The following is a 61947-nucleotide window of genomic DNA, read 5'->3' on the forward strand; positions in this document are numbered from 1 at the left end:
CTTGAGTGGGACTCACAGACTCCTCCCTCCTCCCATTGCAAGCATGGTTACATGCTGGAGGTAACTGGTGAGCTGTTTGTGAGTCGGCCTCATGCTCCTGTAATTTGCCCACTGGCTCCTGGTATCGCCCATACGGCGCAGGTAGGAGAGCGTTAGGTCCCGGGCTACTTAAGAAACCTTGACGTGGTGCCCGGGCTTAGACATGTTCTACACCGTAGGACATGTTGACTAATCTCTCAATTTTAAAATCAGTTTGAGGGTTTAGTGAGACTGCAGAGTGCACCTGTATTTGTTGTTGTTTTGTTATATTGTTATATTGATTATTACATCCGCACTTGTTACCTTGTGTGAGATGTCTATTGTGGTACTTATGGTTCGCCGCGGGCATCCTCCACCGTATGCATTTTGCTGGGGATCGCCATTAGCAACGGGCCACAAGTGCAGGATTTGCTCCCCTATATATATATATGCACAACTGCATGTGGGTTTGAGCACCTCCTGCTAATGCCACCTTGTCTTTTTTGGTTTGTTCACATACTTTTTCCACCTGCACTGTGAATGTTTACATGGTGTGTTCAATAAAAACATGGTAACATTTAATTCCTTGTGTGTTATTAGATTAAGCAGACTGTGATTGTCTATTGTTGTGACTTAGATGAAGATCAGATCACATTTTATGACCAATTTGTGCAGAAATCCATATCATTCCAAAGGGTTCACATACTTTTTCTTGCAAATGTATGTATTTTTTTCTCTGCTACTCCTACTGCTGGAGCACAAACTGAGCTGCTCTCTGCAGGCTGGAGGGGGTATAGCCGGCAGGGGAGGAGCTAACACTTTTTTCAGCCTAATGTCGCCTCCTAGTGGCAGCAGCAGCTATACCCACGGTCCTGTGTCCTCCAATGAACTCAGCGAGAAAGAGATTTTACAGGTGAGTTCACAAAAATCTAGTTTTTGCCGTCCGCAAAAAAAAGTCACGCTCTATTATTTTGAGGAGCGGACTTGCGGACATACGGAAATGGAATGCATGCGGAGTCATTTCATGTTTTTTTGTGGACCCATTGAAGGGAATGGTTCCGCATACGGGCTGAAAAAAACCCAAAACAGACATGGAAAGGGCTCAGGCACACGGCCGTTAAATGAGATGGGCCTGCCAGCCCCTCCTCTTCCCCGCCCACACCACACCCACTGTTTTACACCTGGCGTAGATTGCAGCGAAACTAACCGTTAATAAATGAACCCCCTGATCCTATGGATAGCTTCCACGTGCCTTTTATTCACTTTTCACTCCCATCAGTTGGAAGCGCTATTCTCATCTGCAAAAAAAGACAGAAACCAGGAACAGGACGGATTTTCAGATTGGATACACGGATCCGTGAAAAATAATGTGTACACGCATGGCCCCACTGACTTGTAGAGGTCAATGTGCAATCCATCAGGGGGCTCACTAAAGAAAGATGCGGTCGTGGGCCGTTAAAGGGGCTTCACTGGCACCGGAGATATGATCATGCCACCCCCTCCCCGTTCATGGAAAGTGGATGAATGGGGACGCAGCCGGGACCAGGAGGATGCAAAAGCAAGGAAATGTAAGACGGGACTACGGACAGGGTCATGTGACCTTAAGGCTACATACACACGACTGACGTTTTTTTTGCGGCCCGCAAAAAACGGAAGTCGCCCGTGTGCCTTCCGCAATTTGCGGAACAGAACAGGCGGCCCATTGTAGACATGCCTATTCTTGTCCGCAAAACGGGCAAGAATAGAACATGCTATATTTTTTTTGCGGGGCCTTGGAACGGATGAGGACAGCACACGAAGGGAATGAGTCCGCACCCGAGCCGCAAAAACTGTGGCTCGAATGCGGAACCGAAAAACGGTCACGTGCATTAGGCCTAACCCAGATCTGGAGATAACAGTGAAAATGAAAGTATATTAGTAAGGCCTCATGCACACGAACGTTGTTTGTTTCTGTGCCCGTTCCATTTTTTTTTGTGGATAGGATGCGGACCCATTCATTTTAATGGGTCCGCAAAAAACGCGGACAGCACACTGTGTGCTGTCCGCATCAGTATGTCCGTTCCCCCGCAAAAACTATAGTGCATGTCCTATTTTTTTCTAGTTTGCGGACAAGGATAGGCATTCTTACAATGGATTGGCAAAAAGCGGATGCCATACGGAACGTCATCGGTTTTTTTTTGCGGACCGCAAAGCACATACGGTCGTGTGCATGAGGACTTACACTGGCTGAAAGGGGACGGTGCACTGTAAATAGGGCACTATAGTTGAGAACCCTGCATCCGGCACTGGTAATGGGGCTCCCCGCAGGGTGTCGACACACTGTCATATGCCTAAAAGTCGGGATACATGCTAAAAGGGGCTGAGAAATAATGATGTTAATGCCGGGAGGGGTGCACAGACTTGCCAGCAGTGTCCTGACCTGTCAGTCATTTCTGACCCAGCTAGAAGGCCTGAGAACACTAAACATGTGTGCACCTGTCACCCTTCTACCTGCCCCAATGTATTGGTAGAGAAAAATCTTAATAAAATCGCAGTCCACTTCTTTTCCCTACAGGCTATTGACTTGCAACTAAACGTAGCGGTTTCTCAAGCTCTCGGCTCGCTCGGAGTCTACTTGGTTATGGGACGTACTTCCCACTCTCTGATTGGCAGTCTCATCCCACGTGGTGCAGAAATTGTTTAGGTCTAACCTTTTGTGTACGTCATTTCCGGAGCGCCAGCTGCCTCGGGAGACGACTTCCGGCTTTGGCGCCCGTTTACTGACGTCACGTCCGCTCTGGTCGGCGCTTTCCTGGATGTAGCTGTGCCTGACGAGATTGTTACCGGGCGGGTTGTCTCCCTGATTTGAGCGGTGAGTTTTCCGTAGGGTTACCGCGGGGGATGTCCTGTGCCGTGTATGACGGACTATAATGCCGCACCGTTTACACAGGGCTCGAGAATAGGCTGTAACACGGCTGCCCTATGGTGCTGTGTACTGCAGCCTGCCCATAGCGCCTCATATTAAGGACTGCAGGCTCCATAGCTCTATGTGACCAGTGCTGTAGCTCTATCCTGCCCCCGGCCATGTCCTCGCTGCCACACACTGCACGGAGACCACCTATAGCAGTGTTTAAGGGACCTGCATGCCTGGTCACTTCTGAGTGCACTTGTGTTATTGCAGTGGCCTCTGTTTTGGGCAGAGGGTAGCCATTTGGTGAGCCTTGGTGGCCCTGGAGACAAATAGGTGTACCCTGCATCACTTTCTGGTTGTCAGTGTGCAGCACATCTGAGTAAAACTGCTGATGGCCACCACTGTAGACTTATTGCTACTGTAATCACATATGGTACATCTGTTTCACCGCACTGCCATGTACTGCACTGCAGCCCCCGTGTCACCGCACTGCCATGTACTGCACTGCAGCCCCCGTGTCACCGCACTGCCATGTACTGCACTGCAGCCCCCGTGTCACCGCACTGCCATGTACTGCACTGCAGCCCCCGTGTCACCGCACTGCCATGTACTGCACTGCAGCCCCCGTGTCACCGCACTGCCATGTACTGCACTGCAGCCCCCGTGTCACCGCACTGCCATGTACTGCACTGCAGCCCCCGTGTCACCGCACTGCCATGTACTGCACTGCAGCCCCCGTGTCACCGCACTGCCATGTACTGCACTGCAGCCCCCGTGTCACCGCACTGCCATGTACTGCACTGCAGCCCCCGTGTCACCGCACTGCCATGTACTGCACTGCAGCCCCCGTGTCACCGCACTGCCATGTACTGCACTGCAGCCCCCGTGTCACCGCACTGCCATGTACTGCACTGCAGCCCCCGTGTCACCGCACTGCCATGTACTGCACTGCAGCCCCCGTGTCACCGCACTGCCATGTACTGCACTGCAGCCCCCGTGTCACCGCACTGCCATGTACTGCACTGCAGCCCCCGTGTCACCGCACTGCCATGTACTGCACTGTCACCGCACTGCCATGTACTGCACTGTCACCGCACTGCCATGTACTGCACTGTCACCGCACTGCCATGTACTGCAGTGTCACCGCACTGCCATGTACTGCACTGTCACCGCACTGCCATGTACTGCACTGTCACCGCACTGCCATGTACTGCACTGTCACCGCACTGCCATGTACTGCACTGTCACCGCACTGCCATGTACTGCACTGTCACCGCACTGCCATGTACTGCACTGTCACCGCACTGCCATGTACTGCACTGTCACCGCACTGCCATGTACTGCACTGTCACCGCACTGCCATGTACTGCACTGTCACCGCACTGCCATGTACTGCACTGTCACCGCACTGCCATGTACTGCACTGTCACCGCACTGCCATGTACTGCACTGTCACCGCACTGCCATGTACTGCACTGTCACCGCACTGCCATGTACTGCACTGTCACCGCACTGCCATGTACTGCACTGTCACCGCACTGCCATGTACTGCACTGTCACCGCACTGCCATGTACTGCACTGTCACCGCACTGCCATGTACTGCACTGTCACCGCACTGCCATGTACTGCACTGTCACCGCACTGCCATGTACTGCACTGTCACCGCACTGCCATGTACTGCACTGTCACCGCACTGCCATGTACTGCACTGTCACCGCACTGCCCATGTACTGCACTGTCACCGCACTGCCATGTACTGCACTGTCACCGCACCCTGTACTGCACTGTCACCCACTGCCATGTACTTGCACTGTCACCGCACTGCCATGTACTGCACTGTCCCGCACTGCCATGTACTGCACTGTCACCGCACTGCCATGTACTGCACTGTCACCGCACTGCCATGTACTGCACTGTCACCGCACTGCATGTACTGCACTGTCAACCGCACTGCCATGTACTGCACTGTCACCGCACTGCCATGTACTGCACTGTCACCGCACTGCCATGTACTGCACTGTCACCGCACTGCCATGTACTGCACTGTCACCGCACTGCCATGTACTGCACTGTCACCGCACTGCCATGTACTGCACTGTCACCGCACTGCCATGTACTGCACTGTCACCGCACTGCCATGTACTGCACTGTCACCGCACTGCCATGTACTGCACTGTCACCGCACTGCCATGTACTGCACTGTCACCGCACTGCCATGTACTGCACTGTCACCGCACTGCCATGTACTGCACTGTCACCGCACTGCCATGTACTGCACTGTCCCCGCACTGCCATGTACTGCACTGTCACCGCACTGCCATGTACTGCACTGTCACCGCACTGCCATGTACTGCACTGTCACCGCACTGCCATGTACTGCACTGTCACCGCACTGCCATGTACTGCACTGTCACCGCACTGCCATGTACTGCACTGTCACCGCACTGCCATGTACTGCACTGTCACCGCACTGCCATGTACTGCACTGTCACCGCACTGCCATGTACTGCACTGTCACCGCACTGCCATGTACTGCACTGTCACCGCACTGCCATGTACTGCACTGTCACCGCACTGCCATGTACTGCACTGTCACCGCACTGCCATGTACTGCACTGTCACCGCACTGCCATGTACTGCACTGTCACCGCACTGCCATGTACTGCACTGTCACCGCACTGCCATGTACTGCACTGTCACCGCACTGCCATGTACTGCACTGTCACCGCACTGCCATGTACTGCACTGTCACCGCACTGCCATGTACTGCACTGTCACCGCACTGCCATGTACTGCACTGTCACCGCACTGCCATGTACTGCACTGTCACCGCACTGCCATGTACTGCACTGTCACCGCACTGCCATGTACTGCACTGTCACCGCACTGCCATGTACTGCACTGTCACCGCACTGCCATGTACTGCACTGTCACCGCACTGCCATGTACTGCACTGTCACCGCACTGCCATGTACTGCACTGTCACCGCACTGCCATGTACTGCACTGTCACCGCACTGCCATGTACTGCACTGTCACCGCACTGCCATGTACTGCACTGTCACCGCACTGCCATGTACTGCACTGTCACCGCACTGCCATGTACTGCACTGTCACCGCACTGCCATGTACTGCACTGTCACCGCACTGCCATGTACTGCACTGTCACCGCACTGCCATGTACTGCACTGTCACCGCACTGCCATGTACTGCACTGTCACCGCACTGCCATGTACTGCACTGTCACCGCACTGCCATGTACTGCACTGTCACCGCACTGCCATGTACTGCACTGTCACCGCACTGCCATGTACTGCACTGTCACCGCACTGCCATGTACTGCACTGTCACCGCACTGCCATGTACTGCACTGTCACCGCACTGCCATGTACTGCACTGTCACCGCACTGCCATGTACTGCACTGTCACCGCACTGCCATGTACTGCACTGTCACCGCACTGCCATGTACTGCACTGTCACCGCACTGCCATGTACTGCACTGTCACCGGCACTGCCATGTACTGCACTGTCACCGCACTGCCATGTACTGCACTGTCACCGCACTGCCATGTACTGCACTGTCACCGCACTGCCATGTACTGCACTGTCACCGCACTGCCATGTACTGCACTGTCACCGCACTGCCATGTACTGCACTGTCACCGCACTGCCATGTACTGCACTGTCACCGCACTGCCATGTACTGCACTGTCACCGCACTGCCATGTACTGCACTGTCACCGCACTGCCATGTACTGCACTGTCACCGCACTGCCATGTACTGCACTGTCACCGCACTGCCATGTACTGCACTGTCACCGCACTGCCATGTACTGCACTGTCACCGCACTGCCATGTACTGCACTGTCACCGCACTGCCATGTACTGCACTGTCACCGCACTGCCATGTACTGCACTGTCACCGCACTGCCATGTACTGCACTGTCACCGCACTGCCATGTACTGCACTGTCACCGCACTGCCATGTACTGCACTGTCACCGCACTGCCATGTACTGCACTGTCACCGCACTGCCATGTACTGCACTGTCACCGCACTGCCATGTACTGCACTGTCACCGCACTGCCATGTACTGCACTGTCACCGCACTGCCATGTACTGCACTGTCACCGCACTGCCATGTACTGCACTGTCACCGCACTGCCATGTACTGCACTGTCACCGCACTGCCATGTACTGCACTGTCACCGCACTGCCATGTACTGCACTGTCACCGCACTGCCATGTACTGCACTGTCACCGCACTGCCATGTACTGCACTGTCACCGCACTGCCATGTACTGCACTGTCACCGCACTGCCATGTACTGCACTGTCACCGCACTGCCATGTACTGCACTGTCACCGCACTGCCATGTACTGCACTGTCACCGCACTGCCATGTAGAGTTGTTGCGATACCAATTTTTTGATTCGGTTTCGATACCATGAAAAAGTATTGCGATACTCGATACCATTCGATACCACGCGAAAAAAATAAACAAAAAAAGCCACGTGCATTCCTCATTTTTAAAAATGGCGAATCGCGCAGTTTTTATTTTATTTTTTCTGTTCCGGCATTCACCACCTAGATTTTTTTTTATATATTTTAATAGTTTGGACTTTTCTGACGTGGCGATGTAATATGTTTATTATTTAAATATTTTATATGTGAAATTGGGAAAAGGGGGTGATTTATACTTCATATTTTAGTGTTTTTTGTTTGTTTTTTTTACACTTTTTATTTAATGACTATTTTCCCCTTAGGGGCTAGAACCTGGGATCTTTCATCCCTTTTCCTATTCAGCCTGATAGATCTCTATTAGGGTGAATAGGACTCCACACTGTCCCTGCTGCTCTGTGCACACAGCATCAGGGATGTTACCATGGCAACCAGGGCTTCTGTAGCGTCCTGGCTGCCATGGTAACCGATCGGAGCCCCAGGCTTACACAGCTGGGGCTCCGATCAGAAGCTGCCACTGCACCACCAATGAGGGGGGGGGGGGGGGGAAGAGGTCCCTGTGGCCACTGCCACCAATGATTTTAATACTGGGGGGTTGAGAGGGGCCGGCACACTGTGCCACCAATGATTTTAATGGGATGGGTGGGTTGAGGGGGGGGGGGGGGGGGGCAATGATAACTACCTCTTTATACAGGAGGCGGGTACTGGCAGATCAGCGGCAGTTAACTGCCGCTGATCGCAGCTCCCTGTCAGGGGCAGGGTGCCGGCAATGCGATTCTGCTGCCGGCACCCGCCTCCTGTATGTGTTAAAGACTGACTACTGTATATGAGTCCAGACTTTCACTATCAGGCCACACAGAGCGGCGCCCAGCAATGTCCCAGCACTCACCATTAGTCCTGGGCGCCGCTCCGTTCGCCTGCAGTGCTCCATTACTGTCTCCTGTCCTGCTCCACATGCTGCTGATTACTATCGGAGCGATGGGAGGAGACATCAGATTCACTAGTGGGCGTTCCTTCTCCCTGGCTGTAGCGCTGTCCAATCGCAGCGCAGGGAGAAGGAACGCCTACTAGTGAAGCTGATGTCTCCTCCCATCGCTCCGATAGTAATCAGCAGCATGTGGAGCAGGAGAGGAGACAGTAATGGGGCACTGCAGGCGAACGGAGCGGCGCCCAGGACTAATGGTGAGTGCTGGGGCATCGCTGGGCGCAGCTCTGTGTTGAAATAATCCTATCATTGGTGGCGCAGTGCGCCCGCCCCTCCTCCGCCCCTCTCTTCTCATTGCCGGCGCTGCCCCTCCTCCGCCCCTCGCTTCTCATTGCCGGCGCTGCCCCTCCTCCGCCCCTCGCTTCTCATTGCCGGCGCTGCCCCTCCTCCGCCCCTCGCTTCTCATTGCCGGCGCTGCCCCTCCTCCGCCCCTCTCTTCTCATTGCCGGCGCCGCCCCTCCTCCGCCCCTCGCTTCTCATTGCCGGCGCTGCCCCTCCTCCGCCCCTCGCTTCTCATTGCCGGCGCTGCCCCTCCTCCGCCCCTCGCTTCTCATTGCCGCCCCTCCTCCGCCCCTCGCTTCTCATTGGTGGCAGCGGCAGCAGCAGCACAGGGGGAGGGAGGACAGCTTCCTTCTCCCCGTGCTGCTGAGAGAGAACATGAGCGCGCCGATAGCAGCGCGCTCATGTTCAGAGATACTAGACTGCGCAGAAGCGCAGCCCAGTATCGAAAAAACGGAAATCCCGGTATCGTATCGATACCGGGACAAAAGTATCGATTGGGTATCGAAATTTCGATACCCGCAACAACCCTACTGCCATGTACTGCACTGTCACCGCACTGCCATGTACTGCACTGTCACCGCACTGCCATGTACTGCACTGTCACCGCACTGCCATGTACTGCACTGTCACCGCACTGCCATGTACTGCACTGTCACCGCACTGCCATGTACTGCACTGTCACCGCACTGCCATGTACTGCACTGTCACCGCACTGCCATGTACTGCACTGCACCGCACTGCCATGTACTGCACTGTCACCGCACTGCCATGTACTGCACTGTCACCGCACTGCCATGTACTGCACTGTCACCGCACTGCCATGTACTGCACTGTCACCGCACTGCCATGTACTGCACTGTCACCGCACTGCCATGTACTGCACTGTCACCGCACTGCCATGTACTGCACTGTCACCGCACTGCCATGTACTGCACTGTCACCGCACTGCCATGTACTGCACTGTCACCGCACTGCCATGTACTGCACTGTCACCGCACTGCCATGTACTGCACTGTCACCGCACTGCCATGTACTGCACTGTCACCGCACTGCCATGTACTGCACTGTCACCGCACTGCCATGTACTGCACTGTCACCGCACTGCCATGTACTGCACTGTCACCGCACTGCCATGTACTGCACTGTCACCGCACTGCCATGTACTGCACTGTCACCGCACTGCCATGTACTGCACTGTCCACCGCACTGCCATGTACTGCACTGTCACCGCACTGCCATGTACTGCACTGTCACCGCACTGCCATGTACTGCACTGTCACCGCACTGCCATGTACTGCACTGTCACCGCACTGCCATGTACTGCACTGTCACCGCACTGCCATGTACTGCACTGTCACCGCACTGCCATGTACTGCACTGTCACCGCACTGCCATGTACTGCACTGTCACGCACTGCCATGTACTGCACTGTCACCGCACTGCCATGTACTGCACTGTCACCGCACTGCCATGTACTGCACTGTCACCGGCCCAAACCTGCCATGTACTGCACTGTCACCGCACTGCCATGTACTGCACTGTCACCGCACTGCCATGTACTGCACTGTCACCGCACTGCCATGTACTGCACTGTCACCGCCACTGCCATGTACTGCACTGTCACCGCACTGCCATGTACTGCACTGTCACCGCACTGCATGTACTGCACTGTCACCGCACTGCCATGTACTGCACTGTCACCGCACTGCCATGTACTGCACTGTCACCGCACTGCCATGTACTGCACTGTCACCGCACTGCCATGTACTGCACTGTCACCGCACTGCCATGTACTGCACTGTCACCGCACTGCCATGTACTGCACTGTCACCGCACTGCCATGTACTGCACTGTCACCGCACTGCCATGTACTGCACTGTCACCGCACTGCCATGTACTGCACTGTCACCGCACTGCCATGTACTGCACTGTCACCGCACTGCCATGTACTGCACTGTCACCGCACTGCCATGTACTGCACTGTCACCGCACTGCCATGTACTGCACTGTCACCGCACTGCCATGTACTGCACTGTCACCGCACTGCCATGTACTGCACTGTCACCGCACTGCCATGTACTGCACTGTCACCGCACTGCCATGTACTGCACTGTCACCGCACTGCCATGTACTGCACTGTCACCGCACTGCCATGTACTGCACTGTCACCGCACTGCCATGTACTGCACTGTCACCGCACTGCCATGTACTGCACTGTCACCGCACTGCCATGTACTGCACTGTCACCGCACTGCCATGTACTGCACTGTCACCGCACTGCCATGTACTGCACTGTCACCGCACTGCCATGTACTGCACTGTCACCGGCACTGCCATGTACTGCACTGTCACCGCACTGCCATGTACTGCACTGTCACCGCACTGCATGTACTGCACTGTCACCGCACTGCACTGACTGCATGTACTGCATACTGCACTGTCACCGCACTGCCATGTACTGCACTGTCACCGCACTGCCATGTACTGCACTGTCACCGCACTGCCATGTACTGCACTGTCACCGCACTGCCATGTACTGCACTGTCACCGCACTGCCATGTACTGCACTGTCACCGCACTGCCATGTACTGCACTGTCACCGCACTGCCATGTACTGCACTGTCACCGCACTGCCATGTACTGCACTGTCACCGCACTGCCATGTACTGCACTGTCACCGCACTGCCATGCTCTGAAAGCTTGACCTGCAAGCGCTGACTGGGGTCACATAGCATTATACTGATTTATGATGCTATGTAACCCTTACAGTTCTGGAATGTGTTGGATAATAGTGACATAATGCTGTCAGTGTTATCCAACACATTCCAGAACTGTAAGGGTTACCGTATTTTTCGCCCTATAAGACGTACCGGCCCATAAGACGCACCTAGGTTTTTGAGGAGGAAAATAAGAAAAAATATATTTTGAACCAAAAGGTGTGCTTTTGGTGGGTTTTGAACTAATTGTGGTCTGTGGGTGGCACTGTTATGGGGGGGTCTGTGGGTGGCACTGTTATGGGGGGGTCTGTGGGTGGCACTGTTATGGGGGGGTCTGTGGGTGGCACTGTTATGGGGGGGTCTGTGGGTGGCACTGTTATGGGGGGTCTGTGGTGGCACTGTTATGGGGGGGTCTGTGGGTGGCACTGTTATGGGGGGTCTGTGGGTGGCACTGTTATGGGGGGTCTGTGGGTGGCACTGTTATGGGGGGTCTGTGGGTGGCACTGTTATGGGGGGTCTGTGGTGGCACTGTTATGGGGGGGTCTGTGGGTGGCACTGTTATGGGGGGGTCTGTGGGTGGCACTGTTATGGGGGGGTCTGTGGGTGGCACTGTTATGGGGGGGTCTGTGGGTGGCACTGTTATGGGGGGGTCTGTGGGTGGCACTGTTACGGGGGGGGTCTGTGGGTGGCACTGTTACGGGGGGGGTCTGTGGGTGGCACTGTTACGGGGGGGGTCTGTGGGTGGCACTGTTACGGGGGGGGTCTGTGGGTGGCACTGTTATGGGGGGGGGTCTGTGGGTGGCACTGTTATGGGGGGGGGTCTGTGGGTGGCACTGTTATGGGGGGGGGTCTGTGGGTGGCACTGTTATGGGGGGGGTCTGTGGGTGGCACTGTTATGGGGGGGGTCTGTGGGTGGCACTGTTATGGGGGGGGTCTGTGGGTGGCACTGTTATGGGGGGGGTCTGTGGGTGGCACTGTTATGGGGGGGGTCTGTGGGTGGCACTGTTATGGGGGGGGTCTGTGGGTGGCACTGTTATGGGGGGGGTCTGTGGGTGGCACTGTTATGGGGGGGGTCTGTGGGTGGCACTGTTATGGGGGGGGGTCTGTGGGTGGCACTGTTATGGGGGGGGGTCTGTGGGTGGCACTGTTATGGGGGGGGGTCTGTGGGTGGCACTGTTATGGGGGGGGGGTCTGTGGGTGGCACTGTTATGGGGGGGGTCTGTGGGTGGCACATATATAGCATCTTATGCTATGTGTCATCCACAGATCCCCTCCATAAGTGTCCCTGTAGTGAATGACCCTCAATACACGGCCTAGGGGCCGGCATCTGCTTTTATAATGACAGCGGGGCCCGTGCAGTGACTATTCTACTACACGGGCCCCGCTCACTGTATAATGATGCTGTGTATTACCGGTACTTACAACTACAAGCGCTCGCCGGGAGGATGCAGGAGGCAGGCCAGGAGGACAGGCGCTGGCAGCGTGAGTCATACGTCATGCGCCCACGCCGCCTGCTTCATTCATAAAGTGGGCGGCGCAGGCGCGTGACTTATGACTCACACTGCCCCTCCTCCCTCACAGCTGATACACCCGATACAGGAGCCGGGAGGAGCAGGGGCCGTCTGCAGGAAGTGATAATAAAAGGTGAAGTCTGGCGGCCGGCGGCGGCTACGCGGGCCACATGACGAGGTCTGGCGGGCCGGATTTGGCCCGCGGGCCTCGTGTTTGACACCCGTGCTCTAAGGGTTACATAGCATCATAAATCAAGATAATGCTATGCAACCCCGGCAGCGCTGGAAGGTCAGTACTGAGCTCCTGCAGTCAAACATACTGTGGTGTGACACCAGCGCAGTCCAATCAATGTGCAGACTAGTAACGTCTGTAATTTAACTATTTCTGATCATAAAATCTATATGATCATTATTCGATAAGCAAGGACAGGGCATCCCACCGACATACTGTGGTGTAAAACCAGCATAGCCGGTGCTTATACATGTTCTGACAGGGTTTGCCGATTTTTGGCTTCTTGTGACCTCATGGGGCCCAGTCCTATAAAACACAGGCCTAGCCGTGGACTGTGCCGGATCCGTGTGCGTCCCCAGTTGACGTGAAGATCGCTTCCACCAGCAGCTCAACTCCACAGCACTGATTCAAACTTGTTAGACCGCCCACCCTCTATGGCGGGTAGTGTGAGGGGCGGATCTTCACCCAGCAGATGTCTGCTGGATGAAAGCCTTTTTTTTCTTAGAGGCAGAGCAGCGGAGGGTCTAGGTGCAAATGGCGACAAGACTACAAAGTCTTATCGCCATTTTACAATTCTAAGTCGCATTGGCGACCATTTTGGTCGCCATATAGAGCACCGACACCCCCTGTGTCACCACACTGCCATGTACCCAGTGGCGTACATAGAGAAGTAGGGGCCCCATAGCAAGGATCAAACTGCCCCCCCCCCCCCCACACAGGACAGAAGGGTTTCTGCCTAAACCCTTTTCAATGACCCTTGGACCATTTTTTTTCACAGCCTCAATTACTAAAAGTTGTTCCTTTAGAGCAGGGATGACCAACCTGAGGCTCTCCAGCTGTTGCAAAACTACAACTCCCAGCATGCCCAGACTGCCTACAGCTAGCAGCCTACAGCAGGGCATGGTGGGAGTTGTAGTTTTACAACAGCTGGAGAGCCGCAGGTTGGCCATGCCTGCTTTAGAGAGAAGAATCCCGACCAATTCTTTTTTTACCTCCAGTAGAAGAGAGAATGATCCCAACTAAGACTGGGCCCCCTCTTGCCCTGCACCCCATAGCAGTCGCATGGTCTGCCACTTTGATAGTTATGCCCCTGCATGTACAGTACTGCATCCCCTGTCTCCCCACACTGCCATGTGTTAAGCCTTGTGTCACCGCGCTGCCATATGGTGTAGTGCATCCCCCTTGTCACCGCACTGCCATATGGTATAGTGCACCCCGTGTGTCATCGCATTGCCGTATAGTGCTTTAAACAGAGCCTTAGACCAGCATTAGTCAGATATGATCAGCGTCTCATGCCGATGTCTTTTCTCCCCAGCACAATGTCTGACAGTGAGGACAGTAACTTCTCCGAGGAGGAGAGCGATAGGAGCAGCGAGGCTGAAGAAGTGGAGGACAATGAGGTGAGCTGTGGATGATCTCTCTATAGCAGGGGTTACAGTTGTGTATCTGCTGGTCTGTCTGGGCGCCCTGTGGCCTGTATACTGTATAAATCATAAAATCTTTATTGGTGTTGTAAAGACTCTCCTCCCTAAATTCCCATTGCTTGGTTGAACTAAGTGGACCTACAGTATCCACCCATATTTCAACTGCACTAACTATGTAACGTGTCGGTCACGGTGAGCCTGACTCCTTACGCTGGCCGTGATCCAGTGTCAAAGCTGTGACAGGTTGTCAGACCCGCTGTTAGTGCAGCATGACTCTGGTGACAGATTCCCTTTAAAATGACCTAAAGGATTTTACAAGCAAAATATATAACTACACGGTCAGCAACCCAATCTATGTCTACGACATTTCCTTAACCTCCCAACAGTCACATTAAAATTGGAAAAACCCTCCCAAAAATATAACTTTTTTTTTTTTTTATTGTAGATTTTCTGCAGTAAATCTTGTTGACGCTATTTTATGTTTAACCTCTTAGTGACAATTAATTTTAGCCTTAAGGACCAATAATATTTTACCCCTTTGTGTTCCAGCAGTTGTAACTTTCTAGTTTTTTTCTTCTAAATTTTTATTTTTATTTTGTGGGATTAGTTGTAGGTTTTTTTAGGAAGCATTTTGGGGTATAAATCGTAGGGATCGACCAATTTATATATATATATATATATATATTATATTTGTGAACTTTCAGGCCAACAGCCGATAATTTATATTTATACAGATATTCTGTGCATTTTCATTTTTGAAAAAAAAATAAAAGATTCCTACACAAATCTGCTGAAAATGAATGTTTATTGTTAACGTGTAGTTTTTTTTTTGTAAATTTTTCTTTTTCATTTATACTTAAAGGAGTTGTCCGGGTTCAGAGCTGAACCCGGACATCCCTCCATTTTCACCCCGGCAGCCCCCCTGACATGAGCATCGGAGCAGTTCATGCTCCGATGCTCTCCTTTGCCCTGCGCTAAATTCCGCAGGGAAAAGGCATTTTTAGGTGAAGTACCTGGGCTCTCCATGGGGCTGTCAGGAACCCCGGTGACGTCACCGGCACTGATGGGCGGGATTTAGCTCTGCCCTAGCCAGTAAAATGGCTAGGGCAGAGCTAAAGCCCGCCCCTCAGAGCCGGTGACATCACCGAACACACTGCCGTGCTGAAGTTTCCGCCCGACAGTGTGTTATTGAAAACATAAGAACCCGTGCGATTTAGCGCAGGCACGGGAGCGCATCAGAGCATGAGATGCTCCGATGCTAGGCTCAGGGGGGCTGCCTGGGTGAAAATAAGGGTATGTCCGGGTTCAGCTCTGAACCCGGACAACCCCTTTAATATTTTGGTGTTTTTGTGTTGTGTGTGTGTGTGTTTTAATTTTTTTTTTTTTTTTTACTATTTGCCCCCTTAGGGACTAGAACCCTTGTCCTGTTCACCCTGATAGAGCTCTAACACTCTCCCTGCTGCCCTGTGCATAGTGCACACAGCAGCATGGAGCTGACTATGGCAGCCATGGCTTCAGTAGCGTCCTGGCTGCCATGGTAACCGATGGGAGCCCCAGGATTTTATTGCTGGGCCTCCGATCAGAAGCTGCCACTAAGGAGCAGGGGAGAGGGGATCCTGTGGCCACTAACTTACCAGGAAAGGTTAAAGGACCTTAACATGTATAGCTTGGAAGAAAGAAGAGACAGAGGGGATATGATAGAAACTTTTTTAAATACATAAAGGGAATCAACAAGGTAAAAGAGGAGAGAATATTTAAAAGAAGAAAAACTGCTACAAGAGGACACAGTTTTAAATTAGAGGGGCAAAGGTTTTTTTTTTTTAATTTAATTATCTTTATTAATTAATATATCAAAACATTAAAAGTAGAAAAAAAAGGATACAATTTCTCCCCAACCCTATTTCCCTCCCTCCCCTCCCCACCCTACCTGTGGTGCATCAAAATAAGGACCCTTATAAATAAAAAATAAAGGATTTAAACACAACTAAGGCTCCTTTCACACTAGCGTTCGCTGGTCCGCTCGTGAGCTCCGTTTGAAGGGGCTCACGAGCGGACCCGAACGCAGCCGTCCAGCCCTGATGCAGTCTGAATGGAGCGGATCCGCTCAGACTGCATCAGTCTGGCGGCGTTCAGCCTCCGCTCCGCTCGCCTCCGCACGGACAGGCGGACAGCTGAACGCTGCTTGCAGCGTTCGGGTGTCCGCCTGGCCGTGCGGAGGCGTGCGGATCCGTCCAGACTTACAATGTAAGTCAATGGGGACGGATCCGTTTGAAGATGCCACAATGTGGCTCAATCTTCAAGCGGATCCGTCCCCCATTGACTTTACATTGAAAGTCTGGACGGATCCGTCCGAGGCTATTTTCACACTTAGCTTTTTTTTTGCCATTTTAATGCAGACGGATCCGTTCTGAACGGAGCCTCCGCCTGCATTATTATGAACGGATCCGCCCGAACGCTAGTGTGAAAGTAGCCTTATCAAGTCCTCCATCCCCCCCATATCTTAATCCACTTCTCCTCAGCTTCCCTCTGTTTAAAGATAATTTTCTCATAATTTTTTACCTTAGCAATTAGATTTCTCCATGTAGTTATATCTGGAGTGTGTCGAGCAAACCAGGTCCGACTGACCAACACTCTGGCCAGCATCAATATCCTGCTCAGGAGGATCTTTTGATACTTGTGATTATTTAATTTGAAAAAATCATTAAGCACAAATACTTGTGGTTCAAAAGGGATTCGTATTTTTAGTTTATTCATAATACAGTTATTTATATTATTCCAGTAGTTTGTGAGTTCAGGACAAGTCCATATCATATGAAGAAAATCCGCTCCTACAGAGTCGCATTTGGGGCAATTGGACGTGTCTCTTAAACCACATTTATTCATCCATAAAGGAGTGATGTATAATCTGTGGCAAATATAGAATTGTATTAAAACATGGTTGAAATTCTGGGATAGTAAGACTAAGTTCCCAAAAATATTCTCCCACCCTTCTATTTGTAAATTCGGACAATCCACCTCCCACGCTTTTTGTCCTGGTGACTGTGTATCACTAAACCGTGCCTTAAGTAATAACTTATATATGTTTGATATTTTTATTCTAGAGAGTGTACCCCCTACCCAATCATTCAGAAAAGATGAATTATCTATATCCAACACCCGTTTATCAATTAGGGGCAAAGGTTTAAAAGTAATATCAGGAAGTATTACTTTACTGAGAGAGTAGTGGGTGCATGGAATAGCCTTCCTGCAGAAGTGGCAGCTGCAAATACAGTGAAGGAGTTTAAGCATGCATGGGATAGGCATAAGGCTATCCTTCATATAAGATAGGGCCAGGGACTATTCATAGTATTCTGTATATTGGGCAGACTAGATGGGCCAAATGGTTCTTATCTGCCGACACATTCTATGTTTACCACCAATGATTAAAGGGGTTGTCCGGGATTGGCGACTTTGATTTAATTGTTTAACAAGGACATCTCCTACATGACTGTCTTTTCTGATGCCCCGTATTCATTACACAAATTCTCAGCCGGAAGTGAGTCTTTTCTCACATTAAATGACTTACCGGGTCCCTTCTGCAGAGCGAATCCGCTACGCAGGGATCCCGGTGCTGTCACCATCAGCCGCAGGCATTATGCTGAGCGCTCAGCAACAGATCGCACTAAGCCACGCCGGTCCGGTAACGTCACCGGGCAGGGTGTGTTGTTCACAATATAGGAGGCAAGGGAACTATGTTAATTAGCATAGTAAACGCCTCCAATGCAGGCAAATGGGGCATCAGGCTGGAGATAGAAGCAATACTCTGAGGACTGAGCCAGGAGGAGTTTAGGTGCGTTACTAAAGGAGGGGGGGGGGGGGGGGGGAGAATGTGCGGCAGGAGGCTGAATATGATTCAAGGGGGGCAGATGCATGGAGGACTTGGCGATGTGCGGCAGGAGGCGGAATAACAATGAGGGGGCGGAGAGGAGAGGAGTCTGAAAGAACGTGATGCCGCACTGCGCTGGGACCCACAGTGCAGAGCGGCAGGAAGGTAGACAAAAATAAACAGAGATGTAAACAGTGCGTGGGGGACCGTCGGAGCCATGTAGAAATGGCGAAAATACCTTAAATCATGCATGTCCAAACTGCGGCCCTCCAGCTGTTGCAAAACTACAACTCCCAGCATGCCCTAATAGCTGTAAGCTATCCAGGCATACTGGGAGTTGTAGTTTTGCAACAGCTGGAGGGCCTCAGTTTGGACATGCCTGCCTTAAATCGTATGGGGGGGGACCTAGAATCACCCGTTACAGTGAGTACACTTAAAAATAAATAATAATTTGATCCCGGACAACCCCTTTAATACTGGGGGGCGCACTGTGCCACCAATGTCTTTAATACTGGGCTTGCGTGGGGGGGCGCACTGCGCCACCAATGTTTTAATACTAGGGTTTAGGGGGGCGCACTGCGCCACCAATGAAGATAACTCTCTCATTAATTCATATACAGGAGGCGGGAGCTGGCTGCAGAATCACATAGCGGACTCCCGACCTCTATGAACGGTAGCTGCGATCCGCACCAGTTAACCCCTCAGGTGCGGCACCTGAGGGGTTAACTACCGAAGATCGCAGCTACTTGTCAGAGGTCGGGAGCCGGCTATGGGATTCTGCAGCCAGCTCCCGCCTCCTGTATATGAATTAATGAGAGGGTTATCTTTATTGATGGCGCAGTGCGCCACAGCCCCTCCCCTCCTCTTGTCCTCCCTCCTCTGATTGGTGGCAGCGGCACAGGGGGGAGGAGACACTACTTCCTTCTCCCCTGTGCTGCTGAGGGAACACGGAGAGCGCTGTCAGTAGCTTGATCCTTGTTCTCCATACGTTATCGTTATACCGGCAAAATAGATGCCGATAACGCTTAATATCGGCCGATAATATCGGTAAAAACGATAATCAGTCGATCCCTAATATATAGTTTAGTAAATAACTATTTTTATTTTTAGGGGGAAAGAAAAAAACCCTGCAATTTTAACATTATTTAGGGGAATTTATTTACGGCGTCCATTGTATGGTACTAATAACATAACTTTATTATGTGGGTCAGTACAGAATAAAGTTATGTTATTTGTACCACACAATGGACGCTGTAAATAAATTCCACTAAATAATGTTAAAATTGCATTTTTTTTTCTCCCCCACCTAAAATAAAATAATAATTAATTGATAATTTTTATTTTTTTTTCTCTTCTCCTGCAGGCTGTCAGCTCTGTATCTGCTCCCCTCCTCCTCCAGGCTTGCTTTAGCTGCTCATATCTCTTGTTTGGTACCAACTAGAGAGATGGGGTTTGCATTGTTTGAAAGCTGACAGCAATATCTTCATTACATGGGAAGATTTCACTGATAGAAATCGCGATGCACTGAATGCAGCTGAAAGTGAATGTGAAGGCAGGTTTTACCCCTGATTTATTCCCGACTAGATTTCTAACAGTGATTTCTCCTGCTTCTCTTGGGTTTATTTTGTCATTTCGGTCTCATGAAAGCCTGTAATGCCCATGTTTCTTGCAGCTACCAGTCAGAAGATAGCAGCTAAAGCAGCCCCTCATGCCCCCTCCACTTCTGCCTGAGCCCAACTCCAGCAGAACAGTTAAAGGGGCTCTCCGGGCTTTTACTATTGATGACCTATCCTCAGGATAGGTCATCAGTATCAGATTGGCGGGGGTCTGACCCTTGGCACCTCCGCTGATGATCTGTATGAGGGGGCAGTGCAAACGTGCCGTCTCTCTTCTGTCTGCCTGTGGCAAAGACCATAGACAGCAGCAGTGAACAGGAAGGGAGAAGGCACGTGCGCACAGCGCGCTCTGTCCCCTCATACAGCTGATCGACTGGAGTGCCGGGTGTTGGACCCCCACCAGTCTGATATTGATGACCTCTTCATCAATATTAAAAGCTTGAACAGCCCCTTTAAGTATTTTCCCCACTGCCCGAGCTGAGCTGGGGCAGAACAGTTAGGGTCCATTCACACGTCCGCAATTCTGTTCCGCATTTTCACTTCCGGGTCCGTTTAATCTGAGCTGTCTGTGGCCTGTACCAGGAGCCACCTCCGGCTTCCCAGGCCTTCACATAGGATCGGACATGAATGTGAGGACGCTATAATTCCTATTTATCTTTGTTGTCCTCCGTATTTGCCTTTAGGAAGTAGATGAGCGGGTTAGTGCGGCTGGAAGTGAGAAGGGTGAAGAACCTGAGGAGGAAGAGGCCGAAGAAGATGAGGATGAGTACGATGAAGAGGAAGAAGAGGATGACGATGACCGTCCAAGAAAGAAACCGAGACACGGGGGTTTTATCTTGGATGAAGCCGGTAAGATTGTCTGAATACACCTCCGGTCCCTGGAGCTTGATCGGCACGTCTAGGAGACAGACTAATAAGACACTTTTTTTTTTTTTTCTTTCTCTGAACAGACGTCGACGATGAGTATGAAGACGAAGATCAGTGGGAAGATGGAGCAGAAGACATTTTGGAGAAAGGTACTTGCTGGGGCATACTGTCCAGATGCCTGTGCACACGTTCAGCTGCATTCTCATCTTGTGTATGCTGAATATTGTATATAAAGGGTTAATAATATAGGGGCAAAGCTTGTGGATTAGATAGAATATCTGCCACATGAGTGACTGGAGCAGCTGTTTAGCTGACCATGGGTGGTCCCAGCCTACGTGTGCCTGATGTGAAGACCCTTAGTCCTATTGTGTTAACATTCCTCTAGTGCTGCCCTGATTTGGGGCCATTTGAAAGATATAATTAGATAATTCCCTAATATAATGCAGAATCACTGCCGGGGTGAACCTATAATAGACCTGCGCAGCCATGGGAGAAATCAAATTCCTGCACGGTTTATTGCAGCCTGTATTCTGACGTGTTCAAGTGCCAACAGTTGTCACAACCCCCACCCTGAAATTTGCAGCGGTCACCAAACGTTCTGTGCTTGGACCTAATTTGCTTTGGTCTGACTGGCTCCAAACAGGGTTGTCCCAGAGTTTTGCAAATTAAGCTGCAGCAAGGGTACGACCAGACATAGCGGGGGTCAGGACGCAGCTGTGAGGTGTCCGAAAAACCGCACGTCCTTGATGGTCACAGCTGTTTTCTATAGGTTGTTAAAACTGACAATCTCTTGCTCTTTCTTAAAAGGGGTTGTCTCACTTCAGCAAGTAGCATTTATCATGGAGAGAAAGTGAATACAAGGCACTTACTAATGTATTGTTATTATCCATATTGCCTCCTTTGCTAGATGGATTCATTTTTCCATTACATTATACACTGCTAGTTTCCATGGTTACGACCACCCTGCAATCCATCAGTGGTGGCCGTGCTTGCACACTATAGGAAAAAGCACTAGCCTATGTGAGTTCCTTCAGCCTCGGCCTCTAGAGAGGCCAACACTGTTGCCTGTAGTGTGCAAGCACGGCCACCACTGATGGATTGCAGGGTGGTCATAACCATGGAAATGAGTAATGTATAATAAACAGAAAAATGATTCCAACTAAGGCTACTTTCACACTGGCGTTTTGAATTCTGTTTGTGAGATCCGTTTCAGGGATCTCGCAAACTGTTCAAAATGGATCAGTTCAGCCCCAATGCATTCTGAATGGATAAGGATCCGCTCAGAATGCATCAGTTTGTCTCCGTTCCGCCTCCATTCCGCTCTGGATGCAAGCAGCGTTTTGGTGTCCACCTGGCGATGTGGAGCCAAATGGATCTGTCCTGACTTACAATTTAAGTCAGTGGGGACGGATCCGTTTTCACTGACACAATATGGTGCAGTTGAAAACTGATCCGTCCCCCATAGATTTTTAATGTAAGTCAGGACGGATCCGTTTTGACTTTGCATTATTCTTTTAAAAAAAAGTTTAACGGATACAAGCGTTTGCATTATAGGTGCGGATCAGTCTGTGCAGATACCAGACGGATCCGCACCTAACGCAGGTGTGAAAGGAGCCTAACAAAGGAAGGAATATGAATAATACCAAATCATTAGTAAGTGGCTTGTATCAACTCTCTCTACGTGATGAATTCCACTTGCTGAAGTTACAAAACCCTTTTAAGGCTGGGGCTACATGCTGACAATGATTGTCGACTCGTCAGCTGCAAACATCCAGACCTGATGGATTTTGTGTGGCAAGTCTCACACGACTTTTACTCCATTGACTTTAATGTAAGTCACATGTGACATGCGACTCGCCTGCAACTTTTCTGTGACTTGGCTGTGATTTTACAGCCGAATCACAGCTGTAAAATACTACTCTGCATCTTGCTGTTGCACGACACCTCGCCGTGTATCTCCAGCCTAAGGGTCCATTCACACATCCGCGTGTGTTTTGCAGACACCAGCAATGTGCGTTCCGCATTTTGCGGATCGCACATCGCTTGCACTAATAGAATATGCCTATTCTTGTCTGCAATTGCGGACAAGAATAGGGCATGTTCTATTTTTTTTCTGGAATGGAAATTTCGACCCGAAAGTGCTGGTCCGCATTTCCGGATCGTGGCAGCACATTACGCGGCCCTATAGAAATGAATGGGTCCGCAATTCCGTTCCACAAAATGCGGAACGGAATTGCGGGTGTGCGAATGGAGCCTAATGGTGGTGTGGTTTTGCCGGAAAACCTACAAAACTGTCTGGCCATTAAAGGGGTTGTCCCGGTGTTTAATATTGATGACCAATCCTCAGGATAGGTCGTCAACATCTGATCGGTGGGGGGTTCAGCTCTATGCATATCAGCCAGTGAGCTGCGATACCAAGCACGGCCTCTATCCACTTGGTAAGTTACAAGGAGGCTGCAGCGCTCGCCAGCGTGTCGCGACTTCTTCAAACAGCTGATCGTTGGGAGTGCTGTCGGACCCTCACCGATCAGTAAAACCCCTTTAACAGTAAGCAAACTATTTACCATCCATTTTTAGGGATCTATAGAAAACAGCAGCCGCTTGCATGGGCGCCTGTTGACCACTATTGCTCAGCACGCTATGTCAGAATACAGTACCTAAGGGATGCTGGCAGAGCTGCCACCCTGCATATGCATTCCTCACATGGCTGCTAGGTTAGTATTGCACTGGCACTTGCTGTGCCTCCATTGGAATACGTAGTTTCCTGTCCTGCAGGTGTGGCCCCTTGATGACTGTTTCCTGGGGGGGGGGGATATATGGTGAAGAATGTATGACTTTTTTACGAGGCTCTGCTCATGGCTCTGTTGCTTTTTACCTTTGTTAGACTTTTATCACTCAGTTTATTTTCTACTTTTTTGCATGCCTTCTCTCAGTGTCTGGTAATGATTCTCTTTACTTATTGTGTGTCGTGTCGTATACAGTAGTGTATGCATTGTGGCGTCTCCTCCCTTCATTGTGCTCGTGAATGTCGCGTGGCTCGTAAAGGCTGCCATCGGACAGAGTAGTGAAGCCCTTCATTCTACCCCGCAAAGGGGAGCGGGAGGGACCAATCTAACCTGGCACAGCATCTGATCATTTAGCATTCGCTTTTCCCCAAATTATTTATGACCAACCTGGTTGAGGGGGGAGGGGGGGGGCTATAAAAAGAGAAGAAAATCTCTCCCCAATAGTCGACCCATCCCCCTCCCTCTTTCTCAATATTCACTATGCATTCTACTTTTTGCTCTTGTGCTTTTACTGCATTTGGTTTATGCTCATAGCATATACATTAAAGGGGTTATCCAACACCTATAATGTCTCCCCCCCACACACACACCATGCCCGAGCACCCTTATATAGGTTATATTTACCCGACACCCGCGTCGTTCCTGATTACCGTCACGCGGATCAAAACGTAAGTGGGGTAGGGCAGCCAATAGCAGGCCGTGACGTGGACAAGCCTCCCTAGCATCGCGAGTGACACTAGGTAGACACTTCCCCGTCACTGCCTGCTATTAGCTGCCCCCCTTTCCTTCGCCAGATGTTTTGATCCATGCGATGGGTAGATGCGGTAGCCGTGCAGGGAGCAGGAGCAAAGCAAGGTGCCTGTGGGAGCGGGGTAAGTAGTATAACCTATATGAGGTGCTCGGGCGTTAAGGTGGTCATTTTATAGGTTGAAGAACCCCTTTAAACCTATCCATAAGCTTCAATTCAGCCAGCAGAGGACAAATGGGCGCCCCCTTGGCTTTTTTTTTAGGCCGTCCTTAATTTTTTTAAACATAGGCACTGGAAAAATCATCTTAATAGGTCAGGAAATCCTCTGGGGTAGGTGACTGGTGCATCCAGTGTAACTGAGAAGACAAGCCTGGTTCATGTATGTGACACATGCTCAGTCTGTCAGTCTGGCTTGTGGTTGTGTGTCTCGTGTGTAACAGAGCGGTGTGCGTTTTTTTCGTGTTGTTCGTGGCCGTTGTATCAACTGCATGACTTCCTCTTCTCTTTACATGATGCGACTATGGGGGAGAGTTACACAGGACCAACCAGTACAATAGTGGTGATGATGGTTATACAGCCTGACCTATACAAGCCTTATATTGTTTCTGTTTGCACATTATATTTTTTATTTTAGATGTTTCTCATTGGTTTTGCTTCCGCCTCTTCCTCCCCCACATTGTGTCCCACGTTTCTGACACGCTACCACGCTGCAGCTTTTTGCCATATATTTTAATTTTTCCCCTTTCCCCATTTCCGGTCCCTCATCTCCGCCTCGTGGTTGATTTTGACGCTATATTTTGCACCATTGTGTCTTGGCTTCATCATCGGCCACAGCAGAGGAAATTGAAGGTAAGTGGTCATGCCATGTTCACCAGCCATTCTCAGACCCGGCTCCCACTGGAGGGTAACGATGCGGGATGGGTAGCGAGGGGTGCTGTATATCTGCTGCTAGTATTTTAAGGGAACTAGCGGAAATGGTTAAAAGGCTAGTCTATAAATCTGTCAGCCATTCTGTAAGGAGTGCCGTATATTATAGGGATTCCTGCAGGAAGAGAGATCTGAATCAAACGTTAAAGGGGTTGTTATGGATTCATATATTAATGGTCTATCCTTGGGGTAAGTCATCAATATCTGATCATCATGTTCATATGTGCCCACGTTGCTGAGAAAATTATGTTTTAATATATGCAAATGAGCCTCTAGGAGCAACGGGGGCGTTGTCATTACACCTAGAGGCTCTGCTCTCTGCAACTGCTGCATCCTCTGCGTTCTCTCCTCTGCGTGGAGAGGACACAGCAGTTGCAAAGAGAGCAGAGCCTCTAGGTGTAACGACAACGCCCCCGTTGCTCCTAGAGGCTCATTTGCATATATTAAAACATCACTTTTCTCAGAAATGCGGGCACACATGAACATGGGACCAACACAGATGCCCTTTAAGACCTATTGCCCGGTTGCTTCCTTTTTTATGCAGATGCATTAAGGCAATAAAAATAGTTGCAACGGTGACATCGCCTTTAACCCAAAATCTGCTACTGCATCTAATCAGAGCCATTTCCTTATGGCAGCCCGGGCTTCTATCTCTTGTGAAATACTACATGATATTGCAGTTCTGTGCAGGATTATAGCTCAGTTACCCAGATGGATTATATTTGCTAATCCTGTAAAATTCCTCTAGTCCGGCATCAGTCACGCCTTTTTAGTGCTGAATTGTGAGACCTTCTCAGTCCCTCTGTCAGGGCTCACTTGTAGGGTAGAGAAATATCTTGAAGAAAACCAGAAATACCTCTGTTGCTTTTAGGTGACCCACAGCCTTGCCAAGAATAAGGCGCATCATATTCCCATCCTCAGCCGGCATGCCCCCTCTCTGCTGAGAAGTGAATTGGAGTCTATGGGATGCAAGAGATTTATCTTCTAAGGCCTTATGCACACGACCGTTGTGCGTTTTGCGGATCCGCAAAACACGGATGGCGTCCATGTGCGTTCCACAATTTCCGAAACGGCATGGGCAGCCATTGATATAACTGCCGGAACGGAGCAACGGATGCGGAAACCACACGGAGTGCTGTCCGCATCTTTTGCAGCCCCATTGAAGTGAACGGGTCCGCATCCAAGCCGCAGAAACTGCGTCTCAGATACGGACCAAAACAACGGCCGTGTGCATGAGGCCTAAGGGAGAGATGGAGCATGCTTGCTGGCTGAGAGGGGTGATTTCGGGGCCTTTCTTCTTTGACTTGTCTTATTGATGATGGGTCCTAATAAAGTAATAGGGGTTGTCGTGTCATGTATCTGGAATCCGCTCAGCTTTTCTTTGGCATGGGATGGGTGGACACAGCTTAGCTTCCAGGGGGATTGTACTGTAATTGTGCACTGAACAACAAATCTCTTCCCTGTAGCATCCAATATCGACAATGTCGTTCTTGATGAGGATCGCTCTGGTGCCAGACGTCTCCAGAATCTATGGAGGTGAGGTTCACATTGGCTCAGTGGTTCTCCGGTAGTAATTTCTAGTTTTTCACATATTAAACTGTGCAAATAACTTTCTCCACAGAGACCAGAGAGAAGAGGAGCTGGGGGAATATTACATGAAGAAATACGCCAAGTCCTCCGTGGGGGAGCAGTGAGTCCATTCTTCTCCTGTATTCCTCAATGATCTATTCCTAATGTATCTATGAATTGCTAATTCGGTCCATTCTCCCCCAGTATATATGGCGGCTCAGATGAACTGTCAGATGACATCACCCAGCAGCAGCTGCTCCCTGGCGTCAAGTAAGTCACATTTAAGCCTCATCTGTACTCCTGGACATCTTATTCCTGTTCGCTTTTTTTTTTTTTTTTTAACTTGCCATTTTACCTATACCTCCTGGTCTTCAGCTATGCCCAAGATGCAATTCCTAGCATGCCCTGACATCCCGAGACTGTCGGAGCAAGCTGAAGGTTGTAGTATTGCCTTGTAGCAGTGACCTGCTCGTTTTTAGATTCATTATTGATGCTCCATTTTCCTTTTCCAGAGATCCCAATTTGTGGACTGTGAAATGTAAGGTGAGTCTCATGAGATGTTTCTTCTCAAAATGCTGCAGATGGGACTTTCAGTTGTGGGACTGTAGCTTGAACTCGTGTTTCCCTTTGAGGGATGGTTGCAGAGGACATGACAGTCACACAAATTGTCATGTTGGAATTCTTGCTATTGTCACGTTTTTTTTGTCCCCCCCCCCCCCCCCCCCCATATGGAAACCATATGGAGCAACTGAGTAGACATGGTCTTTCCCACCTCCCGCTTCATTTTAAAGACGTTTTCCCAATACAAATATATGGCAAACGTGTATAACATATCCTATTGCTATGCCATAAAAAATCTGTGGAGGGAAAACACCTTTATCGTCCATATGACGAGCAGGCTGGTTATTGCATTAGTCAGGCATTACATCCAGTATCCACAGGACACATTTAACCTCAAGGAGTATTAAAAGTACAGATTATGGCATAGTATAAGTTTATGATCAGTGAGGGGGACATGTATGGCCACAAGCTCCTGTAGACTCTTCTCCTGCATTGTCCACACCCTGTGCAGGGAACTACAGAGGACCTCGAAACAAGTGAATGAGTCTGTGTTGTAATTCCCTGTGCAACGGATGGCCAGAAGTTTTGCTGTACAGGGAAACGCTTAAAGGATAACTGTCATATATTTGTATTTTTAATTTTTTGTGCTAAAGTGTATGGCAAGTGATAAGTAACAATTTTGCAATAGACTTTATTTAGCCAAAATGTTTATTTTTGGTAGAAAACTGGGGCTGAAATGGCCCTTAGCAGCACTCTTCAAAAAAGCGTTGCTAAGGGCCATCCGTCTCCAATAAAAAAAAAAGGGAGACTGGCTGTGCAGACGCTGTGCTTCTGCCTCCTGTGCTTCCCTGGGAGACAGAAGGCTGGGCACAGGAGTCTTAGGAGTTAAAATTACATTTATATTCCCCCTTTCTATGCAATCTAATGCTCCGTTACATTCACTGACCTGCGATCCCTGTGATAATAATTCATGAAGCAGCAGCCGGCTCACTGCGCACAGTGCTTCTCCTTCCAGCCACTGCTTCAAGAATTATCACAGGGATCGCAGGTCATTGAATGTAACGGAGCATTAGATTGCATAGAAAGGGGGAATATAAATGTAATTTTAACTCCTAAGACTCCTGTGCCCAGCCTTCCGTCTCCCAGGGAAGCACGGGAGACAGTAGCACAGCGTCTGCACAGCCCGTCTCCCCTTTTTTTTTTATAGGAGACGGATGGCCCTTGGCAACGCACTTTTGAAGAGTGCTGCTAAGGGCCATTTCCGCCCTAGTTTTCTACCAAAAATAAACATTTTGACTAAATAAAGGTTATTGCAAAATTGTTACCCATCACTTGCCCTACACTTTACCCCAAAAAATAAAAATGAGTTATCCTTTAAAGTGGATAGCCACGTGATATGCCATAAACGTCTGATAGACGCCACGTTGCCTAATTTCCCTAAGGCTGGTTTCACACGACCGAGTGTCACACTCTGGACTCACAGCGTAGCTCCTGTCCTGAACTTCCAGCACTGCAAGGGTCGTACAGCATTATATAGATTTATGATGCTGTGTAACCCTTAGAGGTCTGGAACATAATGCTGTCAGTGTTATTTAATACATTCCAGAACTGTAAGGGTTTACATAGCATCATAAATCAATATAATGCTATGCGACCCCGGCAGTGCTGGATGTTCAGGACGGGAGCTGCGCTGCGAGTCCGGAGCGTGCCACTCGCTCGTGTGAAACCAGCCTAACTCCCATAGAAGGGAATAGGAGTTACTGAACAGCGAAGCGCGTCAAACTCGTCTGTTTCCATAATCCCAGCCACAAACTGTATTCTAGAATACACGCAAACTGCCTTAAAATAGGATGATAATGTGCAGAAAATTTCCTGTATCGCTTTAAGGCCTCCTGCACACGACCGTATGGCTTTTTCAGTGTTTTGCGGTCCGTTTTTCATGGATATGTTCAGTTTTTTTGTTTCCGTTCCGTTTTTCCATATGGCATATACAGTAATTACATAGAAAAAATTGGGCTGGACATAATATTTTCAATAGATGGCTCCGCAAAAACGGAATGGATACGGAGGACATACGGATGCTTTTCCGTATGTGTTCCATTTTTTTTGTGTCACCATTGACTTGAATGGAGGCACGGAACATGATTTGCGGGCAATAATAGGAGATGTTCTATCTTTGAACGGAAATACGGAAACGGAATGCATACGGAGTACATTACGTTTTTTTTGCAGAACCATTGAAATGAATGGTTCCGTATACGGACCGCAAAAAACGGCCAGTAAACGGGGGGGAAAAAAACGGTTGTGTGCAGGAGGCCTTAGGGTCAGTGAAGACTACGGGGAGTGGGCGAAATGACAGCACAGACTGTGTTACTGCTGTCACCTCTTCCAACCCCAGAACAAGGAAGTAAACGCCTCATTCTGCTCCCCAAATTTAATCGAGTACCGTTCCACCTAGAATATTGTGGTGTCATTTGAAAGATGAGTTTCAGGGCTTTAATGGGAATACCCTCCAAACATTAATCCCTACATTCTAGCCAATGCAACTGTTCAAAATTTAGCAGTATGTCCTTGCCCGTGAAGAGTTAAAGAGCTGTTTCAAGTATTATCTGTGTGGGTTTTCTGTATGCAACATGGTTTTAATGCTTGTGTGTCCCCCCCCCCCCCCCCCCTGCAGATCGGAGAAGAACGCGCCACCGCCATTTCTTTGATGAGGAAATTCATTGCGTACCAGTTCACAGATGCTGTAAGTCCAACAATTCATCACTAGTGTGTGTGTGTGTGTATATATATATATATATATATATAGATAGATAGATATAGATAGATAGATAGATAGATAGATAGATAGATAGATAGATAGATAGATAGATAGATATATATATATATATATATATATATATATATATATATATATATATATATAGATATATATATATATATAGATATATAGATATATCCATAAAGAGATTCAGGCAGCACTCCCTTTAGTGCATATAATAATGCAGGTGCACGCGGTGGTCCCTCGATATGGGACAAAATTAGTAGAGAAGGAAAGTCCGCAGCACTCCTTTAAGTAAAAAAGTGAAATTTATTCACACATGTCGGACAACGTTTCGGTCCTCTCACAGGACCATTTTCAAGTCAAGTTTTTTTCACTTGACTTGAAAATGGTCCTGTGAGAGGACCGAAACGTTGTCTGACATGTGTGAATAAATTTCACTTTTTTACTTAAAAGATATATAGATATAGATAGATAGATAGATAGAGATGTCTCTGAAATGTTACCCACCTCCCTCACCCCTTCTGACCTTGTCTTGTAATACGTCACTTGGCTTAGTTAGGTTTGTCTTCACTTTTCTGTTATGGATATTTTTTATTTATTTTTTTTGCTTTAGTCCAGAGCTTAGACAATCCTATTAGCAGACGTTTGCTTTCCACACATCCATGAAGCATGGCCATGTTGTCCTCACACACCTTCTCATATCTTCTTTCCATCTCCCTTCATCAATAGTCTTTTTCTTTTTCTTTGTTCACAGCCACTTCAAATCAAATCTGTGGTCGCCCCAGAGCATGTCAAGGGTTACATCTACGTCGAGGCCTACAAGCAAACTCATGTCAAGCAAGCCATTGAAGGGGTGGGTAACCTGCGCATGGGCTTCTGGAACCAGCAGATGGTGCCCATCAAAGAAATGACTGACGTCCTGAAGGTGGTAAAAGAAGTCACAAACCTCAAGCCCAAGTCTTGGGTTCGGCTCAAGAGGGGAATCTACAAGGATGACATTGCTCAGGTATGTCCAAACATAAAACTGGATGCACTTACAGGGTTAGAAATGCAACATGTCCAAGTTCAGACCTAACTGTACATGTAAAAATGTTATTGCTCTATAATTGAAAGTCCATCCCTTTTATTAATCTAAATAGGCGTCCATGTCTTTGCTAATTAATACATATGTTTATATGCTGCTGCCACTAGAGGGAGCCTACAGCCAAGTGATTATACATTGAGCTCTTAACCCCTTAAGGACCAGCGCCGTACATGTACGGAGGGCTAATCGGACAGGTGCAGGAGCTGCACCCGCCCGATCAGCGGCACGGACCCGGCAGTCGCTGCATACACCGGCATCAGTTAAAACATTGATGCCGGTGTGTTAACCCCTTGTATGTCGCAGTCAAAGCTGACTGCGGCATGCGGAGGGTACGGGTGCCCTCTGCTTTCCCATCGGGTCCCCGCGCTGCAGAGAAGACAAGCCCGATGCCTTCCATAGCTGACAGCCAGTGCATTACAATACAGGTTGTATTGTAATGTATTGCAGAGGGGATCAAACCCCAGAAGTTGAAGTCCCAGAGTGGGACAAAAATAAAAAGTAAAAAAAGTGTTTTTCATAATAAAAACTAAATAAAACACATAATTGTAAAAAAAAAAAAAAATTGAGAAAAAAAAAAGAAAACCAGAAATATTGGGTTATGCCGCGTCCATAACGACAGGCTCTACAAAAATATCACATGATCCACCCCCTCACCTGAACACCGTAGAAAAAATAAAATAAAAACTGCTAATACATTTTTTTGTCATCACAAAAAGTGCAACACCAAGCGATCAAAAAGGCGTATGCCCCCCCAAATAGTACCAATCAGTCACCTCATCCCGCAAAAAATTAGCCCATACATAAAACAATCGGGCAAAAAATAAAAATAAAAATATGGCTCTCAGAATATGGAGACACTAAAACATGATTTTCTTTTTGTTTCAAAAATGCTAATGTTATTGTGTAAAACTTAAATAAATAAAAAAAAGTATACATATTGATATCGCCGCATCCGTAAGAACCTGCTGTATAAAAACATCACATGAACTTACCCCTCAGATGAACACCGTAAAAAAAAAAGCTATTTTTTTGTCCCCTTACATCACATAAAGTGAAATACCAAGCGCTCAAAAAGTCATACTCGCCCCAAAATTGTACCGATCAAACCGTCATCTCATCCCGTAAAAAAATTAGACCCTACATAAGTCGCCCCAAAAAAATTAAATGGCTTGCAGAATATGGAGACACTAAAAAAATAATTTGTCATATTTGCTATTGTCGCATCCGTAACAACATGCTCTCTAAAAATAGCACATGATGTAACCTGTCAGATGAACATTGTAAAAAAAAATTCTAATAAAAACGGTGCCTAAACAGCTATTTTTTGTTACCTTGCTCACAAAAAGTGTAATATAGAGCAACCAAAAATATGTACCCTAAAATAGTACCAACAAAACTGCCACCTTATCCAGTAGTTTCTAAAAGGGGTCACTTTTTTGTAGTTTCTACTCTAGGGGTGCATCAGGGTGGCTCCAAATGTAACATGGCAACTTAAAATTATCCCAGTGAAATCTGCCTTCCAAAAAACATATGGCATTCCTTTCCTTCTGCGTCCTGCCGTGTGCCCGTACAGCAGTTTATGACCACATGTGGGGTATTTCTGTAAACTACAGAATCGGCGCAATAAACATTGAGTTTTGTTTGGCTGTTAACCTTTGCTTTGTTAGCAGGAAAAAATTTAGGAAAATTGAAAATCTGTCCAAAAAGTGAAATTCTGAAATTTCATCTACATTTTTCCTTTAATTCTTGTGAAACACCTAAAGGGTTAACAAAGTTTGTAAAATCGGGTTTGAATGCCTTGAGGGGTGTAGTTTCTAAAATGGGGCCATTTTTGTGTGGTTTCTATTATGTAAGCCTCACAAAGTGACTTCAGACCTGAACTGGTCCTGAAAAAGTGGGTTTTGGAAATTGTCTTAGAAATTTTAAAATTTACTTCTAAACTTCTAAGCCTTGTAACGTCCCAAAAAAAGAAAGTGTCATTTACAAAATGATCCAAACATGAAGTAGACATATGGGAAATGTAAAGAATTAACTATTTTAGGAGTTATCACTATCTGTTTTAAAAGCAGAGAAATTGCCATTTTACAAATTGCGACTTTTTCCCAATATTTTTGTAAATTGAGTATTTTGTTTTATAAATAAAAATGAAATATTTTGATTTAAATTTACCAGTGTCATGAAGTACAATATGTGACGAGAAAACAATGGTAAAAGCGTTTTAAAGGTATCACCACATAAAGTGACACATGTCAGATTTGCAAAAAATGGCCTGGTCCTTAAGGTGAAAAATGGCAGGGTCCAGAAGGAGTTAAAACAGAATGCAGTAAGCATCCCCTTGTGGTGGCTTTAGGCAGCGTGGATGGGATTCGGAGCTCTGCATAAAAATACTGACCACTGGAAAGATTATAGATTAATAGCCTCATGAGATGTAGAAAATTCCCATGTGCACCACCAGTGAAAGCTTCTTATGAGGCAGCCGGAGCACTTGGTTATGCAGTTGCCATATTGACTTTAAGATTAGTTGGGGTATTTCTGCCTTGTGAGGAGTGCAAACTTTCATCACCCCTCTTTTTCTAGGTGGATTATGTTGAGCCCAGTCAGAACACAATCTCTCTCAAAATGATTCCCAGAATTGACTACGAACGGATCAAGGCACGAATGAGTCTGGTACGTGGAATTAAATGATGGTTACCATCAGTGGGGGTATGCCGTTGAAAACCTGCAGTATCCAAACATTAGTGTCCTTTTTCTTGCTGCTGAGTTTCCCTTTAGATGTGCTAACTTCATATCTTCTAAAATATAGAAAGATTGGTTCGCCAAGAGGAAGAGGTTCCGCAGACCTCCACAGAGGCTTTTTGATACAGAAAAGATCAGGTAGGAGCTTCTTAAATGAACACAAAGGGGGTCATGTTCTTGTTACATGCATGTTCTATTCTCCTGTACTGATCGGCGCTCCCCTCATCTGCACAGGTCCCTTGGTGGAGATGTTTCATCAGATGGAGATTTCCTTATATTTGAGGGTAACCGTTACAGTCGCAAAGGTTTCCTCTTCAAGAGCTTTGCAATGTCGGCTGTGGTAAGTTACCCAGTGGAACCAGTGTCTGTGTTGTGCGTAAGGCATAAGACGGTAGTTTTGGAAATGCTTATTGGTGTATGTCTTGGACATTTTTATGTTTTTAGATCACTGAAGGAGTGAAACCAACTCTGTCTGAATTAGAAAAGTTTGAAGATCAGCCAGAAGGGGTTGACCTGGAGGTGGTGACAGAGTCTACAGGTAAGATGAAAACCAATGTAAAAAAATGAAGGCGGGTAGGTTAGATTTCATTTTGCATTTAGGGCCCGTGTTTGGTGTGTACACCTCAAAAAGCTCCTAGTGTATACACCAAGCATATCCACAGGGCTACATTAACCAAGAGAAGGTCCAAAAAATCTGATTGGTTGTTATGGACAACTAAACCAGTTTTCCTTTACACCAATTTTGATAAATCTCCTCCCCTGTTTTTTAAGCGAATGAAGAGTTGGCTTAAAAACCTGTGAGCCTCTCCTCTGCCGCCCTCATCAGTCACTAGCAAATGGACATCTCAGCGCTTTCTTTTAGGTCCATAGAGTTTGAGAGGAGCGGCAGCACGCAGGCTCACCCAACACTTCATTCAGACTTGTGGAGCACTCCACTCTAGTGATCAGTAATACACTTAGCCTTTTAGAGAGGGGATAAATGTAAATTATGAGAACTATCAAAGTGCCATAATATCCCCAATCTGTATACGGTTTAGCCCTACTAAATTACAATAGGGGCGACACACTTGGGTCTCAAGTGAAAATCAAAATATCAGCCTTGGATTTCTGCTGCAGAAAAAAAATCCACCATGAATCCTGCACTTATAACCTAAAGGTTTGTTCCTCTTGAATTTCGGGACGTATCTCCCCAGCACAATTCAGGATTGAGATTTGCAAGGTACAGGTTTGTTTGGTTTTTGTACATTGACCACTGAAGGCACGAAGGCTTAGGAACCCATAACTCCACAGAGAAGAGCAGTTACACCTACGTAATCTCCTCACAACACAGATTTCTCGTGCATGGCATTGGGGGACACAGCACCATGGGTATATGTAGTTGGACATGTACCCATGGTGCTGTGTCCCCCAATGCCTACTACGAGAAAAGGATTTTACGGTGAGTACAAAACATCCAATTTTTTCTTACAGGGAAGGAGCGTGAGCACAGTCTGCAGCCAGGAGACAACGTTGAAGTGTGTGAGGGAGAGTTGATAAACCTGCAGGGTAAAATTCTCAGTGTGGATGGAAACAAGATCACTATCCTGCCCAAGCATGAGGACCTCAAGGTGACGTCTCCTTTAAAGGCCTATTACTGTACTGTATGACATCCATATAGATATAACGGTTTTCTTCACATGGCCTGGAAATTGTCAGTGCTTAAATAGTCTGTACTGCTGTTGGCATATTCAGAACTAAGTTTGGTTTCAAACATCCTCTGATCCTTCATTTTTTTCTCTTATTGTTATTATAGGATATGTTAGAGTTTCCAGCTATTGAGTTGAGGAAGTACTTCCGTATGGGAGACCACGTGAAAGTCATTGCAGGACGCTATGAGGGAGACACTGGGCTGGTTGTTCGAGTTGAAGAAAATTTTGTCATCCTCTTCTCTGATCTTACGATGCACGAGGTGAGTATTCTTCCTGCATTACATTATTTCAGATATTTTATGGATTCTTTGCAATTTTCACTTCTGCTCATTTTTCCTCCTTGTCTTTGCCCTTCCTCTAAGGCTACTTTCACACCAGCGTTTTTACTGGATCCGGCAGGGTTCAGCAAAAACGCTTCAGTTACTGATAATACAACCACCTGCATCCGTTATGAACGGATCCGGTTGTATTATCTTTAACATACCCAAGACGGCTCCGTCATGAACACCATTGAAAGTCAATGGGGGACGGATCCGTTTTCTATTGATTCCGATTTGTGTCAGAGAAAATGGATCCGTCCCCATTGACTTGCATTGTGGGTCTTGCTCCGCACCCCAGGACGGAAAGAAAACCGCAGCATGCTGCGGGTTGCTCTCCAGTATGAGAATGCAGCCAAACGGAACAGAATGCATTTTGGAGCCTACGTTTTGTCCCCATTGACAATGAATCTGGAAAAAACTGAAGCGTTTTTTTTCCGGTATCGAGACCCTTTGACTGATCTCAATACTGGAAAATATTAACGCTAGTGTGCAAGTACCCTAATATGCATTCTCACCTCCCATTGCAGTTAAAGGTTCTGCCTCGAGACTTGCAGCTTTGTTCAGAAACTGCTTCAGGCGTAGATGTTGGAGGACAACACGAATGGGGAGAGCTGGTGCAGCTGGACCCACAGACGGTGGGAGTTATTGTACGTCTGGAGAGGGAGACCTTTCAGGTAAGAGACTGAAAAACCTCCATTGCCTTGAAATTTGGGATATGACTTCAGTGCAGACATTTCAAGAATTTACAGTCTGTGATTGAGTTCCCCTGTGTGTCTAAACCAAATACCCCAGCCTAATCCAGAATGTCTTATGTGTCATAGTTCATGTAATTTGCTTAACAGGATGCTTTCTTTCTGCCTTGAAGGTCTTGAACATGCATGGTAAGGTGGTCACAGTCAGACACCAAGCTGTCAACAGGAAGAAGGACAATCGCTTTGCCGTTGCTCTAGACTCGGAGGAGAATAATATTCATTGCAAAGATATAGTCAAGGTCATCGATGGACCCCACTCGGTGAGGGAGATCAATACTTCTGTTTTTTCCCCCTTGTCCCATACATGTATGTCATGGTCGGTCTTGCCTTATGGCACCTTATCATAGCTGTGCATCGTGGTGATGGCATGTGTTCTGAAGCTGTGCAGTGATTGACAGCTAGGTGCCCACTGTAATGAGAAAAGAAAAACACAAAAAAAACAACTGGCATAAGTTTACTTTTGCATTCCCATGCCAAAAATATATTAAATGTGTTCAATTATATGTGCATTAAATGGTACCAGTAAAATCTACAACCCTCAAAATCAAGATATAGATATAATATATAATTTTTATTTTATTTTTAAAGGGTCGTGAGGGTGAGATCCGTCATTTATTCCGGAATTACGCCTTCCTTCACTGTAAGAAGCTGGTGGAGAATGGAGGCATGTTTGTCTGCAGAACACGTTACCTGGTCCTAGCTGGAGGCTCTAAGGTTAGAATTGTTCAAAACCAGCATTAGTCTGGCGATATCTTCCATCTGAATGATTTCTAATTCTACGTTGCTTCCCTTGCAGCCTAGAGATGTGACAAACTTCACCATTGGAGGATTTGCTCCAATGAGTCCGCGAATCAATAGCCCAGCGCACCCCAGTGGAGGAGGTAGGGCATGATGATTAGTTGCCTGTAGCTTATATCTGAAGGGCAGTTTCCGTAGTATACCCCAATGCATTATATTGAAAGGGTTTTTCCATATCTTAATGACGGCATCGATATCAGATCGGCTGGGTCCAGCTTTTGGCACCTCCACCGATCATCTTCTTTTACTAGCTGGGGTTCCACAACCGGGCATCGGCTCAGTCCATTGTGTGGTAAATTCAAGTAAATGGGAGCAGCTCTGTAGTAACCAGGCAGGGCATTGTGCCAATGTGTAGTTTCAGTGCTACAGGTAATAAAAACCGCTGATTGTTGCGGGTAATGTAACATAATAATGTTCCATCGTTCTTCTCGCCTTATCTCAGCAGGACAGAGAGGGAATATGGCCGGTGGAGGAGGACCAGGCAGAGGGAGAGGTCGCAGGGACAATGATCTCATTGGACAGACTGTCCGAATTTCACAAGGTCCCTACAAGGGTGAGTAACATTTCTGCTATTATGCATTAGACCCTACTTTGTATAGTGCTGGATCGCCACCACCCTGTCATGTCTTCCAGGCTATATTGGAGTTGTCAAGGATGCCACAGAATCCACGGCTCGTGTCGAACTTCATTCCACTTGTCAAACGATCTCTGTGGACAGACAGCGTCTCACCACTGTGTCAGTAATCAACTGTGCTAATTGTTTTACTCTTCCTAATGGGAACTTAGCAGCCATAGTCGCAGAAGTCAGGGTAATAATGCACGCCTAGATCTAGTGCATCAGAACCAGACATCCCTGACACCACAGTAATGACATCATTATAAGGGGGGCTTTAAAGTCTTAAATAACCATTTAACCTCTGTCTTTTTCTTCACAGAGGTGCTCGTCGCCCGGGAGGAATGACCTCCACTCATGCCAGGACACCCATTTATGGCTCTCAGACTCCAATGTACGCCACTGGGTCCAGGACGCCAATGTATGGCTCACAGACGCCGGTTCACGATGGTATGTTTGTCCCCCGTTTTATTTTCCCGACCTTCTGTTACTCTGATTTTATCAGCCTTAGGGTCCATTCACATATCCGTGTGTGTTTTGCGGATCCATGGATCCGCAAAACACTGACAACGGCAATGTACGTTTTGCGGACCGCACATTGCCGGCACTAAGAGAATATGCCTATTCTTGTACGCTATTGCGGACAAGAATAGGACATGTTCTATTTTTTTCAGGATCGGAATTGCGGACCCGGAAGCGCGGGTCCGCAATTCCGGATCGTGCCGCAAAATGCGGAATGGAATTGCGGATGTGTGAATGGAGCCTTAGTTGAAGGTAGTTGTAATAAATCATAACTCACACTGATAACGTTTCATTTTACAGGAAGCAGAACACCGTACTATGGGTCTCAAACACCTCTCCACGATGGCAGCCGAACTCCAGCTCAAAGTGGGGCCTGGGATCCCAACAACCCAAATACCCCTTCAAGGTGTCTCTTCTATATATTTTTATTCAAGAGGTTTCCTCTTGAAGACAACTTCTATCAGTGCATAATGGATATCCTAGAGGGGAGTCTTCTCCCATGAACCGCAATGGATAACAAATGTGTGCGAGCAGCTCCCTCTCTGGAGGGCTCGCACCGCCTTTGTATTCTGAATGCCATGCCGTACGACATTTTCCCTGTAGCAGCCAGTACAGAGGAAATACCTGGCGGTGGCCTCCTCCAGCAAGATCGGTTGTTTGACGGGGGTGCTAAGAGTGGGGATACTTTTTGAAAGGCATTGTCTATAAGAAAAACCTCTTTAAACCTAGCAGACGGCTCTGTATTTGGCACTTTGGTATCTTTCTACTCAGACCATCATCTAGATGTTGTGTTCTTGTGGTTTGGTTTTAATACTCTATTGGTATTCACAGGGCGGATGAAGAGTATGATTACAGATACGATGATGAGCCGTCTCCATCACCACAAGGCTATGGAGGAACGCCAAATCCACAAACTCCAGGGTATCCTGATGTACCATCTCCACAGGTCAATGCACCATTTCATCCTCAGACACCAGGAACACCTGCAATGTGAGTCTGTAGTGCAACTATAGTATCTGTCACTGTGCATCTAATCATTACTTTGTCTCCAGTCTAAATGGGTTGTATAGATAATATATTAGGCATCTACCATCTAAGCAATGGCTTGGTATATTCTCAAGACTGGCATTGTGTCAGTGCAGAGCAGATATTTCAGTTCATACAGTTAATTCTGTATGAACAGAATTCAGAATGTAATAATGACATTTCCCTCCTGTGGTTCTTGGCAGGTACAACACAGACCAGTTCTCGCCCTACGCTGCACCTTCTCCGCAAGGCTCCTACCAGCCTAGTCCTAGTCCGCAGAGTTACCATCAAGTGGCTCCAAGTCCTGTTGGCTATCAGAATACACACTCGCCAGCCAGTTACCACCCGACCCCGTCACCCATGGCTTACCAGGCAAGTTCTCCTTTTGCATTTAATTAGCAGATGTTTATGGCTACAAATGTAAGTCAATGTTCTGTTCTCTTTTCTTCCAGGCCAGTCCGAGCCCTAGCCCCATGGGTTACAGTCCAATGACCCCTGGAGCACCTTCTCCGGGTGGGTACAACCCTCATACACCAGGCTCCTCTATAGAACAGGTCTCCAGCGACTGGGTTACTACAGACATTCAAGTGAAAGTGAGAGACACCTTCCAGGACAATCAGGTCGTGGGACAGGCAGGAATCATTCGCAGCGTCACTGTAAGTCGCATGCCCGTAGCTGGCAAAAATCCTACCTCATTTCTGAATCATCATCATCATCATCCTCTATATAGCTGACAGGTCATCGGTACAGCATGTACACATATATAATACTCCTAATATTATGATTGTCTGTTCTTCTGTATTTGCGACCACTTACCTAATCATTCAACAAACCTTGTGCAATGATTACGATAGCTGGTGTGACGTGTCATCCCGGCCACCACCCCTGCTCCCGTGGTCGGCCATGCAGGTTGATAGCAGTGAACAGGATGCAATGTTAAATTTTTGCTAAGGCCAATTTATTCCCAGGATTAGTGGGGGTCACAGATCTTGGACACCTACGATCATAAAGTGGCGGCACATTCTAGTAATAGGTCATCACTTTTTAAGATGGGAATAACCCTTTAACGGCTGCACCCATGTCACGGTGTCTGGCCCTTTTTGCCTTGGAGTCACTTTAATTATTATAGAAGTCATTTCCACACTCACTCTCTTTTCTTGTTTGCAGGGTGGACTTTGTTCTGTGCTGTTACAGGACAGTGACAAGGTTATCAGTATTTCCGGAGACCATTTGGAACCAGTTACCCCCACCAAAAATAGTCGGGTAAGCAAAAAATATTGCCATCAACTTAAAGGGATTATCCCACGAAAAGTATTTACCACCTGCCTAAAGTATAGGTGATAAATGTTGGATCGCTGGTGGCCCCCGACCACAGGGATCCTGAGAATGGAAGGTCCTGGATTCCCCTTTTATAAATGGAGTGTTAGTGTGCATGGTCCACAGCTCCATTCACTTCTATAGGAGCACTGTCTAAGTTGGTTCCATGTAGTGGTGGACTGACCTGCACACTAACGATCTACTCTGACAGTGGGATCAGGGACTCGCCATTGTCCAATATTTATCACCTAATCATAGGGTAGGTGATCAATTATTTTTGTGGGTTAGCACCTTTAATTAAATGTATTTAAATTGCATTTTTTTATATTATAAGGTATTCTTGCCTTATTCCATATGGGATTACTAATATTCCATGTGCAATAAATGTGTTCCTGCCTTTTCCAGTACAGAAAAAGTAACTAACCTTACACCGGGTTGAAGTTCACAAAACTTCAGAAAATTGAATAGATCCATACAAGTTTAGCAGAGGAGCATTGCTTCTCCCTATCAGAGTGTCAGATTTGTTGCAGACTATCCCATTCGTGTGAATAGGTTGCAAAAAAAATCTATGCGAATGCTGAAGGACCGTCTCCATTCAGAAGAGGACTTTTTCATTGACGGATGCTTCTCCATCAGATCTTCTATGTTGTCTCAAGACAAGCATTGAATTTTATGAGTACTTGTCTGATTAGTGGGGTCCCCTGTGGCTCGCCAGAGCTAAGTGGCAGTGCTGCTTTAAAAAAAGGGCCATGCAGCCTCCTCTCCTCTTGGCTCGGCTCCAGAGGCTGCAACGTGTCATGTCTGACTCTGTCCTTCTTACCTGGCAGGTAAAAGTCATTTTAGGAGAAGATCGGGAGGCGATGGGCATCCTTCTCAGCATAGATAATGAAGATGGAATTGTGCGGATGGATTTGGACGACCAGCTTAAGATCCTCAACCTCCACTTCTTAGGGAAGCTCGAGTCGTGAAGCCTGCTGTGATGCAACAAACGGGGTCCTCCAGATTATTTCTCTGAAGGGCGGTGTTGACACCATAGGAGATTTCTGAGAACAGATCTGAATATAAAAATGATACATACACCTTTTCTTACTATCATGAACTACATTCGGGGCCACAGATCTCCTGCGCTCTGCGTGAAATAGGTTTTAAGCATTTGCAGCAGTTGTGTCCTTATTTCTTCTCTTTCAGCAGATTCGCCCTCAGAATCGTTTTTATTTTTAATGTTGTCTTCTGGTCTATCAGATATCAGTGATAGTTTTTTCTGGTGCAAGTTCCACTGTGTAATATTTATATGGTGCAGTCAATAAACCAGGAGAACGGAGTCTGTGTGGTCTTGATGTGGCTTTTTCAGGCTACTTGTATACAGAACAGAATTAAAAAGGCTCTGTACTCTATAGTTTGACATGCTGAAACTCTACCCCCATTTACTTGAATGAGAGCAAAGCTGCGGTACCCTGGCACAGCCACTACACAGTGTACAGGGCCGTCTGCCTCCAGCTCTTACACCATGTATTTTTTTGGCACCATGGCTGATTGACGGGTGTGTCAGATACTTTCTGATCTGATATCTGTAGTCACAACAGCTTTAATGCAAATATAAGGGAATCCGTACCATTGAAAATGCAGCCTAAGCTGAGAGCAAAGAATTTGGAGATGTATATTGAATCACTGTCCACTAAAAAAAATATATGCAAAAAGCAATATATTATATGCAGTCAATCAAATGAAAGACTGACTGTCCCTGTTATAAATGGTCGCATCTGCCAGAGTGAAAGCAACTGCTTGTTGGCAGCTATCTGATCCGGACCATAGTGAGAAGAAACACAAGCAGGCGAACCTGTCTGTGATGTCCATATGCCATAGGAACATGGGTTATAAAGACAAGAAAACCAGTATGAAGTAAAAAAGAAAAATACAATAACTGTTTTACTGGTACTGTACTCCAGGTGGCAGTATAGTTCATACAAATTCTTCACATCAAGGGTGAATTGAGGTTGAGTTCAGATGAGGTTTCCCTTTGCATTTTTTTTGCATTGAAAAGCCTATGGAGGAAAAACAATAAACTTGTTAATGACTTCCAAAACGCCATAAAAATAAAAAGCACTATGTAGGGGATTTATCATTTTCTTTGTGCAGCCCCCTTCCTAGGCTAGTAATATTACATTTGTTTTGCAGTTCAGCCACATTCAAGTGAATTAGCCTGGGCTGCCATACCAAGCATAGCCACTTTACAATTGATGGCGCTGTGCTTGGTATACTGTCAGTTGGCAAGGGTCTCTTCATGGGGCTGATCCATACTTCCCAACATTGCAGTTGGTAAGTTAAAGGGGTTATCCAATACTAGAAAAATTTCCCCCATTTGCCAGGCCCCTCAGTGAATATACTTACCCTGCTCCCCGTGCTGCTCCTGGTCCCCGCACTGCCGCTGCTGCTGCTTCTTCTCCCAGTGCGCGGCTGCAAACATTCAGTGTTAGGGGAGAGAGCAGCCAAATGGCAGGCGGGGACAGGAACAAGCCTCCCTAGCATCGCGGCCGCCATACATCTCCTGGGCATGGCCAGCTTAGGCTATGTTCACACTACAGTTAAAAAAAAAAAAAGCCACTTTGCATAATTGTGCCATAAGTTTATCATCTATTCGCCATGTGATTTTAACAGCTGGTAAAAAAACATGAATTTTGTTGGTCTCACATTATCACCCAGACGCTATTTTCTTTTGGCTTCTGCAGCATGGAAGGAGATTCCCATGCCTCTCTCCAGGGTTTTGATGCTCATCAGACGGATGCCATTCTGTAGAACAGCCATTAAAAACACGCCTATTGACTTCTATGTGGTCCATCAGACCTTTAAAACGGTCAAGAATAGAATGTGTTCTATTTTTTGATGGCCAGTATTCACAGTCCATTAAAACAACCCACGTGTAAATGCACCCACAGACTTCACTTGTTTTGAAAACGGTGGTCTATTTTGAGTCCACCACATGAGAGGACCATCCCTATGGTGGTTACTGTTTCCTAGATCCCCATTATTATGCTGCTGGTTAAGACATAAGGGAAGTGTTGATTTCTAACATTAATCTGTTTTCCCTTAGTCCAGCACAGTTTTCCCACTCTAAGTAGTTTACTTCTTTATAATAAACACAAGGCGGGAAATGATAGGTGTCTTTATATACACACACGGACGAGCAAAAAGGTAACAATGTTTTAAACTTTTGACTTTCAGGCTCCATATCTCACCATCCACTACAGCTTGTAACATGAGACTCCCATCATTTTATAGACAATCATTTTGGCTATCTTATACATAAATTGGACTAGCAACTATTTAGCATATGATTAGTTATGAAGATTCTTGTCATGTAACTGCATTGTTACTTTTATGCTCCTTAAATTCAAAATTTTTATTTTGTAAATCCACCTTTTGGCTTTCAACACCACTTGAATCCTTCTGGGCGTGCTCTCCTTCCGATTCAAGCATGTCTTGACCGAAATCTGTACCCAGGTCTATTCTACAGGTTTCCCAATGTTGGCGCACACTAGTCAACTCACTTGGGTACAAATACAGCTTTTTTTCCCCCCGGCGCCTCCACAGCGGCACTCACATGAGGGTGTCCCCGCCCCCCCCCCCAGTACAGAAAAAAAAAACCCCAGAAGCACATGATTTAAAAAGGCCTCCTCCCCTTACCTATTCAGTCGTTGTTTCCTGTCCTCGGGTATGCGCAGAAGCTTCTCCTGGAGTGCCTGGAATTATATCTGTATGGCCCATCCTTGAAATCATCTTCCCCACAACTTGCAGGATAACATGCCGAACTGGATGGACAAATTTCTTTTTCGGCCTTATATACTATGTTACAAGGTGGGAGGGCTGGAGCAGGGAACGGGAATCCCAGGTACGCATCGCCTCCCTTACCCGTTCCTAGGAGTAAGCCCCGCATGCAGGCTTCCCCGGTTTCGCGATACTCCCAGATAAGGGTAAAGCGTGCGGGATCCGACGTAGGGACATCACCGGGCGAGATTCTCCTTGAGCAAGAGAATCTCGTGCTCAAGCGACAGGTCTACTTCTGGCATCGGATGGCGCAGCATGCAGGACCATTTAAAAAGGAGTGAGGAGAGTTCTATTGTGTCTTTCTCTCATCGCTTGCAGTCATGCTTGCTCCGGTGGACGCTGACTCCGCAAAGAAGCCTGGAGATCCCGCTACCTCAGCCCGGTAAGCCTCCTCCCCAATGGGGCTTATTTTACTGTCCCTTCTTGAACACAACTGTGTGCTTCCTAATAGGGCTGCTATGCAGCAGTTCCCATTCCTTATCACATGGTGGCAGTGGTGTTTTATCCAGATAGCCACCCCTGGTGTAGGTGATGGTCTTTATATTTTTCCTGACCCTATAAGTTTTTTATTTAATTTTTTTAGGACGGAGAGACCAAGACACCTAAGCCAGCCGGATGGAGATTTGGGGCGCAAAAAATGCGCAGGAAGACTTTTTCCTCAAAATAAAAAAACATTATACCCAAAATACACTGAGAAAGTGGTTACAGAGGAGTCACCATCCTTCCTTGGCACCGTAAGATCTATGATTAAGGAAGAGGTTAATGCGGCGGTGGACTCTAGATTTACGCCACAATCCCCATGCCCATCCACGTATCATAGATCCTTTGCTTCTGATATGGCATTTGATCTGGATAAAGGGAAACTAGTATCTGACCTAGACTCTGCTTCCGGTAAACCATTGTTTCTCCCTGAGGAGACAGAAGGTCTTCTAAAGACCATAAGGGCCACTATGGACATAGAAGAGGTCAAAGAAACCCACTCCGTCCAGAATCAAATGTTCCGAGGGGTTGGGGGGAAGAAGGAAAAGGGTCTTCCCCATCCATAACAATATCAAGTCCCTGATATCTAAGGAGTGGAGAGATCCCAAAAAAAGAACAGCTGTGACGAATTCTGTTAAAAGGAAATATTATTTTGCGGAGTCTAATGTGTGGGATAAAACGCCAAAAATTGATGCCCCAGTTGCCCTCATTTCTAAAAAAAACCCTCTCTCCCGTTCGAATATATGGGTCTCTTGCGAGATCCTATGGACAAAATTTGAAAGCTTATTGAAAAATGCTTGGGAAACAAATACGGCTATGTTGCGTCCGAGTATTGCGTCTACCTGCACGGCCAGAACGTTATCCGTCTGGCTCAATCAGTTAGAAGAACACTTACCAGCAGGTACCCCCAGGGAGGAGATCTTAGCCTCCTTGCCTACGTTACAGTAAGCGTCAAATTTCTTAGCGGATGCGTCTGCAGACGTAGTCAGATTCTCTGCCAGGGCTGCTGCATTATCAAATGCGACCCGTAGAGCTATCTGGCTTCGTACAGGGTCGGGTGACGCAAGTTCAAAATATTGCCTGTGCTCGATCCCCTGTGAAGGAGATAGATTATTTGGCTCGACCTTAGATTACATTTTGGACAAGGCTTCCGATAAGAAAAAAGGATTTCCTCTTGAGAGTCGTTATTTTCATCAAAGACGATCCTTTCGAAACCCAAATAAATGAGACTGGACCAGAGGAAGAAAGAGGGATCTGTGAAGTGGCAGCTATCCAGGGGCAGAGGGAGAGGATTCCTTTTCAATCCTGAAAGTTCCTACCGTTCTACACAATGACGCCATAAGCAATGTGGGGGGCAAGTTAAAAAACTTCACCTCTGCCTGGGAAGAAATAGGAGCCTCCCCGTGCGTAGTAAAACTACTCTAAAAGAGGGCTTAAAACTAGAGTTCTTATCTAGTGTTGGTCGAGCACCAAAGTGCTTATGCGCTCAAGTAGAACACTTCCCAATGCTCGGGTGCTCTACCGAGCACAATGGAAGTCAATGGGAGAACCCAAGCATTAAACCAGGCACCCCATGATCTGAAGAGGGGAGGGTGTTGGGACTCTTGTTTGGCTTAGGACTCCCTGCTGTGACTCGATATATAGTGTAGGAGAGTCCCCGGAATAATAATGGACGGACGATACGTGCCACCAGAGGTCCTGGCCTCGGTGGAGTAAGAACCGGATCATTGCGGTTACAGCGGCGAATGCTGCTGGCGCAGAGTGTCCGGGCCGGTTCTTACTGGGAACAGGTAAAGAGTGGGGGGGTGCCTGTTCCCCACGGCCAGCCCAGGTTTTTGGTGGAGCTGGGCCTTTAAGAACCCAGCCTGCTGATGATGGGGGTGGGGTGTGTCTTGCTGTGCTGGAGATTTCCACAGACAGAGTGAGTGCTGGTGAAGGAGAGTCTGGGTGCAGCACACATTGAAGGATAGCCTGGGACCTGTGGTGCTACGAGCCGAAGGGGCTCTGGCCTGAGGGAGACAAAGGCAGGTAGCTTACAAGCCTGCAGAACTGCTGTGGTCTGTCCAAAACAAGGTGACTCAAACCTGCTGTTTATTTCCTATGGAAGGACTTTTGTTTTATGCACTATGTGAATATGCACCTGTGTGGTCTGCACATTGCCTGTTATGCCTTTGGTGTGAATAAAGTCACGGTGTATCACAAAGACTGTCTGTGGGTGCCTCAATACTGCCGCCGCTACCCGTAGCCTACCACGAGCACATCCCCACAATTGGTGGAGGATGCGGGCATTCCTGCAGTGAGGCAGGCCTGAAGCAAAAGTTGTGTTGGACTGCATGTCATATATCAGGCCTGCAAGTTTTTTGGTTCCTGACAAGATGGAGGAGGCCATTAAGCACCTGATTCAGAGTAATGTACAGCAGCAGCAAACAAACAATCTCCTAATGCAGCAGCTGGCAGCCATGCAAGAGTCGGTGCGAACATCCCTGCAAGGAGTTTCAACTGCGACAACCTCGACTGTGTCTACCGCCAGGGACAAAGTCCGATCCGCCCTGAGGAAAATGGGTCCGGGAGATGATATAGAGGCATTCCTGATGGTGTTCGAAAGAACCGCGGAGCAAGAGAGGCTGCCGTTGGAGCAGTGGGCCGAGGTGGTGGCGCCTTTTCTGGTGGGGGACGCACAAAAGGCCTATTTTGACCTCAGCCGCGATGAGGCCAAGGACTATGAGAGGCTAAAAGCTGAGGTGTTGGCCAGGTTGGGGGTAAACACCTATGTGCGAGCGCACAGGGTGTATCAGTGGGTGTTTGCCGAGTCCCGACCCGTCCGGTCACAAGCCTATGACTTACTTCACCTAGTAAAAAAATGGCTTCAGCCTGAAATATTGAGCACTTCTCAGATGGTTGAAAGGGTCGTGGTCGACAGGTTCGTGCGTACCCTCCCGAGAGCCATACAGCGCTGGGTGGGACAAGGCGATCCAGGCAACCTGGAACAACTGGTTAGCCTGGTGGAGAGGTATATGGCCACTCAGGATTTGGTGCGGGACTCAGCGGTACTACCGAAGTCACGTCAGCCCCCGTTGCCGACCCGGGATCCTGAAAAAGGGATCCCACCACATAAGGAGGGGAGTGGATCTCCAGTTCGTGGGAGGAATACCCTGGGGAGGAGGGAGGCTGCGAGGATCAGATGTTGGCATTGTCAGGACTGGGGACATGTGGCATCCAACTGCCCTAGGGCGTCCGAACCCATGGACTGCGGGTTCGCTCGCCGGTCCTCTTTTTATGCCCAACCGGTGTATATAGCTGACCCCCTGCTGGCGGCGGACACCCCTCCGCTGTGTGATGTCGTTGTTAATGGACACTCCGTGCAGGCCCTGCTGGACTCTGGGAGCCTGGTAACTCTGGTCCATGAGTCGCTGGTAACGGAAAAACTCCCAGAAAGGCGAACCCTTACCATTATCTGTATACATGGGGATCGCAGGGAGTATCCCACCACTAAGGTTACCCTGGCAGTGTGTGGAAAGGAGGTACCACATGTCGTCGGGGTGGGGAGACGGCTCCCTTATGCCGCAATATTGGGGAGGGACTTTCCCCTGTTCTGGACTTTGTGGAGGAACGGGTTGCCTACCTGTGGGGAAGGAAAATGTCCAGGTCCCGAGCCCGAGGACCCCGAGGCAGAGGCCCCAGCTGTAGGGGTCACCGTAGGGGAGGTAGAGTGTAACCCTGACCGGTTTCCCCTAGAAGTATTGGCGGGTGAGACAGTAGAAAGTTCGTCCGTCCTGGATCTGGAGGTACCCCGAGAAACCTTCGGGACCGCACAGCTCCAGGATTCGACGTTATTGCGGGCTAGAGAAGGGGTGTCTGTAATTAATGGTGTTGCCCAGCGTCCCGGCGCCGATACCGTATTTCCTCACCTGGCCTATAACCAGGACCTGTTATATAGGGTAGACAAGGTGAGGCAGGAGGTGGTGGAACAACTGGTGGTGCCCCAGCCTTACCGGCGAATGGTCTTGGATTTAGCGCATGCGCATGTGTTGGGTGGTCATCTGGGGGTTAAGAAAACGCTGGAGCGAATTCTACAACTGTTCTATTGGCCTGGGATATATGAGGAAGTCCGGAGGTTCTGTCAGTCCTGTCCAGTGTGTCAGCTGACTAGCCCCCAACCTCAGTATCGCAGTCCACTGGTACCTATGCCCATTATAGAGGTGCCCTTCGAAAGGGTCGCCATGGATCTGGTAGGCCCCATTATTAAGTCAGCCCGAGGTCACCAACACATCCTGGTAGTGTTAGACTATGCCACTCGCTATCCGGAGGCGGTCCCATTGCGCCATACGTCGGCCAAGGTAATAGCTAAAGAGCTCATGAGTATGTTTGCCCGGGTGGGGATACCAAAGGAGATTCTGACGGACCAGGGGACACCCTTTATGTCCAAAGTAACAAAGGATTTGTGTAAGCTATTAAATATTAAACACCTGCACACGTCCGTCTACCATCCCCAAACCGATGGGTTAGTAGAACGGTTTAATAAGACCCTGAAGTCCATGCTAAAAAGAGTCGTGGCTAAGGACGGGAGAGATTGGGACTTACTGTTGCCCTATGTTTTGTTTGCGGTACGGGAGGTGCCCCAGGCGTCCACGGGGTTCTCGCCCTTTGAGTTGTTATATGGGCGACATCCCCGTGGGCTACTGGATATCGCTAAGGAGGCATGGGAGCAACAGCCTACGCCTCATAAAAGTGTGATAGAGCACATAGGAAAAATGCAGGACCGAATAGGGGTCGTGTTGCCGATCGTCCGTGAGCACATGGAAGCGGCACAACTGGCCCAGAGTCGGGTATATAACCGAACCGCCCGGGTAAGGACATTTCACCCGGGTGACCGAGTTCTTGTACTCGTGCCCACGGTCGAGAGTAAATTCTTGGCCCGGTGGCAAGGACCCTATGAAGTTAAGGAGAAAGTGGGCCCAGTTGATTACAGGATATACCAGCCAGGGCGGCGGAAGCCCGAACAGGTATATCATGTGAATCTACTAAAGCCTTGGAGAGACAGAGAGAATTTGTTTGGAGACAGCCCGCCCTCTGTCGGGACGTCAGGGAGTGACCCGGGGTCACCAGGTGTTCCGGAGAGCGCCGCTGGGGTGACGATAGGGGACGGACTGTTGACCAAACAAGCCCAAGAGGTGAGAGAATTTGTTAGTCGGAATAGGGACGTATTCTCTGACCTTCCTGGACGTACCACCTTGATCGAGCATGACATTGTCACCGAGCCCCGGGTGAAAGTCCGCCTAAGACCATACCGAGTACCGGAGGCTCGGCGACAGGCCATTTCGCAGGAGGTAAGATCGATGCTACGTCTAGGGGTCATAGAAGAGTCAAAGAGCGAGTGGGCTAGCCCGATTGTCCTTATTCCCAAACCGGATGGTTCATTACGGTTCTGTAATGATTTTAGGAAATTGAATGAGGTATCAAAATTTGACGCCTATCCCATGCCTCAGGTAGACGAGTTGATAGAGCGGCTGGGAAAAGCCCGGTATTTTTCGATCCTAGATCTCACGAAGGGCTACTGGCAGGTACCTCTGACGGAGGCAGCAAAGGAGAAGACTGCCTTTGTCACCCCGGAGGGGCTTTTTCAGTATAGGGTGTTGCCTTTTGGGTTGCATGGCGCTCCGGCTACGTTCCAGCGTCTGATGGATGTCGTCCTCAAGCCCCATCACCAGTATACCTCCACGTATCTGGATGATATAGTCGTGTTTAGCCCAGACTGGGAGGGTCATTTGTCAAAACTTCAGGCAGTGATAGATTCTCTAAGGAAGGCGGGGTTAACTGCCAACCCAAAAAAATGCTCGGTGGGACTAGAGGAAGCTCGCTATTTGGGATATGTGATTGGACGCTGAGTCATTAGGCCCCAAGTGAATAAAGTTGAAGCAATCCGGAATTGGCCCAGGCCTCGTACGTCCAAGCAAGTACGGTCATTTTTGGGCCTGATTGGGTACTACATGAGGTTCATTCCCCATTTTGCCACCTTGGCAGCCCCGTTAACCGGCCTCTTGAAGGGTAGAAAGTCGGTGATGGTTCGCTGGGGGGAGCAGGAGGAGGAGGCGTTCTCCCGTTTGAAGTCGGCCCTATGTGAGTCCCCAGTTCTGGTGACGCCCGACTTCAAGCGGGAGTTTGTAGTTCAAACAGATGCCTCGGGAGTAGGACTAGGGGCTGTGCTTTCCCAAGAGCTCAACGGGGAAGAGCACCCCGTGGTTTTTCTAAGCCGCAAGCTTACCCCAGGAGAAACCCGGTATAGCATTGTGGAGAGAGAGTGCCTCGCCATCAAGTGGGCACTCGAGTCTCTCAGATATTACCTTCTGGGGAGAAGGTTCCGTCTGGTGACCGACCACTCCCCTCTCCAGTGGATGAGTCGGGCTAAGGAGGGGAGCGCTCGGGTTACCAGGTGGTTCTTGTCCCTCCAGAACTTTAAGTTCACTGTTGAGCACAGGGCCGGCCGCTTACAGGGGAATGCAGATGCCCTGTCCCGGGTACACTGCTGTGCATGTGTTCACCCCCTCAGGCTTGAACAGTATGTTCAAGCCCTCAGGGGTGAACAAAGGGGGGGGATATGTAGGAGAGTCCCCGGAATAATAATGGACGGACGATACGTGCCACCAGAGGTCCTGGCCTCGGTGGAGTAAGAACCGGATCATTGCGGTTACAGCGGCGAATGCTGCTGGCGCAGCGTGTCCGGGCCGGTTCTTACTGGGAACAGGTAAAGAGTGGGGGGGTGCCTGTTCCCCACGGCCAGCCCAGGTTTTTGGTGGAGCTGGGCCTTTAAGAACCCAGCCTGCTGATGATGGGGGTGGGGTATGTCTTGCTGTGCTGGAGATTTCCACAGACAGAGTGAGTGCTGGTGAAGGAGAGTCTGGGCGCAGCACACATTGAAGGATAGCCTGGGACCTGTGGTGCTACGAGCCGAAGGGGCTCTGGCCTGAGGGAGACAAAGGCAGGTAGCTTACAAGCCTGCAGAACTGCTGTGGTCTGTCCAAAACAAGGTGACTCAAACCTGCTGTTTATTTCCTATGGAAGGACTTTTGTTTTATGCACTATGTGAATATGCACCTGTGTGGTCTGCACATTGCCTGTTATGCCTTTGGTGTGAATAAAGTCACGGTGTATCACAAAGACTGTCTGTGGGTGCCTCAATACTGCCGCCGCTACCGTAGCCTACCACGAGCACATCCCCACAATAGCTATGTCCATATATGGAGTCAGTGCTTGGGGACACCCAGTGCATTTAAATCTAATAAAGTTTCTGGTGGGATTCAAACTCACAACCATCTACATTACAGCCAAGAATCTTATCCACTACACTATAGAGTTGCATGGCCAGTTACTTAAAAAAAAAAAAGAGACTTCTGCTGTATAGGAATACTTACTACTAGTAAGTATTCCTATACAGCAGAAGTCTCATATGTTATATATATATATATTTGTAACTGGCCATACAGCTCTATAGTGTAGTGGTTAAGATTCTTGGCTGTAATGTAGAAGGTTGTGAGTTTGAAACTTTTCAGAAATAGAGGCTAAATTTAATTTAAACATATATATATAAGTTTTTAGCCATAATATATTTACATATATTATTATATATTTAGAATATATAATATACTAGCTGAAGGACCCGGCTTCGCTCAGGTATATTTAATCTATTTCATATAATGTTTGTGTGTGTCGTTAAAAGAGATCAACACTATCCACTATAACAGTGACATCTACGGCACCCCGTCCCCTTAACGGTGACCTCCATAGCCCCCCACCCCTTAACACTGAGCCCCCCACAGTGCCCCGTCCCTTAAAATTGGGCCTCCACAGCAGCCCACCCCCTTAACTTTGACAGCAGCCTTCCCCTTGAACAGTGAGTTTCAAAGCACACCACCCCCTTGACAGTGACCTCCACAGGGGCCCGCCCACTTAACAGTGGCCTTTACAACAATCTGCCCCTTAACACTGACCTCCATAGCAGACCATTCCCTTAACTGTAACCTCCACAGCATCCTGTCCCTAGGGTGGCCAGAGGTCCAGTTTTAGGCCAGACAGTCTGTCTTTCAGACTCCCTGTCCTCCATCTGGCATAGGGCCTGGATGTACACAAGGATGTCCTTTTGAACAGCTCACGCTCAGAAAGCAGCACTGTGCTGTCTTGAGTGTGAGCTGCAGGAAGAAAGTCACCGTCCCTCCCTCAAGACAGACAGCAGCAGCATATAAATGGTAACGGGCTAGTATAATGCCTACACATAGCTTGGCCTAAAGCATCAGGACAGACAGCAGCAGCTTGTAAATGGTAATGGTGTAGTATAAAAACTACACATAGCTCGGCCAAACTCATCAGGACAGACAGCAGCAGCATGTAAATGATAATGGGGTAGTATAAGGCCTACACATACCTTGGCCAAAATCATCAGGACAGACAGCAAAGGGGCAGGGAAGGGGGCGTGGTTACCGTGACTTGAAGCAAGGAGGCCGCTGCCTCCGTGACTTCAAGCCTGAGTAAAGAACGTTTTTACAGCTCCTGCTTCTCTCCGCCTTCAAGAAGAAAAGGAACGTTACAAACATGCTGCTGTCTACTCTAAGGTACTGCTGCCGGCTTGGGATGTTTGTTGGAGGTGACAGGTTCCCTTTAATTCATCAAAAATACATTTAAAAAAAATGATGCCCAAAAACAATTGTGTCATTACAATATCAGGTGTACCGATTAAAAACATAATGGAGGGGTCAAGAACTAGCCAGCATAGATCCAATATAGCGTCCCGTTTCTTGAACAACGCATGTTGGCGCATTGATTCCGCATTACATAAAGAAACGTGATCGCATCGAAGGAGGAACACACACAGGCCGCGAGTGTCTATATATAGTTCACATGATAACAGATCACGTGTTCGCACCTGAAATTGAAGGCAAGCTAAGTCACAAACGCATCCTGTCTATGCGGTCACATAATAGCAACCATGGAAATGAGAAGAATAACTCCCAAAACGTTGACATGGCTTCAAGAATATTATATATACCACAGTTTAATTTGCAAAGTGAAAAGCTGTGATTATTTAAAAATCGCATGTGCAAATTATCATTACATAGTTGTCGAGAAGTCATATAAAATGTAAATGTATATATATAGATATATACATGTGGCAATAACGCTCCATTCCCAAAACCGGATTACCACACGGATGAGTATAACTCCAGTCACACCCAACCATGTGGAGAGGTCAACATGGTAGTCAGGCATCCTGTTCAGGACGACAGACAGCACCATGTTCGAACCTAAATCCTGATTAAAACAACGAAGAAAATTGAATTAGGTTCCTCAATCAGTCCTGTACAAGACCTTTTGAGAAGGGAAGCCCACATACGGTCCCCACCTAGTTTTAGTAAGAACCACCCCAGGGCCGCCCAAAACCTAAGTAAAGCAAAATTATAACATATAAAATGAAATAAATAAAAAAAAATTTTTTAGGTGAATGAAGCGTAACACCGCATGATAGAATTTTATATATATATATACTAGCTGAAGGAGCCGGCTTCACTCGGGTATATTTAAACTATTTCATTTAATGTTTGTGTGTGTAAAGATATCAACACTATCCACTATAACAGTGACATCTACAGCACCCCGCCCCCAAAACAGTGACCTCCACAGCCCCCCACCCTTCAACACTGACCCCCCACAGTGCCCCGTCCCTTAAAATTGGACATCCACAGCCGCCCACCCCCTTAACTTTGACCTTTACAGCAGCCTTCCCCTTTAACAGTGACTTTCACAGCATACCACCCCCTTGACAGTGACCTCCACAGGGGGCCGCCCCCTTAACAGTGGCCTTTACTGGATTGGGGGGGTGTCCTTTTGAACAGCTCAATCTAAGTCAGTAGCACTGTACTGTCTGAGTGTGAGCTGCAGGGAGAAAGTCACCGTCCCTCCCACCTCTGCAGCTGATAGAAGTTGATTTTTACCTTCATTTTTTAAAGGTGCGTGGCATAGCGAGACCTGGGGGCGGGGTTTTAAGTCTTTTGAGGGTGGACACATTGTGGCAGGGGGCGTGTCTGGGCTCCTTCCATCAAGAGTGACGCACCTTAAAGGCTAATTTGCATATCAAATAAACTGGATTTCAGAGGATAAAAACATCTATTGCTGGAACAAAGGCACATCTTGAAATAAGGTACTAAGTGCTATTAGGCCACGGCTTTACTTCAATAGCGATTATCCTGGTGGCGGATTTCCTTTGAAACTCATCTACAGCAGGGAAAATAAATGGCTGGGTTGTTATGAAAACCTGAAGTAAAACTGTATGTGGAGGCTGAAGGACCTGAGAGCTTCTATGGGCTGATAAGGGTCATGTGACTAAGCTTCTATTGGCTAATGCATTTTTTGGGAATATCTCAGAAACGGTACATCCTAGAGAGCTGTGAGCTGGTCTAAAACCTTCCCGGACACCTGATGGACCTCTGTGCTAAATTTTGTGATTGTAAATGCGACGGTGCAGATTCCTTTAGCTGACATACACACACATACACCCAGCTTTATATATTAGATATATATGTTTATAAATATTGACAATATATAATGAACAGAGCACATGCGCAAAAATGAAGCATGCACATCAGTTTAAGAGAATTCTAATACTCGATAGTTGATAAAGTCCAAGGGCGAATAAGTGGTCCATGCTGGTTGTCGTCAGCAGGATCAGGACAGACAGCAGCAGCAGGTAATTGTTAAGGGTATAGTATAAGGCATACACATAGCTGGGCCTAACTCGGTAATATCAGGAGAGAAAGCAGCAGTTGGAAATTGGTAATGCTGTAGTGTAAGGCATACACATAGCTGAGCCTAACTCAGCATGAACAGAACAGACAGCACCAGGGAAATGGTAATGCTGGAGTAAAAGGCAGACACAAAACTCATTAAGATCAGGACAGACAGCAGCAACAGGTAAAGGTGGAGCATAAGGCCTGCACATAACTCAGCATGATCAGGACAGACAGCAGCAGCAGGTACATGGTAATGGTCGAGACTAAGGCCTACACATAGCTTGGCCTAACTCAGCAGGAACAAACAGCAGCAGGTTCTTTGTTGGAAGCAGGAATGTGTTCCCAGGAATAGGCCCCCACTAGACCGGGGCAACACCAAAAATAAACTTAGACACCTCTGACAGCAGCAGGTTCTTCGTCTAGAGCAGGAATGTGCTCCAATGCATACAAAATGAAATATTTTCCTTTGACAAAATTGTTTTTCAAATGTATTTTAAGTTTGTACAGCCCACAATAAATTAAAACAACATTAGCTCCACACGCTGCCCGCATCGGTCTGCTCTCAGTTTCCATATTGGGCACATCGAGTCTGGAGAAGAACACTGCGGTAACGCAGCCTGCCGTGCCGTGTGCTGATTCCTCTAAGCCAGAGGGCAGCAGTACTTTCGAGGTTTAGCAGCAGCTCTCTCATCCTCCTTTTGTCTGTGAAGAGGCATGGTTACTGCCGATCGCACGACCCATACATGATCAGCACCGCACACACGCTGGGCTCTGGCCATCGGCAGCACCCAGCCATCTTCTGCCCGTCTGAGCACAGAAGCCAGTAAGAAGTCAGCTTGCCTCGGCCCGGGTCTAGAAGTATCCCCGGCTCTGCCGTCGGGATCAGTTCCCCTCTTCTCGGTGATGACTCAGTTACGGTCCCCTGCTGCTGGTGGGGTCCTCGGCGGCTGCCTCCAGTGCGCAGCCTGGATCATCAATCGCAGGTCAGGCTGCTGAATAAGCCTTTAGCTGCGAGGCTTGATTACACATGGGGGGTAGTGTCACACAGCATGGGACAGACTTCTCCAGGAAGGGGCTGACAGGCATCGGGGAGTACCTACACTGTCATCCAGCAGAGCAGAGTTTGTAGTCTGTTTTGAAGGCACCATGTGTTCTCGAGTTACATAGAACTGCCGGTAAACTTACCCCATAAAACGAATACAGCTGTCCTTCATCTTTGTGGACTTGACTTGACTAACGGTGCCCTCAGCACCGGCTCTCCCTCCTGACCAGGCCCAGACTCCTCGACGTCAGCAAACATCTCAACAAACTCTTCCTTCTCCTCTTCATCCTCGTCCTGGGCCTGGTCTTGGTGGAGCAGTGTTGCCTCTTCTTGCTCCACCAAGGCACTCTTACCAGCATTGAGCAGGCGTTCTAGTGTCCTAACCAGCAGGAAAACTCTGGGGAGCATGTCGTTGAGGCCGACATGCTCCCCGCTGCCCATCTTTGTTGCCTGCTCGAATGGGGCCAACACGTGGCAGACCTGCAAAAGGCTACACTATACTATATCTCTATCTAACCTACACTACACCCTGCACTGGAGCCTATCAGCTACACTATTCACTAAGTAACCTAGAGGTATCAGATGTAATATGGCACAGGAATTCAGCACATTACAGAAATCACACTCCTCTCTCCCTCACAACTGCATGAAACAGCACAAAATGGCTGCTGGGGAGGTTCTTATATAGTAAGGGGTAGGCAACATTCCTATTTGTTGCTAGGGATGTTGCTAAGCTCTGACAAAGATATTGCAGCCTTCTCATTGGCCCACAAGCTAGAATCAGGGAGGGATCATGTGTACTGTTTGAAAAAAAAAATATATATTCCAAATTGCGAATATATAGCGCTATATTCTAAATATACGCGAATTCTCGAAGTGCCGATATTCACTATTAATATTCGCAGTACGAATATTCACGCTCAACACTAGTCTTCATAGGGGATCAGTTACGCCATTTTCAGTTCGGAGCCCTCCCATTCGGACTCTCCTCAGCTCCAAGAGTATTTTCAAAGATCATGGCACAAAATACCTTCACCTAAAGGGGATTCTAATTGTGCCATTTTTGGACGACTAATCCTGATTGCTTCACCCTCAGAGGAAGCTCTACGATCCCACCTTTCCCAAGTGCAAGAATGCTTTACCACCTTGGGGTAGATTATAAATAAATAAAAAATCAGACTTGTCTCCAGATCAGAGGAAGCTCTTCCCGGGGGTACTCCTAGACTTTCGTCTGCTAATGTCTTTTTTACCTCTAGAAAAACTGAAGTCTAGTTTGGAAAATCTCTCAGTACTGCAGCCAAAGGGCTTCCTCTATAAGGAAAATCATGACCATCCTAGGTCTTCTGACGGTAACAATCCCATCGGTCAGATGGGCTCAGAGTCACACAGGGATCCTTCAAGTCTTCCTCCTGTCCTCCTGGGACGGAACCAATTCCGCTCTAGAAAAATGTGTTCTCCTTCCCAATTCCGCAAAAGAAGCTTTGATCTGGTTGAGAATAGAAAAGAACTTGCAGACAGGGGTCTGTTGGCACCAGGAAAAACAGATGATCGTGACCACAGACTCCAGCAGTTCAGGATGAGGCAGTCACACAGAAGAAAAAGTAGGTTAGGGCAGATGGGGCAAAGATATGTTAGATGCTTCCTCCAATCTGAGAGAACTCTCAGCCATCTACAAAGTCATTGTATCCCTTCACACACCCTCATCTCCAAAACATATAAAAGTGTTGTTGGACAATACCACTGCAGTAGCCTACCTGAACAGACAAGGAGGGACCAGAAGCCATTCCCTAGGGGCAGTGTCTCGAGACATTTTTCTTTGGGCGGAAAAGAATCTTATATCCTTGACAGCAGTTAATGTGAAGGGAGTGAACAATGTAGTAGCCGACTTCCTCAGCCTCCAGACTTTGAAGGAAGGAGAGTGGTCCCTAAATTATGAAATATTTCAGCAGCTCTGTGAAAAGTGGGGAGTTACAGATCTAGATCTATTTGCCACAAAGGACAACAGGCAGACCAAAAAATGTTGCTCCCTCTCCCGACGAGACCAGTCATTATGGATAGATGTACTATCCCAACCATGGCCGAAGACTCTTCTTTATGTTTTTCCTCCCTTCAGTTTGATTCCAAGAGCTCTAATGAAGGTGGAGGAAGAAGGGGCTCAGGTAATATTCATTGCTCCATTTTGGCTAGGAAAGGTCTTGGTTCTGCCTTCTTCTCAGGCTGTCTACAGGGATATTCTGGACTTTTCCATCAACCCCAGACCTTCTCCACCAGGGTCCGGTATTTCATCCCCAAATAAACCAACTCGGCCTGGAGACTGAACGCACGCCTCCCCTTAAGACAAAAAGGTTTGTCTGATGCAGTAATTCTCACGATGATGTTGAATTGCAAGCCTATAACATCTAGAATTTGTTTAAGAATCTGGAACGCTTTCCTGTCCTATTCAAATAATCACTTTTCTCCAGACATTCCACAAATTTAAAGTTTTTTGCAGGCAGGGTTGGATAAAGGTCTCCGACCTGCAATACTCAAAGTGCAGGTTTCAGCTTTTCTGGATGTAAAACTAACAGACTCCCCACTAATCAAAAGTTTTTTGAAGGGGGCTACGAGAAGTTTGCCCACCTTCCGTTCCATCATTCCACCCTGGGATTTAAACTTGGTCCTCTCAGTCCTAAAATGTCTCAGCTACAAATCGTCTTTTCTTGTAGCCATAACGACTGCTAGGAGGATTGGAGAAATCCATGCTTTCTCTTACAAACCTCCATATCTTACGATTCTGGACGACCGCATAATCCTCAGGCATTGTCCTTCCTTCCCAAGGTTGTTTCTAGGTTTCATTGTGAACAGGAAGTTTTGTTACCTTCCTTCTGCCCGTCTCCGACTATTGATAAAGATAGAAAATTCCACAACCTGGATGTTAGGAGTGTGTTATCTTACCTGAACACCATCGGTCACTTTAAACGGTCAGATCATCTCTTCTTTCAATATCATGGTCCTAACAAGGGACAGGCAGCCAGCAAATCATCTATAGCAAGATGGATCAGAGATATGATTGCCTTTGCCTATGTCCAGAAGAATCTTCATCCTCCTACCAGAATAAGAGCTTAATCTACTAGGGCTGTGTCATCCTCCTGGGCGGAGTCTACTTCGGTCCCATTAGACCAGATTTGCAGGGCAGCCACGTGGGCAAGCCCTATGACTTTTTATAATCATTACAAATTGGATATTCTCAAGAACCAAGACTTGTCTTTTGATCGCAGGGTTCTTTCTGCTGTGGTCCCTCCCTAGAGCTGATTACTTTGCTAATCCTCCTGTTATTGCAGTTGTGGAGGCACCGAGAAAAAGGGTTAATTACTCTTACCGGTAATTGGTTTTACCAATAGCCTCCACAACGGCATTGGGATTTTCCCTCCCATTTATTTTCTTTTTTTAAATGATGTCATTTGTTTATGTTTAATAAATATTTGTTCTTGCATCACTTCCGTGTCCTCTCTTATTGACTGAATAGGTAAGGGGAGGAGGCCTTTTTAAATCATGTGCTTCTGCGTTGTTTCCTGTCCTGGGGGCGGGGACACCCCCCTGTGAGTGCCGTTGTGGAGGCTATTGGAAAAAAACAATTACCGGTAACAGTAATTAACCCTTTTCTTCAACTCTACCCACAAGTATTTGATTAGGTTGAGGTCTGGGGGTGTGTGTGTGTGTGTGTGTGTGGGGGGGGGGGGGGGTAATCCAGCACCTCTACTTCATTGAACCATTTCTTCACCAATCTTGAAGTATGCTTCGGGTCATTGTCCTGTTGGAACACTATTTCATCCTTTTCATACCCAGAGTACTCAAGTGTACAAAGTAACTCGTCTTGTAGGATACTCACATATAGCTCAGCATTGAGACCACAATCGATCAGGCTTCCTCCACCGAACAGTTCCTCCACCATAAAACCTGACAGTTCCTTCAATTTCTCGATCCGTTAGTCCCCTTTTTCCTTGTTTCTTCCAGACCCATTTGCACCCATCAGAGCCCACTCTATTGACTTTCATCTCATCGCTCCAAATCACCCGTTTCTAATCTTCTTCTGTCCACTGTTTGTACTTTTTTTAAAACTCGAGCCAGCGCTTCTTATGACGATACTAAAGTTGAGGCTTCGTCACCTTTTTTCGGGCCACCATTCTAGGCTTATGTAATGCACGTCGCACGGTGCTTGTATGGACATCTGTGATCTCACTATTACAAAGCATACGAGCCTGCTCCACCACCATGTTTGTCGCGCCAGAACTGATAGATCTTGTGATGAGATGACTTGTTGACTCTGATATTTTGCCTGGATGTCCACCTCTTGGCTTTGGAATGGATGGACAGACTTCATTTCGTATTCTTCCAACTGATATCGAAGACATGATGCAGTTTGGCAATTTTTAAAACATTGTTTCCCTTTTGCTCGTCAGTGTATGCTCAGGGGTCTCTATTTAATTATTGATTAATTTGTTTAAATTCAATCTGTATTACTATTACAAAGGGACATAAATACCCCCCCCCCCCCAATTATATATGCTGCTGTTAGCACTAAGGGAAAACAGATTATCATTAGAAATTAAGAATTTTCAAAGGGGTGAATAGTAAGTTGCCATTTAAATAAAGTAAGTTGCCATTTAAATAAAACATTGTGTCGCAAAGCAGCAACCATAATAAAAATCATATGTACATACAGGCCATTTTGGCTAAAGTTTTGCCACC

General features: G+C 47.7%; 1 protein-coding gene across 2 annotated transcripts; it reads left to right on the forward strand.

Annotated features, from left to right (window-relative positions):
• Positions 1 to 2744: 2744 nt before the first annotated feature.
• Positions 2745 to 42421, forward strand: SUPT5H (SPT5 homolog, DSIF elongation factor subunit). Of its 2 annotated transcripts, none has more exons than XM_044305996.1 (30): positions 2745 to 2869; positions 14412 to 14496; positions 20685 to 20850; positions 20952 to 21017; positions 25237 to 25251; positions 26796 to 26865; positions 26951 to 27019; positions 27103 to 27168; positions 27411 to 27441; positions 30137 to 30205; positions 30999 to 31250; positions 33906 to 33995; positions 34132 to 34202; positions 34299 to 34404; positions 34509 to 34602; positions 35535 to 35671; positions 35857 to 36012; positions 36600 to 36746; positions 36938 to 37084; positions 37413 to 37538; positions 37621 to 37705; positions 38065 to 38175; positions 38256 to 38358; positions 38558 to 38685; positions 39058 to 39163; positions 39589 to 39747; positions 39987 to 40155; positions 40236 to 40439; positions 40951 to 41046; positions 41928 to 42421. In XM_044305996.1, exons 2-30 carry the CDS (start codon positions 14416 to 14418, stop codon positions 42066 to 42068), a joined length of 3261 nt encoding a protein of 1086 aa, XP_044161931.1. In that variant the 5' UTR covers positions 2745 to 2869; positions 14412 to 14415; the 3' UTR covers positions 42069 to 42421. The 2 variants fall into 2 exon arrangements, with proteins under 2 accessions (XP_044161931.1, XP_044161933.1); XM_044305998.1 differs by having other exon boundaries at positions 38068 to 38175.
• Positions 42422 to 61947: the final 19526 nt, after the last annotated feature.

The sequence above is a fragment of the Bufo gargarizans genome, chromosome 9, assembly GCF_014858855.1.
Source record: "Bufo gargarizans isolate SCDJY-AF-19 chromosome 9, ASM1485885v1, whole genome shotgun sequence".
Lineage (NCBI taxonomy): Eukaryota > Metazoa > Chordata > Amphibia > Anura > Bufonidae > Bufo > Bufo gargarizans.

Coding starts and splice junctions, on each gene's coding strand:
- SUPT5H (XM_044305996.1), top strand. CDS start 14,416: ATGTCTGACAGTGAGGACAGTAACTTCTCCGAGGAGGAGAGCGATAGG. Junction 20,851..20,951: donor TTTTATCTTGGATGAAGCCG/GTAAGATTGTCT, acceptor TTCTCTGAACAG/ACGTCGACGATGAGTATGAA. Junction 34,603..35,534: donor GGTGGTGACAGAGTCTACAG/GTAAGATGAAAA, acceptor TTTTTCTTACAG/GGAAGGAGCGTGAGCACAGT.